The 71,211-nt window shown below is 48.7% G+C and overlaps 3 protein-coding genes across 4 annotated transcripts; 1 reads left to right on the forward strand and 2 right to left on the reverse strand.

Annotated features, from left to right (window-relative positions):
• Positions 1–1,022: 1,022 nt before the first annotated feature.
• LOC100382297 (uncharacterized) lies at positions 1,023–5,138 on the reverse strand. Its single transcript, NM_001175046.1, has 4 exons — positions 4,421–5,138; positions 4,130–4,329; positions 1,754–1,828; positions 1,023–1,683 (listed from the first exon to the last, which is right to left on the reverse strand). Exons 1-4 carry the CDS (start codon positions 5,091–5,093, stop codon positions 1,258–1,260), a joined length of 1,374 nt encoding a protein of 457 aa, NP_001168517.1. The 5' UTR covers positions 5,094–5,138; the 3' UTR covers positions 1,023–1,257.
• Positions 5,139–21,105: 15,967 nt separating this feature from the next.
• On the forward strand, positions 21,106–28,738 carry LOC100191455 (uncharacterized). 2 transcript variants are annotated; one of them, XM_035967648.1, is made up of 3 exons: positions 21,106–23,599; positions 23,765–23,982; positions 25,828–28,738. In XM_035967648.1, exon 3 carries the CDS (start codon positions 27,008–27,010, stop codon positions 28,457–28,459), a length of 1,452 nt encoding a protein of 483 aa, XP_035823541.1. In that variant the 5' UTR covers positions 21,106–23,599; positions 23,765–23,982; positions 25,828–27,007; the 3' UTR covers positions 28,460–28,738.
• Positions 28,739–29,000: 262 nt separating this feature from the next.
• On the reverse strand, positions 29,001–34,852 carry LOC103625980 (protein FLOURY ENDOSPERM 6, chloroplastic). The gene is made up of 9 exons (XM_020537899.3): positions 33,971–34,852; positions 33,804–33,878; positions 33,602–33,714; positions 32,897–33,094; positions 32,580–32,812; positions 31,693–31,838; positions 31,460–31,607; positions 29,462–29,530; positions 29,001–29,391 (listed from the first exon to the last, which is right to left on the reverse strand). Exons 1-9 carry the CDS (start codon positions 34,525–34,527, stop codon positions 29,296–29,298), a joined length of 1,635 nt encoding a protein of 544 aa, XP_020393488.1. The 5' UTR covers positions 34,528–34,852; the 3' UTR covers positions 29,001–29,295.
• Between the last annotated feature and the right edge of the window lie 36,359 nt (positions 34,853–71,211).

Raw genomic sequence — 71,211 nt, forward strand, 5'->3', positions numbered from 1 at the left:
AAAAAGGCGAGCTACTAATTATTAGCCGGCTAATAACTGACTGTAGCATAGATTCTGTAACATATGGTTAGACAAGAGAATACGGGAAGATAGACTTAATAATAATTGCTCAATATATATTTTTTCTATCAACAAAATATCAACTTATTATATGCAATGACTATGGAGTTTTCTGTAAATAATCTAAAATTTATCTTATAAAATATAATCTAAAATTTAGAGTCCATTGTCACCCGTATCTGCAACGAATAGATGGGTAAAAAGATGGTCAGCTAGAGCGCTGGAATAATCAACCACTGTCATGTCCGTGTCATGCTGGATCGCCAGATCCTGCTGTTAATGGGTTGTTTGGCTTCTCTAGGTCAGCTGTCTGCTTAAATCCTACCAAAACACTAGGCAGACAGACAAGCAGGAGTAACCGAGTAATGTATTGACACGACCACGCGCAAGCCAAAAGGAAAAAGTCATAATTGCTTCGTGAACATAGCCTCAGCACAAGCCGTTGCAGCTGACCTCGGCACAAGCGTCATTAATCTGTATCCCTTATTTTAAACTTCTCTCTACAAACAGTATCACCTATATTTCCACATCCCCTATTTTACACACTTTACTAGATTTCCACATCCCTATTTTACACAGTTTACTAGAGACAATCAGTTCTACGTCAAATCAAATTAATAAAGAACAATTGGATCTATACCATTAAAAGATCCAAACTTTAGATATATACCATGGACCCCACATGTCATTGACTAATGTGGACCCACATGTAAGTGAGATAGTAATGGTATGAATCCAAAGTGGTGATCTTTTAATGGTATGGATCCAAATTTCCCAATTAATAAGACAACGGACAGATTAGATGCAGTGCACACAACAGTACGACAATCCCATCAAACATCCGTCTACGGAACCAGCTAGCGGTTGGGATTGGTGAACGTCGCAACAGAAAACTTCGAGGACAAGCAACGGGCCAACAGTCACCGTTAAATGCTGCGAAGGTCCGATAGAACATAGCAGATAACGACAATCTGGTGACGACATCGACGCCTCCAGCAGAGTATAATAATTAAGAAATAAGGGCATATTAACACGATTAATAGACGTAACTTAGAAGAACAAAGTCGACCTGAAACTACTTCCCCAAAGCATTTCCATATGCGAGTAGCAAAAAAGAAATAACAGGCTCAGTTAGTTCTATAATAACAAAATGGCTCCCCCCGACCTCTGCTCCTCAAACAAAACAGTCAGCTCGAGCTAGGCGTTTGCACCCAGCTCAACCCTCCCAGGATGGCCATGGCCGCCTGCCTGTGCACCTCCACCATGGTTGTTGTAATAAGAGTTGCGACCACCCCGGCCTCTGTTGTTGTAGTTCCTCGGCTGGTAGTATCCAGATTCGTAGTACCCACCGCCTCCGCCACGGCCATTCTGGTATCCACCGCCACCTCGGCCATTCTGGTACCCGCCACCTCGGCCATTCTGGTACCCACGCACTCCACGACCATTAGGATAGCCCCTCCTGCCACCACCACGACCACCGCCACTACGCTGGTTCTGGTAAGAGCGCCGCTGGGTGAATTGTTGGTCTTTTTGTTCCTGATCGTCCACATAATCGTCAAGTGTCTCCTGCTCTGCCTCAGCTGAAGGAACTTCATCAGCTGGGTTCACCAGGCCTTCATCATCCTGAAACCACGTAGTTAGCACAAAGAGGAAACATTCAAGCAAGACACATTAGTTATCATAAAAGCAGTACCACATGTTCAGCGTCAACAACAGGAGCCTGATGCTCACTGTAGATTTCTGTAGCCTCAGAATCTTCCTTCTCGTCCTGTTAATGAACACATATATCAGTAAAAAAATAAAGATGAAATCAAACAGACAATATTTATTATCATCATCTAAATGGCTAACCAGTGAAGGAAAATGTGCCCCATAAGAAAAATGGAACAAAGTGTATTGTTTGCAAAGATGAATGGGCGCAGGCAAAAAAAAGATCATAAAATTCTTAGCAAATATAAAGGCAGGGCTAATTAGATCATTTTCCATTAAAATACAACAACAACCTAAACACAACATAAAACAAAAAAATCATTATGTTTATTACCAGGCCCTACACAAATACAAACCCATGTGTTCATGATTAAGATGCATGTGAATCTACGATACAGAAAATAGACACCAAATTCTCATGGACAAACAAATCAGGCAAAAAGATCTAACTGAAACAAGACATTGACTTAACTAATCATCACTTTTCACTACGTATATCTAGCTGCCATTCACCCTATCCAGTCTGGCTAGATGCCTAGATGTTATAAGCTATGCTACACTCAAGCTACTATGCTACCAGATAAACCATTTAGCGGCAATGAATTTATTGAAATAAAAACTGTAAAAAACAATAATCCTATGAGCGAGATACGACCAGATTATTGTTTTTTATGGAATTGTCTGTCTCGGTTGAATGATGGTGCTATCTAAAGGGGGATAAACATATATTAGAGATCACAATATGTCAAACATATTGTTAATGCAGTAATTATGGGTGTGAAGGGAGTTGACATGACTACGAATGTCAGGAAAAGAACAGGAGGGATCTGAGAACCATTTTTTGTAATTTGATTGAACAGAGAAAGAAGTTCTATTTTAGCTCTCAGGACTTCTAGGACCACGAAGTTTTTAATTGTATGAAACCCTGGTGCCTATGAAAACAAAAAAAAAATATGATCTTTATTAAATAGCTTAGCTATGTCATCATGGGAACACCAAACTAAAGTTTAGCACTACACTTTTAGCTAAACTTTTACACTTGGAGATCCAGACAGGAGTGCTAAAAGGTGCTAAACTTTAGCACACATTAGCAGTTCAGCTCCTCCAAGATATGCCAAAGTAAGCTAAAAGTGGTCCAGGGTGAGGAAAAGAGTCAAAAGACATCTCCTACCCTCCTCACCACACTGTATCTCTCCCCGCCCCGTATTAATTAGGGGTATGGATGTCTTTCTATATCCATGCGCTAAACTTTAGCACTTGCATCCAAATACTACCCGTGTGCTAAACTTTAGCTCTCCATTTGAGAGGACTAAACGCTAGCACACTGCAAGAGTTTAGCACATGGGATCCTAACAGGCCCATTCATGGTGAATATGTTCGTGCTTATTTACTAAAATATAAATAGACCTTCTTGGTCAAACTTAAGATAGAATAACTTATGAATATACTAGAATGACAATTTTTGGGACGGGGAGAAAAGAGTAAAAAGATAAAATCAACAATAGCCAGTGTTATCAGCAAGGCCATTGAAAAGCATAAAACCATTGTATTAAACAGAACAAGTAATGATATGTTTTGTTCCATGGCAACATATAATGTAAAAGGAACTAGCTTCCTGTCACTAGAACTAGACAAAAAGCAACATCAAAGACTGACAAGTATAGTTCAGCACTAAGATCCAGGATACAGGAAACAAATAACACTGACATGGCACCCCATTAATGAAATGAACACTCCCAAAAAAAGCAAGAGATCTGGCCTTAGTTCTGCCACAAGATACAGACCTATAATACTCTAAAACTAACATATAGTTTGGTTCTGAAAACATTTCTTACAGTCTACATACTTGGCACATGAAAAAACAACAAACGAGACAGCAAACAAACTAATTTTCCATTTAACACATTACTATTTCCAAAACATCAAAGTAACATATCATTTGGTCGAGAGCACAGAGATGCTTATAAGACGTTTTGGTTTTTTAAGATACATTGGTTTTAGTATGTACCTAGACATAGTATATAAGTGCAAAGTAAAAGCTATGTATCTAGAAATGCTAAAAAATATTATAATTTAGAATTAGAACTGAGAGTATTTTCATGTGATGTTTTGATAACTTAAACCCAGATACTATGGAATCTACTTTAGATCACTAATCTCGAGTATGGAGAGTCATCATACTAAAAACAGATGATCTACCAACAGCAGCCTGAGAAATAATTGTATAGCTAACTAGATCATTCATAGATTCACACCTAAACAAGGTTAATGGAACATCAATCATTTAGCAATGCCAGCCAAACATTGACAAAAACAAAATAACAAGTATAACGAAAGGAAAGAACAAGTATGATTTCACCTTGTGTTCTTCAACATCCTGGCTCTCCTCGACTGCTTCCAGTGCCTGAGGCGACACAACCATGCTCTCTTGCACCTGCACACCTCCGGCTCCAAAGTTTGCCACTGCAGCAGCCAGATCCATTGGTGTCCTCATTTCTAGCTGAGCTGTGTAGTAGCCCGATGCCATGATTCTATCCAGCTTTGCCCTCACCCCAGCATCTACAGCAAAAAAGAAATACAGATTAAGTCTCAGTCAGACTAACATACCATCTCAAATAAAATCAAACGCACGACCGGTAGAAATACCCACATGTGATGGTGGAGTCAGGGTGGATGGGTTCATCCGCACGGCTGAGCCAGAGGCGGGCGTGATGGGCACAAGCCTGGAGGGCATCACGGTGAGAGACTCCAGCTGCAGCAGGAGGGCGCGACGCCGCGAGGGTGGCAAGGGCAGAAACGGCGTTCAGATCGGTCTCCACGAGACTGTCTTCCGGATCATCCCCGACGTAGTCATAAGTGAGGCAGCTGCTCCGCTCGAGCTCGCGCGTGTATACCAAAGAGACGAAGTCGCTTTGTTGCTTGACATCGAAGAGGGAGCCAAAGTAGACGAGCGCGAGGAGGTCCTGGACTGACGAATCTGAGTCGGAGGAGGAAGCGGTGGCGGCGGGGGCGGGGGCAGAGCGGGAGGAGAGCTCCTCCGCGAGAGCTGATGCGAGCGGGGGGCGGAGGCGCTCGAGCTCGTCGATCAGAGCAGCGACGACGGGCTTGGAGCGGAGAACCTCCTCCTGCTCTCGGTTGAGCGACTTGCCGGCGGCGAGCGACTCCTCCATCTGCGTGATGCGATTGTACTTCTTCCGCAGCGCGCGGAGACGCTTCGATACTACGCTGAGCACCGGCCCGTCGGCGGCCTCGGCAGCCATCGTAACCGCAGAGGCGGCGAAGGCGGTCGGAGCGGAGGATGAGGCGGCTGGGGAGGTGGACATGGCGGATGGCTAGGGTTTTAGTGGCGCTTTTCTGTCAGGTGTGGGGGGCTCGGCTTGGGGGAGGCGATGAATCGACGCGTCGGCGCGTCGAATTTATGGGACAGGGTCACAGGGAAGGAGACGAGCCGGTAGGGCGATCAGGGCCGCCGGATGGTCACGCACGAATCGTAAAAGCACTGGTTCGATTTTGCTCTGGTCTGGGGCTGGGCTGGTCATGGGCTGATAGCTACGGTCTTGGACTGACTGACCCCGGTACGTGAGTATTCCACAGCCCGGTCCGACCGGAAATTAACTGCAAACTTTGTACATAAGGGTTGCATTATAACTAATAATTAGTTACTAAAATTAGTTGTACATATCTAAACAGACTAACTAATAGTTTAACTATTAAATATTTTTAACAAATTAGATAATAGCTAGGTAGATATTTATTAGCTAGCTAATTCACTAGTAATTTTTTAGCTAAATAACTATTAGTTTTAGTATATTCAAAATACCCCTGAATATTGCGAGTCTGTGACAAAGAAACAAGATACGAGATGGTTTCTATGTTAACTAATTAAACTATTAAGCTATTAACTATCCAGACTAAAAACTCATCTTAAATTAGACTAGAATTATAAAAAATATGAATATTTATAATATCGAATAGGTATAATACAAAAAATATAACCTGTAATAAGTCGAACGATACTAATTTGATGACACAAATTTTAATATTTTAAATAAAGTTGATTAAACTAGAAACAAATTGACTTTAAATAATCAAAAAAGTTTTATTCAGGACTGAGAGAGCAAATAAAATCATCATGAGGCGATAAAACTAAAAAAAGAGAAGTGCTAAAATGTGTCTCGTATGACTCCAACTTTAAACTCTAGATTAAAGTGAGATGAAGCCATGTAAATACTTTAAGGACGTGTTTAGAAGCAAAATATTCCAAAAACCGTGATTTTGAAATACTACGGTTTTAAGATGTCATGATATAACTGTAGTATTTTTTACAACACCTCTTAGCAAAAAAAACACTATGGTACTATTTGATACCATGGTTTTACCTCAAAAATTCATAAATACTTTGCTTCCAAACACTTTCTAACTCTTTTTTAGCAATCTAACTCCATGGAAGCCTCCACCGTCCACCCCTTGTTCCTGATTCCTCACACGCAACTCCTCCTGTCTATAGTTGTATATTTCGGTCGGATCTAATGGACCGATCCTAAGCACGAAAAAGGCACGGTCCAAACGTGGCACAATCCAATATATTTTAGTATAGGGGATTCGGCATGATGCATCGGGTCGGATTAGGATCGAGATTGGGGGTCCATGGACGAACACGATTACGACTCGTTTAAGGTAGGCACGAAACGACTCATATATAGGCATGAAAATGCTCGTATATTCATTGAAACCACACTTAATCCCTTTCGTGTACTTAAGAATTTGAAGTTGGAGTTAATGCTAGTTAGATGTTTCTTTTGCAACCTTCAATTAGAGGAGATGATGTAATTTTACTTTTGTTATAAACACTAGATAATTGATTGAACTTATAAACTCTATCTAGAGCTGGATATGCGCCTAATCTTTTCGGACTTAGACTGTGTCGAATCTGACGACTCAAATATAGACCTGTTCAAACCTCATGTCAGGTCGAGTTCGGATCGAGTCATGGGTCGTTTAGCACGACATGTACCTGATCCGTGTCTAGTGTCGTGTCGGGTCGTTTGGCCCGTGCTTCCTTGTTTGGCATGTCGAGTCGTATTTTTGCCTTTGGGTCGAGTTTTTTTTGGTTTGGGCCGGTTTTTGGGTAAAAATCATGACCCGTATTCGGTCCGTGGATTGTTACAGATAAAAAAAACTAGCGTCTATATCTATCCACTGCATTGATAAAGGTCGAATGAGATAAGTTTTTTTCGAACGAGTAAGATCAGATTAGTCGATCAGACAACTCATAATTAAGGGCCCGTTTGGCACAGCTCCAGCTCCTGATTCTAAGCGAGGATCTGGAGGAGCCGTGCCAAACAGGTATTTTTTTTAAACTGATTCTCGTGTGGAGTCGAAAGATCGGGAGTCGTTTTTGTGAAGAAAGGTGGGATCTAAAAAAACCTGCTCCACCCTCTCTTAAAACAGCTCCTCAACCAACCAAATATGGACCTTCTATTAAAGTTTGATCGAAATTACCCGCAATTGCCATTGGACAAAAACATAACGAGCCAATTTATGGATTAAACATTTGAGACCATTTTATGCACTACTATGATGGAAATATTTTATATGTTATTGTTTCATATTTTTTTCCGTATATGCATCCTATTTATTGGTTTGTAACAAAGTTGAACTGCAAAGGGTAAAATAGACAATCGCCACAGACCATCAACTCTCAGAAGACAAGAATCAATTTACTTGTCAAACGGTTTTAAAAATAATTCTGATTTTCTAGGAGAATCAGGAGGATCAGCTCCTCACGAGGATCAGGGTCTAGAGCTAAAGAAGCAGGAGTTGGAGCTTTGCCAAACGGGCCCTAAGTCTAACCGAATGTACACCTATACTCAGCCTTCGACCGACCGCCCGCCCGCCCGCAACCCCGCGCTCGATCGCCGCCTGTCGTTCTCGTCCGTCGTCCCTATAGGCCGACCAGGCTTTTTAGACAACCTATTTTCGTATTTTTGTGATTTTTGCAACTGAAAAAAACAGGTTTTGGGAGAATTAGAGCATCACTTGTACGCCGATTAGACGGACTAGTCGTCGTACTTGTTGAAACATGTTTGGTTGTTTGCTTCTTTCTGTACGGGCTGCACGGGTCATATGATTGGTTGCTGCAGCTTTTTGCTACGTTAAGACCGTCGCCAGCAGCTTGCGGAGTGGACTGCGCATGCGCAAATTGAGTAAAAAAAATGTAACTGTTCACACTGCATCAGTCCTCGCATGCGCATGCGGAAAATGAGCGAATGGCCTAGACGCTGCGAAAATTCGCGCGTTCTCTCTCCATCTCTCATCCTGTGAACCATTCTATCTTTGCGACACGTGTGCTACGGGGAGATGTTTTGCATTGAATCCGCATTCAAGTCCGCAAGCTGCTGGAACGATCAACATTTTTGCGCATGCAAAGTAATGGGCTCCACGGACGATATTGCGCGAACAACGCATCCGCAGCGGAGAGCTGCTGGCGACGGTCTAAGAGACAGAAATGACACAAGCGTCCGTGTTGCGGCCAGGCTCCAGAGAAATCTCCGTAGATTTTTCCCGCACCGCTAGAGTCCGACCGAAACAGTGGATCTGCATCGTGCGGGCCTAATCCGAACCCCAGTGCATCAAACCAATCATATCGAGCTTGTATATGTAGGGAGACTAGACCGCACCTAGGCTATAAAAAGGAGCATGTATCTTTTCTAACTCAATACATATATCAGACTTTTGGCTAAGTTAAAGTGCAACATCTATAGTGTAGTATCTCAAACCACTTTATATTTAACTTTATTTTTTTGTGTGGATCAAATATGGTTGATTCGTTGGTCGTAACGCTGGAGCATTGTGTTAGTGTAGTATAAGTTGGGCGGTAATAAACCTGTTATCGAGAGCTCTATTCAATCCCCGTTAAAATCACTCCAGGGTAAATTTCTACTTGCTCACCTGTCTATCATCAAATAACATTATTAGCGCAACGATGAGTGTTAGGGTATGGGATATAGAGGTAGGAGAAGGCAGAGGTAGGATACAGATATAGGAGAGAACAGGGAGCTCTCTTCAGAGTTTTCTATTGTTCAGATATTTCCCACCTCGCTCAAGGCAGAGTTTACTACTTATTACAGACAGCCTGAGGCACACACCACGGGAACGCAACCCCACACGACAGTCACGCACAGGTCACTTCCACTCTGGGCCCGCCAGTCGGACGTTGGCACGACGCTCTCTTCTTCCAGGCTCGCGACGAAGGGGCGGCCTCCGTGGTGTATCCGCTGGTGGTAGATGGGCTATAACATTCCCTCCCCCTTGGAGGCCTGCTTGACCCCAAGCAGGGGCATAAGGGAAGCATTGGCGTAGAGCTTCTAGGTCCTCCCATGTAGCCAGGTCGCGAGGTAAGCCGGACCATTCCACAAGAACTTGCTGCACAAAGCGGCTTCCTTTGGTAATACCCCTGGTCTGAAGCACCTGGATAGGAATAGCAAAATCCGGTAAGTCAGTGGGTAACGTGGCCGGAACAGGGCCCTTGTATCCTGCGGCCAACTTGAGCTGGGAGACATGCACAACTGGGTGAATCTTGCTTGCTGCACGTAATGCCAGGCGATACGCAACCTTGCGGACTGTAGCAGTGATTCGGTAAGGTCCAAAATACTTGAAACTTAACTTGTGGTGAGCACGCGGCAACACAGACGACTGCACATAGGGCTGGAGCTTCAAATATACCCAGTCGCCGATAGCAAACAAGCGCTCAGACCTGTTTTTATCAGCCTGACGTTTCATCCGTTGTTGCGACCGAACCAGGCGCTGATGGATGAGATCCTGCATGTGAGATCGCTCCTAGAGCCAATCAGACAATGAAGCGGGGGCAGCGTCATCAACATAAATGCCTAGAGAACGGGGCTTGCGACCGTAGAGTACTTCAAAAGGAGAACGCCCCAAAGCCGAATGGAAACTGGTATTATACCAGAATTCTGCCGTTGGAAGCCAAGAGGACCACTTCTTTGGGCAGACATTAACAAAACAGCGGAGGAACGTCTCGAGGCATTGATTAACTCGCTCTGTTTGACCGTCGGATTGGGGGTGGTAGGACGAACTCATGCGCAGCTCGGCACCCGCTAGCTTGAAGAAATGTTGCCAAAACTGGCTGGTAAAAACTGGGTCCCGGTCAGAAATTACAGCCACTAGAAAACCATGCAGGCGATAGACTTGAGAAATAAATAGTTGAGCCACGGTCAGAGCAGTATATGGGTGAGACAGTGGAATGAAATGAGCAAACTTAGTGAACTTATCGACCACCACTAAAATGCAATCAGCGGAGCCGGAACGAGGGAGGCCTTCGACAAAATCCAAGGATACTGTGTGCGAAGCAGAGAGTGGAACTTCAAGTGGTTGTAACTTTCCTGGGGTAGGCTGATCTGTCTGGCTTAGCCTGCAAGCACACTTGACATTGTTGCACGAATGTCTTTACGTATTGCTTCATCCGTGTCCACGCAAAGAGACTCTTGACACGGCTGTAGGTAGCTGGAACGCCGGAGTGACCGCCAATTGCGGAGCAGTGGAGAGCTGAGACAATCTTGCTCTGCAATGGTTCATCCGCCCCAAGCCATATGCGATCCTTATACCGGAGCAACCCAGCGTTCAGAGTGAAGTGTGGGACAGCAGCAGGGTCAACTGATAGGTGGGACAGGAGAGACTGAGCCTCGGCGTCATGAGCATAGCTCGCCTGGACATCCAACAACCATTGAGGTACCACCGTGGACAGCGCATGAAGGTCAGCAGGCACACAACGAGACAAGGCGTCGGCAACCCGATTTTCAGAGCCAGGACGGTATTGAACTTTGTATTGCAGACCAAGTAACTTGGTAAAAACTTTATGTTGCCACGATGTATGAAGGAGCTACTCGTTGAGTTGGGTTAGGCTTTTGTGATCTGTGAGGATAATAAACTCATGATGTTGGAGGTATGGCCGCCACTGGTGGACAACTAGGATTACAGCTAAGTACTCCTTCTCGTAAGTTGATAACCCTCTCGACTTTGGACCAAGTGCCTTGCTAAGAAATGCCAGGGGGTGACCTTTTTGCACAAGAACTGCACCGACTCCGAGTGCACTGGCGTCAGTCTCCACGAGAAAAGTGGTAGTGAAATCTGGTAATGCAAGGACAGGAGCAGATACTAGGGCCCTTTTCAATGTATTGAAAGCAATATCATGCTCACTAGTCCAAATAAATAGGCTCCCTTCCTTGAGTAATGTTGTAAGCGGTTGACAAATGACCCCGAAATTTCTGATAAATTTCCGGTAGTACCCAGCGAGCCCCAAAAAACTGCGTAAATCTCGAATACCATTCGGCGTTGGCCACTCAGCAATAGCTTAGATCTTCACTGGATCGGTGGAGACACCCTGTGCATCAATAATATGGCTGAGATAAGACACTTGCTGTTTTGCAAAAGAGCACTTAGATAGCTTGACCTTCCACTGATCTCGAGCCAATAATTCGAGGACAAGCTTCAGATGACGGGTATGATCATCCAGAGATGCACTGTACACTAGAATGTCATCGAAGAAGACAAGAGCACACTTATGAAGTAGAGGTGCTAGAGTGTGGTTCATAGCCTTCTGAAATGTTCCCGGTGCATCGGTGAGACCAAATGCCATAACCCGGAACTCATAGTGGTCTGTGTGTGTCTGGAAGGCAGTCTTGTGGGACTCTCCTGCTTTGAGTAAAATCTGGTGGAATCCCGCTCTGAGATCCAATATGGAGAACCAGGAGGCACCAAACAACTCATCAAGTAACTCATCGATGATGGGTACAGGGTACTTGGATTTAACTGTAAGGGCGTTTAAGTGTCTGTAATCCACGCAGAAACGCCAGGAATTATCCTTCTTTTTGACCAGCAACACTGGGGAGGAGAATGCACTGTCACTATGCTGAATCAACCCACTCTGCAACATTTCAGCCACCTGAGATTCAATCTCGTCTTTCATTGCTGGTGAAAACCGATAGGGTCTGATGTTGATTGGTCGAGCGCCTTCAAATAATGGGATAGCATGATCACATGAGCGAGCCGGAGGCAGGGTCGACGGTGGCTGGAACACATCGTGAAAGCTGCGAAGTAGACGCATCACCGAGTCTGGTAATTGCAGGTCTTCGACCGAATACTTAATCCCTTTCGTGTACTTAAGAATTTGAAGTTGGAGTTAATGCTAGTTAGATGTTTCTTTTGCAACCTTCAATTAGAGGAGATGATGTAATTTTACTTTTGTTATAAACACTAGATAATTGATTGAACTTATAAACTCTATCTAGAGCTGGATATGCGCCTAATCTTTTCGGACTTAGACTGTGTCGAATCTGACGACTCAAATATAGACCTGTTCAAACCTCATGTCAGGTCGAGTTCGGATCGAGTCATGGGTCGTTTAGCACGACATGTACCTGATCCGTGTCTAGTGTCGTGTCGGGTCGTTTGGCCCGTGCTTCCTTGTTTGGCATGTCGAGTCGTATTTTTGCCTTTGGGTCGAGTTTTTTTGGTTTGGGCCGGTTTTTGGGTAAAAATCATGACCCGTATTCGGTCCGTGGATTGTTACAGATAAAAAAAACTAGCGTCTATATCTATCCACTGCATTGATAAAGGTCGAATGAGATAAGTTTTTTTCGAACGAGTAAGATCAGATTAGTCGATCAGACAACTCATAATTAAAGTCTAACCGAATGTACACCTATACTCAGCCTTCGACCGACCGCCCGCCCGCCCGCAACCCCGCGCTCGATCGCCGCCTGTCGTTCTCGTCCGTCGTCCCTATAGGCCGACCAGGCTTTTTAGACAACCTATTTTCGTATTTTTGTGATTTTTGCAACTGAAAAAAAACAGGTTTTGGGAGAATTAGAGCATCACTTGTACGCCGATTAGACGGACTAGTCGTCGTACTTGTTGAAACATGTTTGGTTGTTTGCTTCTTTCTGTACGGGCTGCACGGGTCATATGATTGGTTGCTGCAGCTTTTTGCTACGTTAAGACCGTCGCCAGCAGCTTGCGGAGTGGACTGCGCATGCGCAAATTGAGTAAAAAAAATGTAACTGTTCACACTGCATCAGTCCTCGCATGCGCATGCGGAAAATGAGCGAACGGCCTAGACGCTGCGAAAATTCGCGCGTTCTCTCTCCATCTCTCATCCTGTGAACCATTCTATCTTTGCGACACGTGTGCTACGGGGAGATGTTTTGCATTGAATCCGCATTCAAGTCCGCAAGCTGCTGGAACGATCAACATTTTTGCGCATGCAAAGTAATGGGCTCCACGGACGATATTGCGCGAACAACGCATCCGCAGCGGAGAGCTGCTGGCGACGGTCTAAGAGACAGAAATGACACAAGCGTCCGTGTTGCGGCCAGGCTCCAGAGAAATCTCCGTAGATTTTTCCCGCACCGCTAGAGTCCGACCGAAACAGTGGATCTGCATCGTGCGGGCCTAATCCGAACCCCAGTGCATCAAACCAATCATATCGAGCTTGTATATGTAGGGAGACTAGACCGCACCTAGGCTATAAAAAGGAGCATGTATCTTTTCTAACTCAATACATATATCAGACTTTTGGCTAAGTTAAAGTGCAACATCTATAGTGTAGTATCTCAAACCACTTTATATTTAACTTTATTTTTTTGTGTGGATCAAATATGGTTGATTCGTTGGTCGTAACGCTGGAGCATTGTGTTAGTGTAGTATAAGTTGGGCGGTAATAAACCTGCTATCGAGAGCTCTATTCAATCCCCGTTAAAATCACTCCAGGGTAAATTTCTACTTGCTCACCTGTCTATCATCAAATAACATTATTAGCGCAACGATGAGTGTTAGGGTATGGGATATAGAGGTAGGAGAAGGCAGAGGTAGGATACAGAGATAGGAGAGAACAGGGAGCTCTCTTCAGAGTTTTCTATTGTTCAGATATTTCCCACCTCGCTCAAGGCAGAGTTTACTACTTATTACAGACAGCCTGAGGCACACACCACGGGAACGCAACCCCACACGACAGTCACGCACAGGTCACTTCCACTCTGGGCCCGCCAGTCGGACGTTGGCACGACGCTCTCTTCTTCCAGGCTCGCGACGAAGGGGCGGCCTCCATGGTGTATCCGCTGGTGGTAGATGGGCTGTAACATTCCCTCCCCCTTGGAGGCCTGCTTGACCCCAAGCAGGGGCATAAGGGAAGCATTGGCGTAGAGCTTCTAGGTCCTCCCATGTAGCCAGGTCGCGAGGTAAGCCGGACCATTCCACAAGAACTTGCTGCACAAAGCGGCTTCCTTTGGTAATACCTCTGGTCTGAAGCACCTGGATAGGAATAGCAAAATCCGGTAAGTCAGTGGGTAACGTGGCCGGAACAGGGCCCTTGTATCCTGCGGCCAACTTGAGCTGGGAGACATGCACAACTGGGTGAATCTTGCTTGCTGCACGTAATGCCAGGCGATACGCAACCTTTCGGACTGTAGCAGTGATTCGGTAAGGTCCAAAATACTTGAAACTTAACTTGTGGTGAGCACGCGGCAACACAGACGACTGCACATAGGGCTGGAGCTTCAAATATACCCAGTCGCCGATAGCAAACAAGCGCTCAGACCTGTTTTTATCGGCCTGACGTTTCATCCGTTGCTGCGACCGAACCAGGCGCTGATGGATGAGATCCTGCATGTGAGATCGCTCCTAGAGCCAATCAGACAATGAAGCGGGGGCAGCGTCATCAACATAAATGCCTAGAGAACGGGGCTTGCGACCGTAGAGTACTTCAAAAGGAGAACGCCCCAAAGCCGAATGGAAACTGGTATTATACCAGAATTCTGCCGTTGGAAGCCAAGAGGACCACTTCTTTGGGTAGACATTAACAAAACAGCGGAGGAACGTCTCGAGGCATTGATTAACTCGCTCTGTTTGACCGTCGGATTGGGGGTGGTAGGACGAACTCATGCGCAGCTCGGCACCCGCTAGCTTGAAGAAATGTTGCCAAAACTGGCTGGTAAAAACTGGGTCCCGGTCAGAAATTACAGCCACTAGAAAACCATGCAGGCGATAGACTTGAGAAATAAATAGTTGAGCCACGGTCAGAGCAGTATATGGGTGAGACAGTGGAATGAAATGAGCAAACTTAGTGAACTTATCGACCACCACTAAAATGCAATCAGCGGAGCCGGAACGAGGGAGGCCTTCGACAAAATCCAAGGATACTGTGTGCGAAGCAGAGAGTGGAACTTCAAGTGGTTGTAACTTTCCTGGGGTAGGCTGATCTGTCTGGCTTAGCCTGCAAGCACACTTGACATTGTTGCACGAATGTCTTTACGTATTGCTTCATCCGTGTCCACGCAAAGAGACTCTTGACACGGCTGTAGGTAGCTGGAACGCCGGAGTGACCGCCAATTGCGGAGCAGTGGAGAGCTGAGACAATCTTGCTCTGCAATGGTTCATCCGCCCCAAGCCATATGCGATCCTTATACCGGAGCAACCCAGCGTTCAGAGTGAAGTGTGGGACAGCAGCAGGGTCAACTGATAGGTGGGACAGGAGAGACTGAGCCTCGGCGTCATGAGCATAGCTCGCCTGGACATCCAACAACCATTGAGGTACCACCGTGGACAGCGCATGAAGGTCAGCAGGCACACAACGAGACAAGGCGTCGGCAACCCGATTTTCAGAGCCAGGACGGTATTGAACTTTGTATTGCAGACCAAGTAACTTGGTAAAAACTTTATGTTGCCACGATGTATGAAGGAGCTGCTCGTTGAGTTGGGTTAGGCTTTTGTGATCTGTGAGGATAATAAACTCATGATGTTGGAGGTATGGCCGCCACTGGTGGACAACTAGGATTACAGCTAAGTACTCCTTCTCGTAAGTTGATAACCCTCTCGACTTTGGACCAAGTGCCTTGCTAAGAAATGCCAGGGGGTGACCTTTTTGCACAAGAACTGCACTGACTCCGAGTGCACTGGCGTCAGTCTCCACGAGAAAAGTGGTAGTGAAATCTGGTAATGCAAGGACAGGAGCAGATACTAGGGCCCTTTTCAATGTATTGAAAGCAATATCATGCTCACTAGTCCAAATAAATAGGCTCCCTTCCTTGAGTAATGTTGTAAGCGGTTGACAAATGACCCCGAAATTTCTGATAAATTTCCGGTAGTACCCAGCGAGCCCCAAAAAACTGCGTAAATCTCGAATACCATTCGGCGTTGGCCACTCAGCAATAGCTTAGATCTTCACTGGATCGGTGGAGACACCCTGTGCATCAATAATATGGCTGAGATAAGACACTTGCTGTTTTGCAAAAGAGCACTTAGATAGCTTGACCTTCCACTGATCTCGAGCCAATAATTCGAGGACAAGCTTCAGATGACGGGTATGATCATCCAGAGATGCACTGTACACTAGAATGTCATCGAAGAAGACAAGAGCACACTTATGAAGTAGAGGTGCTAGAGTGTGGTTCATAGCCTTCTGAAATGTTCCCGGTGCATCGGTGAGACCAAATGCCATAACCCGGAACTCATAGTGGTCTGTGTGTGTCTGGAAGGCAGTCTTGTGGGACTCTCCTGCTTTGAGTAAAATCTGGTGGAATCCCGCTCTGAGATCCAATATGGAGAACCAGGAGGCACCAAACAACTCATCAAGTAACTCATCGATGATGGGTACAGGGTACTTGGATTTAACTGTAAGGGCGTTTAAGTGTCTGTAATCCACGCAGAAACGCCAGGAATTATCCTTCTTTTTGACCAGCAACACTGGGGAGGAGAATGCACTGTCACTATGCTGAATCAACCCACTCTACAACATTTCAGCCACCTGAGATTCAATCTCGTCTTTCATTGCTGGTGAAAACCGATAGGGTCTGATGTTGATTGGTCGAGCGCCTTCAAATAATGGGATAGCATGATCACATGAGCGAGCCGGAGGCAGGGTCGACGGTGGCTGGAACACATCGTGAAAGCTGCGAAGTAGACGCATCACCGAGTCTGGTAATTGCAGGTCTTCGACCGAATACAACTGAGCAGGAGTGGTCGAAGCAGTAGGCAAATGGTGAATTTCCAACACTGTACCGACCGGCACCAGAGGAGTACAACCCTGCAAAATTACTGTGCTGCCTGCATATGGGATAGACAACCATTTGTGTTTCCAGTCCACGGTCATGGGGCTCAACTGTTCGAGCCAATCCATACCCAATATTGCATCATAGAAGGGTAGAGGAAGCACCTTGAATGTGGTACAGAAATTGAGATCCTGCACTGACCAAGAAGCCTGAGGAAGTTCCACAGAACACTGCAACACAGTACCATTTGCAACTCTGACACACAAAGGTGTATCCATAGGAGTGATGCCAGACAACTTATTAGTATGGGCAGAATTCAAGAAGCTATGAGTACTACCGTAGTCGATCAACATGAGCATGTCAACCCCTTGCATGACACCCCGAAGTCTGAATGATTTAGATTGGCGATTGACCGAGGCAGCTTCTGTAGACAGTAAGATCAGAAATTGTTCAACAGAATCCTCAAACTCGCCTTCAGATTCTGGCTGATCAGTGGACAACATCTCCCACAATTCTTGGACAGCATGCAACTGCATTGTATCTGCACATTTATGACCCTTGTTCCATTTCTCTGCGCAGTATTGACAGAGACCCTAAGCACGCCTGTACGCAGGAAGAGATGCCACTTTAGAATCAACAGTTGTAGGCACCGTCGTGATGGTCTTGGTATAATCGCCCCCGCCGCCACGAGGCTGCTCCCCACGGTAGGACGACGTGGGAGCGGCTCTCAGCAGCGGCCGAGAAAACAAAGAATGTTCACCCCGAACCAACTCCGGCCGACGAGAAGACTCCGCAGCTTCCTGCAACAAGGCCAGAGAGCAGGCAGTATCGAGGTCGCCAGGACGTTGTACAAGAATGACAGACTTGATATCAGCACGCAAGCCATCAATAAATCTCATAGTGTAATACAATGGGTCTGTTGTGTGTTCATAGGTGACAAGTAAATCCACTAACTCGCAAAAGTGATCAATGTAATCCTGGACAGTAGAGGTCTGTTTGATGTGGAATAATTTTTGGATAACTAGCTCATGTTGTTGACGACCAAATCGGTCATGGACGAACTGACAGAACTGTCACCAAGAGAGCGAGGGCAGGCGAGGTTCGATGGATTGGAGCCAGCGCGCAGCTACGCCATGGAAATGCATAGTTGCGGCTTTAATCCAAACGAACTCCTCGGTAGCGTACATGTCAAAATAATCTTCGCACTGTTTTTGCCAAAGTTTGGGATTACTGCCATCGAACACAGGGAAATTGATCTTAGGAAGACCACACAATCCTCTACTCAGTTCCCCCCGACGATCTAGCTCTCCAGAATTAACATCATGATGAACTGGAAACTCAAACGAAGCAGGGGCGTTAGGTGACCACGTACCCTTGACCGGGTAGTGGAGATCGGCCACAGGGGGCCCAAATCCACATTCCCGGTGAGAAGAAACGAAGCGGGCCCCAAAACGTGAGCCGTCAGCGTGGTCGACGGCGGCAGAGGAGCCCACCGGCGCCGATCCGCGCGCGCCGAGGATGCCGGGCTTGGAGAAGCCCTCGACGCGCGCCCCATGTGACCACTGTATCTCCACTTTGGACAGCTCGGCGCGAACTGAATCCATGGTGGATTGGAGGGCTTCGACGGAGGATTCCATCCGGGGGCGCCAAGCTTCGAATCCGTGCAGGGCGGACTCGAGGGAGGTGACGCGCGCTCCGGTAGTGGCCTCCCAGTAGCGGACCCGATCGGTGAGATCCGCATCGGCCGCCGAGAGGTGAGCTTCGACGTCCGCACGGATGGCGGAGGCAAATTCGTCGGAGTGGCGAGCGAAGTCAGCCGCCTGGGACTCCAGCGCGCCGACGCGGAGTTCCCACTTGGAGTCGATCGCCGTGAACCGTTTGTCGAGCTCCGTGAGAATGGCGCTGGTCTGTTGTTCCAGCGCCTGTGTGAGCTGCGCATCGACAGGGGATGCCATGGACGCGACGGTCGAGGAACGGAGGAATCTGATACCAATTTGTTAGGGTATGGGATATAGAGGTAGGAGAAGGCAGAGGTAGGAGACAGAGATAGGAGACAGAGATAGGAGAGAACAGGGAGCTCTCTTCAGAGTTTTCTATTGTTCAGATATTTCCCACCTCGCCCAAGGCAGAGTTTACTACTTATTACAGACAGCCTGAGACATACACCACGGAAACGCAGCCCCACGCGACAGACACGCACATGTCACTTCCACTCCGGGCCCGCCAGTCGGACGTTGGCACAGCGCTCTCTTCTTCCAGGCTCGCGACCAAGGGGCGGCCTCTGTGGTGTATCCGCTGGTGGTAGATGGGCTGTAACATTGAGAGGCGGAGGTAGGCTGGCATGGTGCGATGCGATAGTGCAAGGTATGCCGCTTGCAATGGCCATGTTTGTTTCCGCTTCTCACAGCTTATAGCCACCAAAAGCTGCTGCGGACTGCCAAACGCTCAGCTTTTCAGCCAGCTTCTATAAAATTCGTTGGGGCAAAAATCATCCAAAATCAACATAAACATATAATCGGTTGAGTCGTTGTAATAGTAGAAATCCGTCACTTTCTAGATCCTAAGCCCTATGAACAACTTTATCTTCCTCCACACGTAATCGTAATGATACTCAGATTCTCGACACAACCAAATTCTCTCCACAGCCAGATTTTCAGAAAAGCTGGTCAGAAAAAAGCTGAACCAAACAGCCCCAATATCTTGCTCTTGCGCCGACTCGCTGAATGGGCGGGCGCAGCCATGTAGCGCCGTTGACTCCGGAGTGCAAAAATGGTTTAGATGATCCAATCCATTGTTGTTCGGCCTTCGGACCTGTGGATTGTGGGCTGGCTGTGGCTTGCCGCGTATGGGCTTTCCGGCCTTCTAGCGCCGTTATTGTAGAATACAATCAATTGTTCGCCTGCCAGAAATCTAGGTTTTATAGCCAGCGGAGCGGATGACACACCATCGACCGCAGCTCGCCGGTTTGTTTCCCCAATACCAACGCAGCACGCAGAGACGCTGATCGCAAGCCGGGATTTTGCCGATGCTGGTGAGACCGTGAGAGCGGCCATGTTGGCCCCTGTTGAGTGCTGGACTGCTGGCCCCTGTTGCCTGCCCAACACACAGCTGACCGATGCCCTTTTCGTTTCTTACAGATTGGGTGGCCTAAATAGTTTCTGACCGGATTACTTTACTAATTTATTGATAAACTTTGATCGGATAGAACGGTTTCGAGTGTAATCGATATAAAACGAACAAGGCAATTGCACAGTCCCAACTCAGAAAGCCGAACCATTTTCCATTGTTGTTTGTTGACTTTGGTTCAATATAAACGCACAAATCATTTCAACGAAAGACGTACTAATTTTACTATCAACGTGATCGAGTTTGTCGAATCTTTAACTTTTTGGGGTCCTCCGCCACTGCAGTGCGGAGAATCAAAGACCGCCACATTTGCTACTCTTGTACGTTCCAAAGGTTGGTATCGACTCGTTTTCGTGCTCTCTGGCTGCACCAAAAACGTACAGTGCGTAGAATGCTCAGCAGTGATCAGACCAATATATGCATCGACGGTTACATTTGTTTTGTTACGGTTTCTCAAGTGCCTCGAGATGCATGGTATTACCTAAAAGATTTCTGTCCTTAGAACTCAAGCCCGATCGACTTCTGTCTCAGAAGATTCGTACATCGAAAATCCTACCAAGTAGATATATATCGAACCAAATATCCAGTGCCACCTTAGCAAAAGTGCTTATTAGCATCTTAATACAGACATGGGCTTCTCCACAACCATAGTATATACAGCATGGTCATCTAGCATTAATTGAAGACCATTAACACAACACAGCAAGTCAATCTCTCCAACCAACTTGGCTTCACCACCGACGACGACCGTTAGGAATACATTGTCAGTTACCTAATCAGTAATCACAACACCCCAGATTGATAGCCAATCCGGTGGTGCGTAGCTTGGTACTCGCATTTTAGTAAGAAGCTTTGTTCGGATGGTTATTGTTCGGTTAAGATCAGCGGCAGATTCAGGAACGAGTTTAGGGAGAAGCTGATTTTCTAACATGGGCCGGTGTTTGTCAGTGTTATCTGACCCCGATAAAATTTATAAACCCTTTAGAAAACACCGTTAAAGTTCAAGAAAAAATGTATCATGTAGTAAACCTGACCTTGATGACCTCGACAATAATTTTTTACTAGATTCGTCACTGTTTTCTAGTGACCAATTGTGGAGGTAGCACAAGCTAGCAGAGAACGTTTATTTCTTCTTCTTCTTCTTTTCTTCCTACTCCTTACTTATACTCTATCTTTTTACCTCTTTTCTTCAATAAAATGGGAGGTTTAATTTCTCTCTGCTTCTTCTTGGTCCTCTATTCTCTTGTACCCTACACCTTTGTATGGATGTGTAGGAGGGGGGTGGAGCCTCCAGCCCCCTTCAAATCCGCCCCTGGTTCGTTCGGATAGGACAGCGTCCGGTGGCGTGGAGACAAATCTGCCAACAACTGCAGCAACGAACCCTGCGTGCGTGCGTGCGTGCGGGGTGTTGAAGCAACTAGCAACCCAGGCAGCGGCTGGCCCTGCGGTCCAGTCCAGCAGCCTCCAACTACTCAGCCGAACCCTTGAGAGGCGAGAGGGAGCGGGCCGGGATTGGTCTCCGACTTGGTTGATCGGGTCCTACCGTCCTACCGCCCGCAAAGGACCCGGGTCCAGGCAGGCCAGGTTGCCGTTTCCCCACGTTGTCATCAGAGAGGTAGTAGAGCCACGCACACCATGCACGTACAGTGGGCCGCAACGACGACGCAGGCGTGCATACAGATTCGCACAGCAGTCGACCGCGCTGCAGGCACGTACGTAGGGACGGCGTTTCAGGCAGCCTTCCTTCCAACGTCGTTGCGCTGCACAGGTGAGGCCAAAGATGGTTCCAAGACAGGAGCCGCGCCATCGGATGCCTCAGATCTGGAACAGGTTCCTCACAAGCCAAATTAAAAAAAAACAATGCAAATTAAAAATGGCGTCTGTGAATCTTTATTATTTGACCCGATCTGATATGTATCAGATCATCAGGATTGGATAGTAAGACTAATTCAAGTAGCCAGCTGGCTGTCAGCAGTCACGGGCTCACTCGTCGATAATACTACGACGACTGATTATATAAGGCGGGCTTCTCGGTACCTAAACTCTTTCAAATCCTTATCCAATAACTCCTTTAGAAAATCTTCCATCTAAATCCAATAGCAGCAGAGAAGGTAAACTGTTAAACCAAAACGTGACCCCCTCCCCTGTCACAAAACGTGCCCCCCTCCCCTTTGGCTGTATCCTAAATTACAAGATATATTCCAATTTATTTTTTAAAAAATAAAACATTTTGGTAATTAAATTTATAAAAAACTATAACATCAAACATGTATATTATAGAAAACGAATAATGAAAAAAATATAGATATTATTTTTACTGTATAAATTTAGTTAAATTCGAAATATCTCGCCTTCTCAAGAAAACCAGAATGCCTTTATAATTTATTAGGATGGAAGGAGTAATATATGCGCCAATATAATACTACGGGAAAAAACTACATTTGATGCGTTGTTGTCAGGTTAGGTCGATCCGTAACGACTAAAGCGCCGATGGATAAACAAAGCCGCGGGCAGGATGGATCGACGACGCCACCTAAAAATGGGCATGTGAAGTGAAGAAGGCTTTTGAGATATTATTACTATTAATATAGCCAGTGACCAACCATTGTGGACGAACAATGCGAACCGACAATAATGGTGTACTGTTTGAACACACACACACACGCACTCGAAAGTCGAAACCATCCCCCTTCCTCGTGCCTGCCAGAGAAATGCCTTTCAGAGAACATCACGTTTCCCGTATAGGCCACGGCAGACGATACGACGATCGATGACTTCTAGCGGGTGAAACTAAAGCAGAGAGTTTTTGGAAGGTGTGTGAAGGCAGCAAATGCATGGTTCCGAAAACCCTAGACCCGACGAGGACGACGACGGCACCACTTGTTGACCGCAACGCAACTCGATTGCCCGCGCCATGAACTCGCCTTGTTGCGTTGGCCGGACTCAAAGGCACCACCCTTCCTTGCCAACTTGTAACAGCGACAGGCGACCACCAGAGCCCGTCGTACATGCGCGCAACAGCAGCTATGGTGGATTCAGATCTGCTGCCCACCCTGACCTGACCCCAGGTCGCTTTCAGAAGTTGGGGGGACGACGAGACGCAGACGAAGGCAGCGTGGGGAGTGGAGGACCAGGATGTGATAAAACACAATGTCAGGGTGGTGGAGGAGCGGGTGGGGGGAAATAAAATAATGATAGAAAAGAATTCCCGAGCCACTGCTGGACCCCGTGACTGACTCTGACCGACCGCAACGCCACTGTTGCCTGGCCTGGGTGGTGTGGTGGTGGAGGTGGACTGGTGGGATTGGATTGGGGAGGCCTTTTTTATAAACCGGTATAGTAGGCATATGATGCTCTTCTCATTACTGACAGGCGCCAGAGAGAGAGAGAGAGAGACCACAACTCCTCTCGCCTCGCCTCGCCTCGCCTCCCCCGGGGAAGAAGAGGAGGAGAGGGAGCTGAGCAGCAGCCGGCCGACGCGGGAATGCTCGTCGGCGGCGGGCGGGACGACGAGGAGGTGCTCCGGAAGCTCAAGAGCATGGACGTGGACAAGATGGAGAACGGCGGCGGCGGCGGTGAGGCGGAGAGCCCGCGCCCCGCCGTCAAGTACCACGGCTGGAAGGCCATGCCCTTCATCATCGGTGCGTGCGCTTGCTGCCAGCTACCTCTCTCTGTCTCTCTCTCTCTCTTCTCTCGCGTTGTGTGCCTGGCGCTGCCAATGGCAATGGTGGTGGCGGCGGCCGGGTGACACAGACACTGACTGCTGAACTGAATTGCTGTCGCGTGCCCGTACGGCGTACGTGCAGGGAACGAGACGTTCGAGAAGCTGGGGACGCTGGGCACGTCGGCCAACCTGCTGGTGTACCTGACGCAGGTGTTCCACATGCGGAGCGTGGACGCGGCCACGCTGCTCAACGGGCTCAACGGCACCACCAGCCTCGCCCCCATCGTCGGCGCCTTCCTCTCCGACGCCTACCTCGGCCGCTACCTCGCGCTCGCCATCGCTTCCATAGCCTCCCTCATCGTAAGCGCCATCTCCGCCCCCCCTCTTGTACGCGTGTTGCCTTAATTCGCGACGACGTCCGTCTGTCTGTCGTCGTTGCGGCCGGGTCCGGATTCGGGGGTGGGTGGTGGAGTTCAGCGGCCGGGCAGGGTGGTTGACGGGTTCCTTCGTGTTAGGCTGCCCGCGGCCGATCAGATTCAGCTTTTTGCGATGACGACGGTGGGGTTGGTGGCCTCTTCGCTGTGTCCCGGCTTGCGACGAGCTGGACTCACTCTTTCCTTTGTTTTTCTTCCCTCCCCACGACTCCTTCCGCTGGATCGGAGAAGACAAGATGGCGGGCGGCACATGGGACGAGCGCACACGTGCACGCTCGCTCACTGGCTCCTCGTGGTCGCTTCTTCTCCGAGAATCTGGACGAGCGGCGGGCGTGTTTGGTTTTGCTGCTGCCTTATACTACCTTAGCTCACCTCGCTCTGGGCGAGGTTAGCTTTTACCAGGTCTGGAGAGAGCTAATCTGGCTAGCTCAAGTTGGTTTGCAAAAATCATGAAACACACGAGCAACGAGCTGACCTTGCTGCACATTCGAACAAGCTGCCTGTGTACTAATATTTGATCTCACGAAGTCAAAGTGGCTCTGTTTCGTTATCAGAAACGTTTCGATACAAATTTAGATCTGAGACATTTTTATAAGACTCTAGATCCCTACCATACACACTCTCAATTGACGTGTAGAGAATGCGTAGTACGGATCAGCTACCAACCCTGCGTCTTAACGGGTCAAATTGGTGGTTGGATTGGTGTTGTTCGAGTCCCGGTTTAATTTCTCTCCCCCGATTAGTCTTCACCGATTCAGCTCAGCACCCTGCACATATTTATCTATAGGGATTTCTAATATATATGTGCCGAGAAGACACTGTCTTATCTTACACATGTATATGGTTGTTTAGGATTCCTTATGCACTTTTTTTCTGACAGAACGCACAGCCTGCAGAAGCTTCCGCGCCATGCTGCATCTGTAGATTTTTTTTTTCAAGTGTCAAAATAATAATAAAAAAGCAAGCACGCTTAGTGATTAGTCACATCCAACACGGTGGGTGAGCTAAATATCACAGCATTGCATCCAAAACAAAACCTACCCGCGTTTGTTGGCCTTGGCTTGCTAGCTAGCCTTAGGATGTGTTTGGTTTGACTTTTGCCCCCCTAAAAGCCAAAAGTCAACCAAAGGGCTGGATCCAGGAAGTAGCTTTTTCTAAAAGCCGACTTTCTCGTAGTGCAAATCTGAAAGCATCTCTGGACCTGCTTTAAGTGGCTTTTCAGATGGAACTATGAAAACATATATCGAAGATTTTTTAACGATTTTTAGTGGTTTCCACCAAACGATTTTTAGTGGTTTCCACCAAACGGTTTTTAGCTTTTTAACAGCTTACAACCTACAGCAGCTTTTTCCACAGCTCATAGCCCACAACAACTTTTTTCACAGCCACAGCCCAACCAAACAGACCCTTAGCCTCGCGTGCTGCACTTTGCACTTTTAATTCCACAAATCAGCATGGCAAAGGGCTGCCTTTAATTATACTCCACCCCACGGTTAGCACCAGACACTCATGATTAGCGCCGCGCTAAGCCGTATTGTAGTGCCCTAAAAATCCATCTGCTTGTTATCATGGTGACCATTAGCTGTGGCCTGTGGGAACTGGGAAGGGAGCGGGTGCAGCCGTGGAGGTTGGGGGTAATAATGAATCACGATTCAAATATTTATTTATGGTTTGTAATTAATATTAGTTTAAAAATAAGTAAAAATAGAGTCCGACCATTAAACTTTATAGTCAAAAAATTAGAGTCTATTATTATCATCTCTACGTGCAGGTGCGCTCGTCCTCCTGGCCGGGTCGTGTGGCCCAGATGCCCACCGGCCAGACAGGAGCTGCGTCCGCGTTGCGTCGGCGGTGCGGTGGGGACGGAGATCCGGTGCCCTGCCTGCCCACACCACACGGCCGCGTGGGAGGCGTCCTCGCGGTCGCGCCGCCGGTTTTGTTCGCTTGCGACGCCGGTAGGCCGTAGGACGCGGAACCGGCACGATTACACGCGTGGTGTCGGGCGACCGGAGCGGTGGCGTCGGAGCCGTGCACGTGCACGGCAGTGGGGGGCTGGGTGGGTGGGTGGGCGCTGAGCGGTCACTGCACACGGGCAGGATGCGTCGGTGGGGGTTCCGTCTCGGTAGTCGGTACGGGAATGCTTGTGTTGTGTGGGTCTGGCTGGGCTCTGGGAGTCTGGACCAGGCGGCGGCTAGGACTAGGAGCAGCGCCGGCGCAGCCAGAACACGTGATGCGGGCGTAGTGTCCGCTGTCCGGATCCCATCTCGTATATAAAATAATAGTAGTGTCGAGGTCCAGCCCAGACTCGAGAGGAGATCTCTCTTCCGCTTCTTGAGAAGTAGTAGTATTCGGATTTCCAATTCCACCGAGGTCCCCTATGCAATGGCTATAAAACGAAGCTGCTGTGCTTGTTCTCATGTGGATTGTGGCCTCCATGTGCGCCCAAATGGTTCGGTTACCTTATCCGTAGTCAGGATTCCAGACATCTCTGTCTACGAAGTGACCGCCAACAACCTGTAGCCGCACAATGACAGATTGACAGCTACATTCACAGACTGAGAGGCGACAATAGGAGCCACCCATTCGTGGACCGTGACACAGCAAACCATGGCAGGCCTCTCTTCGCCGGTAACACTCTGTCCTGTAGCCGGCGACGGTTGGGTCATTGCAGTGGCCACGGCGGAGAACGAGGTCTTTGTCTTTCCTAGCATCTGCTACAGGGTTGGGCCGTTGGGAAATTTGGAGCGCGTACGGCAGGAAGGAGAGATCGTTGGCCTGGGCTTTACACGTGCTAGGGAGCACAAATGGGCCATGAGCCCATGACCAAAGACTCGTGATTCTGTCTTACGTTACGTACACCTGATTCGATGCGTACGGAAATGTTCAACCAGACCTGCGCTCCCTAGTCCCTCCGACTCAAACACGCATAGTAAACTAACTACAATGTTGCCATGTTGGCATGCTGCTCACTCGTTGGTTCCATTCCATGCATCCACCACCAGGGCATGTTCCTGCTGACGCTTACGGCCGGCGCGGACAGCCTTCACCCGCCGGAGTGCAGCGTGGGGGAGACCTGCGAGAAGGCAACGTCGTACCAGTTCGCGGTGCTCTTCGTCGCCTTCGCGTTCCTGGTGCTGGGCTCGGCGGGGATCCGCCCCTGCAGCATGCCCTTCGGCGCCGACCAGTTCGACCCCCACACGGAGTCCGGCAAGCGCGGCATCAACAGCTTCTTCAACTGGTACTACTTCACGTTCACGGCGGCCATGATGATCTCCGCCACCGTCATCATCTACGTGCAGAGCAACGTGAGCTGGCCCATCGGGCTGGGCATCCCCACGGCGCTCATGTTCCTGGCCTGCGTGCTCTTCTTCATGGGCACGCGCCTCTACGTGCGGGTGAAGCCCGAGGGGAGCCCCTTCACCAGCGTCGTGCAGGTGCTGTCGGCCGCGCTCAAGAAGCGGTCGCTGAAGCAGCCCAAGGACCCGAAGCAGGACCTCTTCGACCCGCCGCACACCAGCGCCATCGTCACCCAGCTCGCGCACACGGACCAGTTCCGCTGCCTCGACAAGGCGGCCATCGTGGCGTCCCAGGACGAGTTGCGCCCCGGCGGCGCCGCGCCCGCGGACCCCTGGAGGCTCTGCAGCGTGCAGCAGGTGGAGGAGGTCAAGTGCCTCATCCGCATCGTGCCCGTCTGGTCCACGGGGATCATCTACTACGTCGCCGTGGTGCAGCAGTCCACGTACGTGGTGCTCTCGGCGCTGCAGTCCGACCGCCACCTCGGCGGCGCCGGCTTCCAGATCCCCGCCGCGTCCTTCACCGTCTTCGCCATGCTCGCGCAGACGCTGTGGATCCCGTTCTACGACCGCCTCCTGCTGCCCAAGCTCCGGAAGATAACCGGCAAGGAAGAGGGGTTCACGCTGCTCCAGCGCCAGGGCATCGGCATCGCGCTCTCCACCGTCGCCATGGTCATCTCTGCCATCGTCGAGGACCGGCGCCGTGCCATCGCGCTCAGCCAGCCGACGCTCGGAACCACCATCACCGGCGGGGCCATCTCGGCCATGTCCAGCCTGTGGATGGTGCCGCAGCTCATGATCCTGGGCCTATCGGAGGCATTCAACCTCATCAGCCAGATTGAGTTCTACTACAAGGAGATCCCGGAGCACATGCGGAGCGTGGCGGGGGCGCTCGCATTCTGCAACCTGGCACTCGGCAACTACCTCAGTGGCTTCCTGGTGACCATCGTGCACCGGACCACGGGGTCCGGGCAGAACTGGCTGGCGCAGGACCTCAACAAGGGCCGCCTCGACCTCTTCTACTGGACCATCGCAGGCATCGGCGTCTTTAATCTCATCTACTTCGTCATCTGCGCCAGGTGGTACAGGTTCAAGGGAACCAGCAACTGATCCGCCGAGGTGACCATATATCGTCTCTCTCATGGTTGGACAGGTTGGTGGGGTTGGATAATTATGTTATGGCCTCTCTCTTTTTTGTTTATTACTTTATACCTTTGTTACTGGTCCTTTCATTTGAATCTATAGGATGATCAAGTGGCTGATGAAAGAGGAGAAAGAAACAAAATAGTTGGTTTTTTGTAATTTGTAAGTGGTTAAACTGAAATACAAATGGATGTAAGCTTGAATGAAAGTTTAGCACAGTTACCGACCAGCTTATGATTACAAGCATTTACTCCGATGACATGCCTTCAGCACTTCAGTGACGCAGACCTGGATAAACGAATGCCGTACCTGATCATCGTTCAGTTTCAGCACTTCAGTTACATATACATAGCTTCATGCCCAGAGGCAACAAAGATAAAATTGACCCTAGGATGCTTTTACCTTCACTGGAAGAAATCCCTTCCCACCGTAAACAAAATCCCCCCGGCGATTCTTAGCTGCATTCTATGTGGGGGTTAGAACGACGATAATGTAACTCCTGCAAACAAATTTTGAAATAATTTCGATAATAGACCACCTCACTGCATATGTACATCACAACATTGTTAAACAAAATCATGAAGCTGGACCAACACCGGGGAGAACGATGGGAACAAAAGAATATGCATCTACTTCCTTCTCCTATCTCAACAGGTTTCAATAACACCCTACACTGTTTATGTTGCACACACCTATCTAGAAAAGAAAGAAAAAATTGAAGGGAAAGTTGATTAGTTACATGGGGGACCGACAAGGTGCTAGGCAAATGATCTACAAAAATGCTACCGGGTGCAAACTTCAAGTCAAGTGACAAGCAGAAGGTTGTTTTCATGCCCATTGTTATGCACGGTGGGTCGCAGCGGATCATTCTTCCAAACACCGTCAACGATAAACTTAATCTGGAGAACAGTTGGAAACTATCAGATGATGTAAGCATATAGATTGGGAGTAAAAAGGGCAGATGATTACCTCATATCTACCAGGGTACAGTCTCAGATTTAAGGAAAACATGCCGTTTTCTGATCTTTCCAACTTTCTCTGCAGTGATGTTTAAAACTAGATTATTATATCCTTAGAAATGAGATGGCAATGAGGAATAAGAACATATGTGGATTATCTTTCAAATATATGGATATCACCATGCAAGCAGAGAGTTACACTAGCATCAATAGATTTCCTACACCAAATATGACTTGCAAAAATCGACTTTGCATTTGTTGCTTGGAAACAGAATCGAAGTAATGTTCTGGTTCAAAATCTGCTTAGGTCCTTAAAAGGACGGCAAGCATGGATTGGTGAACTGTGAACCTCATTGAACTCAGCAATATTATACCCACTTACTAACCATTAAGAAAAGTCTGATAAATCCAGCACAACCATACAAAGACCTACGGTCCTACAGATAAGTGTTCTGACTCGCAAGCAATTAAGCTGCTAATCAGCAGTAATAAACAACAAAATATATTTCTTGTTCTAGGATGTGACCAAGGCATCACGCTATGCGCTATCATGAAGCTAAAAATGTGTGGAGTGTGGACACACATGATTCAAAGCAGATATATAAATTATGCACTTCTCATAGCTATTGAAATATAAGTTGTTTTAGATATTGACAATCTATGAGGTGGAACTTTGAGTAGCAAATTCTATGAAAAATGTTATTGAAAAACATATTACGAAGTGCTTTTCAAGATGAATCTACCAACACCAATATTATCCTGTCAATCTACCTAACTCATCATGTAATGGTTAATATTTAAAACTTTTCACCTGAATGAATCCTAGAATGACTTGTATTTAGGAACAGGAGTAGTACTAATGTGTGACATAAATCAAACCTTAAACTACTCTATCGGTCTAAAGCAAATAGTTCCATAATAATTAGTGGAGAAGGTTTTATCTAGCACCCTTTTATAATGTGATTGAGATGTGTGGACACACCAGTCACCAGCCATACAAGTTTCCAATTAGCAGTCTTTTGCAACAACTGATCTTATCAGTCCTGTTGAAACCTGCCGTTCTTTGCTGCAAGCGATCGGTATGGCAGATGAAGAATGTAACTGTTGGATTGCCGCAGGTAATGGGGTTGGCTGCCTGCTCGTTCTGTTGAACGCTTGGGAGACCTTTGATATTGTGGTTGTCACGTTTTCTATGTAATATCACGTAGATGGTTGTGCGTTCTAGCGTTGTCTAGGATTTCCTCTCACCATCCTCGGCAGTAGCAAGTCACTTTTGTAACAAACATGTTAGAGTACACCTTGCTCTATCAGCTTAAACTTTTAGGTTGGATTAGTTGGTGCATGCAACTTTTTGATTCAAAGGTAGATGTCTCGAGTTCTAGTCCTCATTAGCATAATTAAAAATAATAGTAATTGTTGTTCGCTTCTATTCAACATTTGAGGCCTACGAGAGTCAGAAGCTATCATCTCTTTAATAACACCTACATTTATTAGATAAATTTAATACTCCCTCCGTTCCAATTTATAATTCATTTGACTTTTTTGCCCTAAGTTTGACCGACTCGTCTTATTAAAAAAAATCACAATTATTATGAATTTGTACTGTGGTATTGTTTAGCATATAATATACTGTAATTTTAGCTTTGATTTTTCAATTTTTCGCAATTTTTTTTAATAAAACGAGCCGGTCAAACTTGATCTAAAAAAATTCAAACGAATTATAATTTGGGACAGAGGGAGTATAATATTAAGGACAACAACAACAAAAAATGTTTGCTAAAAAAAGAATGGCAGAACCTACAGGTGACATCTCTTTAACGACACCTAAATTTATTAGAATAAACTTAACAGAATACTAAGGACGACGACGACGACGACGACGACGACGACGACAACAACAACAACAACAACAACAAAAGAGTATTATATGAATGCGCACATATCTTGTAATACCTTAGTAAATTTTCAGTTTTTACGACACAGGTTGGACTTTGGAGTAGGCACTTACTTGGCTTGTCCAGCCATCAAAGGACCCAACCAGCAAAACATCTGTAGCAGGGTTGGCCCACATAATACAAACAGTACGGAGCTCATTCAGTGCTTTCTCAACTTCATCAAGCCTCCTTTGTTTATCTTCAATTATTTTGTTCCTTTCACTGATTATGTGATATATTTATAATAGAGTAAGTAGGAGAGAATGAGATGAAATATGAAGCATAGATGATTAATATGAGGGCATACATTATCTCAAGTGCGATCTTCCCTTCTAACACAGCTATTTTGGCCCGGATTGATCTAAGCTCCTCCTGAGCTTGCATTACCTTTGTCTCCTCAAGTTCCCAATCATCAGAGATGTCATCTAGCACAGTTGCTCCATTACTATTTGACTGAAAAAGTAAACAACAGACTAAGAAAGCCTTAGAGAGATAAATATAATCCCATTAATATGTTTAAAATGAGAAACATCTCAGAAATGTAACTAAGACAGATGTTCTATCACCATTTAAATGGAAAAGGAAACAAGATATTTAGAATACAGCTCGCATGTACAATGCCTCTAGAAACATTAACAATTTCCTGAGGTCATTACTGACACTGTTTGCTTATTGTGCCATATTGCGCTTCTGAAAATTTTGAAACATCAACTGATTTGTAGCTAACTACAGAGAGAAAACACTCAACACTGAAATGGGTCATCCTCTACTGTCAACTGCAATCATTTGTGCATTTGTGTGCCCAGTGTTTTAATGACAGTTAGGTGTTCGTGAAGATATCATTACTTACTCAGAGTGTATATAGGGGTTGTAATGGGCTCTAGATTTTACACTATAAAAATTAAGGATCGAATCGGGCTCTATTCCTATTCATTTTTGAACTAAAATTAATTAAGAGCTCTAACTTATTGTGAAGAAACATTTGGATCGTGATCCATTACCACCCCTAATCAGAAGCTTCCCATGATGACTATGTGTGGGTGGGGGTCAGGTTTGTTGGTGTACATCAAATAAAATTAAACATAGCAGGTCAGTTCTACCATGTAAAGTCCTAGCAACTGTGGACAGGTAAAGAAAAGTGAATGCAGTAAAACTTTTTAAACGGGGAATTTGATAATTTGAAGAGATACACACCATATGTGATAAGACTTTATCAAATCTTGATCTTAATGTCTTCAGAGCAGAAGAAAGGTCCAATTCCAGACTTTGAAGACGTGAATGTATCTCATCTCTTTCAGTGCCAACACCATCACTAGGATAATCACTTACAGCCACACCATTAGATGACCTTTGAACATCATTTTGCACAGATGCAATGTCACCATGTTGGGATAATTTTCTTCTTTCAGTAGGTAGGACCTCAGCCACTGCAGAAATTAAATATATCAAACAAGCAATTATGTAACAAATATGATGCACTATAGAATAAAGATGAGAAGCAGACGTATAACCTTCAAAATGAGATAAACCACCCTTGCCAAGGGTCCATGTTTTCCATGCATCATTGCTCGAACTCTCTAAGGTGTTGTTGCCCTCTATTATTCCATTTTGATAATGAGATCCACGGACACTTCCATTCTCAGGTACCCTTCGAATATGTCTGCCGCCAGCCGCTATATGACTAGGAGCGCCACTGTTGCCAGCTAAAGCTGTACATATGCAACATAGTTGCATCAGTTTTGTTAAATATAAAAAAATGGGACGCAATGATCAAAGATGGAGACAGAAGATATAGTGCAGAGTACTAGCTAAGCTAAATCAGTTGTTTTCAGTTCATAGCTCACTTGAGGGCAGGCTGAAACTAACTGCTGTGAACCTTCCGTTGATGCAAAGGAAAAAAGAACAAAAAAAATAACTCAGTGGTGCTTTTGCAATTAGCCAAAAATTCAATCATAACGTGAATGGTGTGAACCGTGAACACATGAACATCAGTGCTACTGCTACGACGGATCACAGAATAACCACAAATTGCTGTCACTATTCAATTTCACTAGGCAGACAAAAAGGTTACGTTTGCTGTGTAGCCTTAAATGGACAACCGACAAATCGTCAGACATATTAGAGTTTGGCAAAGGAAGTACTACTAACTCTGCACAATTAGAAACAAGTTATGTTCCTGAAGAACTCATACTCTGTGAGAATTTAAACCCACATACCATCATCATCACTTTGTTCCCGTGTGTCGTGGGTACTACTCCGTGGAGGTGGCCGCGCTTGCTCCCTATCCTTCTGCAGCCTGGTGAGCATCCCCTCGATTCCTGATTTGAACCTGACCTCGCGACAACAACCGTGAATAACATGATTAGCCAGCAGAGCACCACGGGATTGAACCAGCTTTGAGCTTCAGCATGCGCCCACCTGGTCTCCTCTGTTTCCGGCTCCCGCCCAGATGATGACGCCTCCTCTTCGTCGTCGTCCTCCTCCTCCTCCTCCCTGCATCGGAAACAGCGAAATTCAGCGAGCCATCGCGCATGACATAGAACTATAGAACGACACAGCGGAGCACAGCAATCCCAGCCACCCACCACTCGGAGTCATCCACTGAGCCCGGCGCTAGGTCACCACGGTAATACACGCCCGTCTCGGGCGGGTAGTCAGGGTGGCCCCCGCCCGATGAGCGCGGCGCAGCCATCGTCGCGGGCCCCTCCGCGGCGGTGGAGGACCAGCCGAGGGAGAGCCAGCCCCCGCTGGACGCGACGGCATCCGCGAGGTCGGAGCGGCCCGCCGCGACGAGCTCCTCGCGGGTGGGGAAGGCTCCCGGCTTGGCGGAGCGGCACATGAAGTCGTAAATCGCCGCCTCCAGCTCCTCCTGGCCCCGAGCGCGGGACGCGGTGGCATTTGCGTGGCGCGGAGGCGGCTTTGGCTGGGAGGGCGGGCGCGGCGCAGGCGTCGGTGTCTGCCGCTGGGCTTCAAGGCGGCGGCGGCGGTATGGTTGCCTGGAGTGCGGGGACGCGGAGGAGGACGACGACGCGGCGAGCGGTGCGGGCGGGTGGCGGCGGCGGCGGCAGGAGAGGCGAGGTGGCGCGGGTAGGATCAGGGTTGGGATTGGTGGTAGGAGCTGGGAGGGGACGAGTGGGGGCATCGCGGTCGCATCTCTCTCGGCGCTCCCGCTCGGCGAGGAGGAGAATTGAAGTGAAGCGCAGAGGCAGAGGAGGGAGGCGAGAGGAAGATCAGGAGAGGGCTACAGGCGGTGGCCAGCCAATACCAATCCCCCGCGCTCTGCGCCTCGTGCGAATCGAATGGCGACCCCGCAACGCCAACGCGCGCTCGCCCAAGCAGGCCCAGCCGTCAGGCGCGCTGTGCAGCCCGCCTCACACGTACCGACCGTGCCTGCCTGCTCTGGCTACAGCTGCAGGCTGCAGCTCCCGCGGCCCAGAGCCCCACGCGGAACGGTCGAGTGGCTCTCGCCGTCTCGCGCACGGCGCACCCGCGCGTCGCATATGGGCACGGGGGGCGTCGGGCGCGGACAGCGGTTTGCCACTTTGCCCTCGTGCGCTTGCGTGACAGCGTGAGTTCACAATCAGTTTTCGCCGCGGAACTTTGCGCCCCGGGCTCGGGAGTTTTCGTGGCCACAGGCCACCAGCCTACCAGAGACCAGAGTACAGTACCAAGGATGAGGGATGGATCGCCCGGGCCCTCGATCCGGACTCTAGAGACGGCGACACGTGACATAGGGACTTTTGTTTCGGTTTTTTTTTTCTAATCATCTTTTCTGAGAATCTATATATGAGTAGAATGGATTACATGCGGAGTAAAATATAAATGCATCCATAAGGTTCAAGATCTATGAAGTGACGGATTAGTAATATTACAACAAATCGAACGAATATGTGTCCATGGTGATTTTGAATGGTTTTTAATTACAGAAGCAGTCTGAAAAACGAAGTATTTGACGGTAGTCACTAGCTTTTGGTGGCCAGAAGCCGAGGAAAAAACTGAAACAAAGATGCCCATAGAGCAAAAATTTAAACCTACATACGGAGGTGGAGACTTGGCCATCAGTTGATTCCAACCGCATCACCACGTATGTATTAGGCTATTAGCCAATCTAATTAACATTTTTTTACTGTCGTCACTAGCAATTACAATAAACTAAAACCTCATTAATTAAATAGTATATTCATTAATTACTAGGTACCTACTAGCTTAATTAATTAATGTGGCTATGTTTGTTACTCATAAATATAGAGAGATCAATTTTATCACCATGTTTCCAAAAGTTGGGAAAAAATATTGCTATGAAAAGTTCAAGAAAGAAAGGCCTCGGTCAGTGTATTGCTCTGGGCCCAAAAAATATAGATACAAACTTGCGCTAGGGGATGGGGATGGGAAAATTTCATCCCGACTTGTTCGGTCTAAAGTGGATTGAGAAGTATTGGAGAGGATTAAATCCCCTCTTATACAAGCCTCGTTCCCCGCGGGGCCCGTTAAACTTGCATGTGATGATGTTTTATATAATAGTTAATGTTAAAAATAAATAATTATCTTATCAAAAGATCAGTTATTGTACAAATGTGTTTTTTTATATACACATAATGGTTTCTTACATGTGATAATGTTTTGTATTAATAACATATGAAGTACGTCATGATTATAATTTAAGCGGGCACTGGGATCCCCGCGGGGACAAGGGGATTTATCCCCGCTGGGAATAGAGACGGGGAAGAAATATCCCCCGCAGGCATTCATGGGGATCCCCGTAGGGAAATTTTCGGGAATTCCCCATTGTCATCCCTATGCATGGACATGTCGGCTTGATTGTGAGGCGTCGTTGTTTATAGCATATACAACCCAATTAAAATAAGAGATCTCTCGATGGGTCTCTAGAAAGCCAAGTGAAAAAAGGACAGACTATTCAGAATTATATATATTGTCTCTTAGTTGTATTAATTATTTAGAAACTCATGAATGTATCATACAATTCCTTAGATGTCTTCTATATCTAGAAAACTGTTTGGAGATCTTTAAGTTGTACGTGCCTAGATGCCCTTAGAGCTTGGGGAGGCCATATGAGTTATTATACAATGATTCCCACCTTCCAAATTATAAAGTATGTTGATGCACTATTGTCGGCGTTTCGAGACCGGGGGGTCTCCGAGCCGACGAGTGAGTGTGCCGCGTGCCCCAGCCCAGATGGGTCGAGCGCGTGGGCGAGCGCGAAGGGGGGAGAGGCGAGGTGTCCGGAGACGGGCGTGAGAGAGGTGGAGATCCCGCGGCCTTCGTGTTCGTCCCGCGCCCAGGTCGGGTGCGCTTGCAGTAGGGGGGTTACAAGCGTCCACGCGGGTGAGGGAAGCGAGCGGCCCCAAGAGAGCGCCTGTCCCGTCCTCGTCCCCGCGCGGCCAACCTTCTCTAAGAAGGCCCTGGTCCTTCCTTTTATAGGCGTAAGGAGAGGATCCAGGTGTACAATGGGGGTGTAGCAGAGTGCTACGTGTCTAGCGGAGGGAGAGCTAGCGCCCTAAGTACATGCCAATGTGGCAGCCGGAGAGATCTTGGCACCCTACTGGCGTGATGTCGTGGCTGTCGGAGGAGCAATGGAGCCTGGCGGAGGGACAGCTGTCGGAGCGGTCGAGTCCTTGCTGACGTCCCCCTGCTTCCGTAAGAGAGCTGAGAGCCGTCGTCGTCACAGAGCTTGTGGGGCGCCATCATTGCCCATCTGGCGGAGCTAGCCAGAGGGGACACCGGTCTTGTTCTTCGTGACCCGAGTCGGCTCGGGGTAGGATGACGATGGCGCTTCCCGTTGACGTGGCGGGCCTGTGCCCTAGGTCGGGCGACGTGGGGGCTCCTCCGAAGCCGAGGTCGAATCTGTCTTCCGTGGCCGAGGCCGAGCCCGAGCCCCTGGGTCGGGCGAGGCGGAGGTCGTTCGGCAGAGGCCAGGGCGGAGTCCGAGCCCTGGGGTCGGGCGAAGCGGAGTTCGTCGTCTTCCGGGTCTCAGCCCGAGTCCGAGCTTTGGGGTCGGGCAGAGCGGAGTTCGTCGTCTTCCGGGTCTTAGCCCGAGTCCGAGCCCTGGGGTCGAGCGGAGCGGAGTTCGCCGTCTTCTGGGTCTTATCCCGAGTCCGAGCCCTGGGGTCGAGCGGAGCGGAGTTCGCCGTCTTCCGGGTCTTAGCCCGAGTCCGAGCCCTGGGGTCGGGCGGAGCGGAGTTCGCCGTCTTCCGGGCCTTAGCCCGAGTCCGAGCCCTGGGGTCGGGCGGAGCGGAGTTCGCCGTCTTCCGGGTCTTAGCCCGAGTCCGAGCCCTGGGGTCGGGCGGAGCGGAGTTCGTCGTCTTCCGGGGCTGAGCCTGAGTCCGAGCCCTGGATCGGGCGGAGCGGAGCTTCCTATGGCGCCTTTGGCAAGGCCTGACTGCCTGTCAGACTCACTCTGTCGAGTGGCACTGCAGTCGGAGTGGCGCAGGCGGCGCTGTCCTTCTGTCAGACCGGTCAGTGGTGCGGCGGAGTGACGGCGGTCACTTCGGCTCTGCCGGGGGGCGCGCGTCAGGATAAAGGTGTCAGGCCACCTTTGCGTTAAATGCTCCTGCAACTCGATCAGTCGGTGCGGCGATTTAGTCAGGGTTGCTTCTTAGCGAAGCCAAGGCCTCGGGCGAGCCGGAGATGCGTCCGCCGTTAAAAGGGGGGCCTCGGGCGAGACGGAAGTCCCTCGAGGTCGGCTGCCCTTGGCCGAGGCTAGGCTCGGGCGAAGCGTGATCGAGTCACTCGTATGGACTGATCCCTGACTTAATCGCACCCATCAGGCCTCTGCAGCTTTATGCTGATGGGGGTTACCAGCTGAGAATTAGGCGTCTTGAGGGTACCCCTAATTATGGTCCCCGACAGTAGCCCCCGAGCCTCGAAGGGAGTGTTAGCACTCGCTTGGAGGGTTTCGTCGCACTTTTTTGCAAGGGGACCAGCCTTTCTCGGTTGCATTTTGTTCCGGTGGGTGCGCGCGAGCGCACCCGCCGGGTGTAGCCCCCGAGGCCTCGGAGGAGTGGTTTCACTCCTTCGAGGTCTTAATGCCTTGCGTAATGCTTCGGCTGGTCTGGTTGTTCCCTCATGCGATCTGGCCATAGCCCGGGTGCACGGTCGGGGCCCAAGCTCTCGGGCTGGTATGTTGACGCTGTCAACGGTCTGGCCGGAGCCGGGTTTGCGAGAGCAGCCCCCGAGCCTCCGCACAGGGCGAGAGGACGATCAGGGACAGACTCGGCTTTTTTACATACGCCCCTGCGTCGCCTTTCCGCAAGGAGGAGGGGGGGAGAGCGCCATGTTACCCTCGATGGGCACCGAACATGGTGTCTCCGGTGAGCTGCAAGCGGGTGATCCGAGTGGACGTCCGTGCCCCGTTCGTTGGGGGTCGGCTAGGGGCCCAGAGGCACGCCCAAAAGTACCTGCGGGTGATCTGCCGGACCCGGTCCCCTGGCAACGGGGTCCGAGGGCTCGATGCCTCCCTCCGATGGGATTCCGTTACAAGATCGTTCCTGAAAGGGAAATGTGCCCTTGGGCCATTTCTAAGTATTTTGGTGATTGAGTGCCAACACAAGTGCTTAAATGTGAATTCATGTTTATGGATGAATAAAGTGAAAATCAAGAGCAAAGGTATGTTTCTAAGTCTTAGTACATTGGTTTTGTGTACTAATATACTTGTCTAAGTATTGGAAACAGGAAGAAAAAAGAAAAGAAAAGAGTTGGCTGTGTACAGCCAAGAGGCTGTTTCGGTCTGGGCACCGGACTGTCCGGTGGTGCACCGGACAGTGTCCGGTGCGCCAGGCTGCCTCGGCCGAAGTAGCCGCTCTCGGGAATTCGCTGACGGTGTACGGCTATAATTCACCGGACTGTCCGGTGTGCACCGGACTGTCCGGTGAGCCAACGGTCGGCCGGGCCAACGGTCGGCCGCGCGATCTGCGCGTGACACGTGGCCGAGCCAACGGCTAGAAGGGGGCACCGGACTGTCCGGTGTGCACCGGACATGTCCTGTGCGCCAACGGCTCTCTGGCGGGCAACGGGCGGCTGCGCCATTTTAGGAAGGAAATCGGGCACCGGACAGTGTCCGGTGTGCACCGGACTGTCCGGTGCGCCCGACGACAGAAGGCAAGGATGGCCTTCCAGATTTGTTCTCAACGGCTCCTAGCTGCCTTGGGGCTATAAAAGGGACCCCTAGGCGCATGGAGGAATACACCAAGCAACCTTAGAGCATTCTTGATCATCCACACTCAGTCTTTGCGCATTCGTTTGTCATTTGCAGTGATTCGAGCTCCGTTCTAGTGAGAACTTTGAGATAGTCTTTTGAGCTCGATTCTTGGCCGTGTGTGTGCGCATTTTACTGGGGATTTGTGTGTGTTGCTTCCCTCCCTTACTCCGTATTTCTTTGTGAATCTCAAGTGTAAGGGCGAGAGACTCCAAGTTGTGGAGATTCCTCGCAAACGGGATATTGAAAGGAAAAGCATAACACTGTGGTATTCAAGTTGATCATTGGATCACTTGAGAGGAGTTGAGTGCAACTCTCGTCCGTTGGGACGCCACAACGTGGAGTAGGCAAGTTTTGTACTTGGCCGAACCACGGGATAAACCACTGTGTCTTCTCTGTGTTGATCTTTTGTGGTATTGTGTTTTGTTGAGACTCATCTCTAGCCACTTGGCGATTATTGTGCTAACACTTAACAAGTTTTTGTGGCTATAAGTTTAAGTTTCACAGGATCACCTATTCACCCCCCCCTCTAGGTGCTCTCAATTGGTATCAGAGTCGTTCTCTTCAAGAAGGGACTAATCGCCCGAAGAGATGGATCCTAAGGGGAAGGGAATCGTGATCAACGACAAAGAGAAGGAGTCCTTCGTCAACGAGCCGAAGGATGACAAGCCTACTGACTCGGGCTCGGGCCACAAGCGTAAAGATGGGAAGAAGAAGAAGACAAGGCGCATCAAGGAGATCGTCTACTACGACGATAGCGATGAGTCGACTTCTTCCCAAAAGGACGACGACAACGACTACAGGAAGACGGTCAATTCGAACTTTTCATTTGATTATTCTCGTATTCCACATAGTTCTAATTCGCATTTGCTTTCCATTCCTCTTGGCAAACCTCCACACTTCGATGGGGAATACTACGGATTTTGGAGTCACAAAATGCGTAGTCACTTATTCTCTCTCCATCCAAGCATATGGGAGATTGTAGAGAATGGAATGAAATTTGATAGCTCGGATAGCCCTATGCTTATTAATGAACAAATTCATAAAAATGCACAAGCTACTACTGTGTTGCTAGCCTCTTTGTGCAGGGACGAGTACAATAAGGTGAGCGGCTTGGACAATGCCAAGCAGATATGGGACACCCTCAAGATTTCTCACGAGGGGAACGACATCACCATGCTCACTAAAATGGAGTTGGTGGAGGGCGAGCTTGGAAGGTTTGCAATGATAAGGGGCGAGGAGCCAACCCAAACATACAACCGGCTCAAGACCCTTATCAACAAAATAAGGAGCTACGGAAGCACGCGATGGACGGATCACGACGTCGTCCGCCTAATGCTAAGGTCATTTACCATTCTTGATCCTCATCTCGTGAACAATGTTCGTGAGAATCCCAGGTACACGAAGATGACGCCCGAGGAGGTACTCGGAAAATTCGTAAGCGGGCGGATGATGATCAAGGAGGCAAGATACGTGGACGACGCCTTGAATGGACCGATCAACGAGCATCAACCCCTTGCTCTCAAGGCAACAAGAAGCAAGGAGGCGCTACCTAGCAAGGTGGCACAAATTGAGGCGGCCGGACTTAATGATGAAGAGATGGCTCTCATCATCAAACGCTTCAAGACGGTGCTAAAAGGTCACAAGGGGCAGCCAAGCAAGACCAAGACAAAAGGGAAGCGCTCATGCTTCAAGTGCGGTAAGATTGGTCATTTTATCGCTAACTGCCCCGATAATGATAGTGACCAGGAACAGGGGAACAAGAGGGAAAAGAAGAAGAATTACAAGAAGGCCAAGGGCGAGGCACACATCGGAAAGGAGTGGGATTCGGATTGCTCCTCCGACTCCGACAATGAAGGACTTGCCGCCACCGCCTTCAACAAGTCATCCCTCTTCCCCAACGAGCGTCACACATGCCTTATGGCAAGGGAGAAGAAGGTGAGTACTCGAGACTCCACTTATGCTTCTTCTAGTGATAATGAGTCTAGTGATGATGATGACATAGACTATTCATGCTTATTCAAGGGCTTAGATAGATCTAAGATAGACAAAATCAATGAATTGATTGATGCCTTGAATGATAAGAATGTGCTTTTAGAAAAGCAAGAGGATTTGTTGTATGAAGAACATGACAAGTTTGTAGAAGCACAAAAATCACTTGCATTAGAGATTAAGAGAAATGAAATGCTTTCTTATGAGTTGTCTACATGTCATGATTCAATTGCTAGTTTAAAGAGCACAAATGATGATTTAAATGCTAAACTAGAAAAATCTAGTAAATCAACATCTTGTGTAGAACATGTTAAGATTTGCACTAGGTGTAAAGATTTCGATGTTGATGCCTGTAGTGATCATTTAGTTTCAATTTCCAAACTAACTGAGGAATTGGCTAGTCTTAATACCCAACTTAAGACTAGCAAGAATGATTTCAATAAACTAAAATTTGCAAGGGATGCCTACACGATTGGTAGACACCCCTCAATTAAGGATGGACTTGGCTTCAAAAGGGAAGCCAAGAACTTAACAAGCCATAAGGCTCCCATTCCCGCTAAGGAGAAAGGGAAGGCCCCTATGGCTACTAGTGCTAAAAAGAACCATGCCTTTTTGTATCATGATAGGAAAAATTCTAGAAATGCTTTTAGAAGTTATGATGCTTTTGATTCACATGCTTATGATTCTTATGCCATGACTGCTTCTAGTTCCTCCTATATGCATGGTAGAAGTATGACTAGGAGAAATGCTATTCATGCTCCTAGGAAAGTAGTAAATGAACCTTCTACAATTTATTGTGCTTTAAATGCTTCCTTTGCTATTTGTAGAAAGGATAGGAAGATAGTTGCTAGGAAGTTAGGGGCAAAATGCAAGGGAGACAAAACTTGCATTTGGGTCCCTAAGGATATTTGCACTAACCTTGTAGGACCCAACAAGAGTTGGGTACCTAAGTCCCAAGCCTAAATTTGCCTTGCAGGTTTATGCATCCGGGGGTTCAAGCTGGATTATCGACAGCGGATGCACAAACCATATGACGGGGGAGAAGAAAATGTTCACCTCCTACGTCAAGAATAAGGATTCCCAAGATTCAATTATATTCGGTGATGGGAATCAAGGCAAGGTAAAAGGGTTAGGTAAAATTGCAATTTCTAATGAGCACTCTATCTCTAATGTGTTTTTAGTTGAGTCTCTTGGTTATAATTTGCTATCTGTTAGTCAATTATGCAACATGGGGTATAACTGTCTATTTACAAATGTAGATGTGTCTGTCTTTAGAAGAAGTGATGGTTCACTAGCTTTTAAGGGTGTATTAGACGGCAAACTTTATTTAGTTGATTTTGCAAAAGAAGAGGCCGGTCTAGATGCATGCTTAATAGCTAAGACTAGCATGGGCTGGCTGTGGCATCGCCGCTTAGCACATGTGGGGATGAAGAACCTTCACAAGCTTCTAAAGGGAGAACACGTGATAGGTTTGACTAACGTGCAATTCGAAAAAGATAGACCTTGTGCAGCTTGCCAAGCAGGTAAACAAGTGGGAGGAGCACATCACAGCAAGAATGTGATGACCACTTCAAGACCCCTGGAGCTGCTGCATATGGACCTCTTCGGACCCGTCGCCTATCTGAGCAAAGGAGGAAGTAAGTATGGTCTAGTTATTGTTGATGACTTTTCCCGCTTCACTTGGGTGTTCTTTTTGCAGGATAAGTCTGAAACCCAAGGGACCCTCAAGCGCTTCCTCAGAAGAGCTCAAAATGAGTTTGAGCTCAAGGTGAAGAAGATAAGGAGCGACAACGGGTCCGAGTTCAAGAACCTTCAAGTGGAGGAGTTCCTTGAGGAGGAAGGGATCAAGCACGAGTTTTCCGCTCCCTATACACCACAGCAAAATGGTGTGGTAGAGAGGAAGAACAGGACGCTAATCGACATGGCGAGGACTATGCTTGGAGAGTTCAAGACCCCCGAGCGTTTTTGGTCGGAAGCCGTGAACACGGCTTGCCACGCCATCAACAGGGTCTACCTTCATCGCCTCCTCAAGAAGACATCGTATGAGCTTCTAACCGGTAACAAACCCAATGTATCTTACTTTCGTGTATTTGGGAGCAAATGCTACATTCTAGTGAAGAAAGGTAGAAATTCTAAGTTTGCTCCCAAAGCTGTAGAAGGGTTTTTGATAGGTTATGACTCAAATACAAAGGCGTATAGAGTCTTCAACAAATCATCGGGTTTGGTTGAAGTCTCTAGCGACGTTGTATTTGATGAGACTAATGGCTCTCCAAGAGAGCAAGTTGTTGATTGTGATGATGTAGATGAAGAAGATGTTCCAACGACTGCTATACGAACCATGGCGATTGGAGAAGTGCGGCCACAGGAACAAGATGAACGAGATCAACCCTCTTCCTCAACAACGGTGCATCCCCCAACTCAAGACGATGAACAGGTTCATCAACAGGAGGCATGTGATCAAGGGGGAGCACAAGATGATCATGTGATGGAGGAAGAAGCGCAACCAGCACCTCCAACCCAAGTTCGAGCGATGATTCAAAGGAATCATCCCGTCGATCAAATTCTGGGTGATATTAGCAAGGGAGTAACTACTCGATCTCGATTAGTTAATTTTTGTGAGCATTACTCCTTTGTCTCTTCTATTGAGCCTTTCAGGGTAGAAGAGGCCTTGCTAGATCCGGACTGGGTGTTAGCCATGCAGGAGGAACTCAACAACTTCAAGTGCAATGAAGTTTGGACACTGGTGCCTCGTCCCAAGCAAAATGTTGTGGGAACCAAGTGGGTGTTCCGCAACAAACAGGACGAGCACGGGGTGGTGACGAGGAACAAGGCTCGACTTGTGGCAAAAGGTTATGCCCAAGTCGCAGGTTTGGACTTTGAGGAGACATTTGCTCCTGTGGCTAGGCTAGAATCAATTCGTATCTTGTTAGCATATGCCGCTCACCATTCTTTCAGGTTGTTCCAAATGGATGTGAAGAGCGCTTTCCTCAACGGGCCAATCAAGGAGGAGGTGTACGTGGAGCAACCCCCTGGCTTCGAGGATGAACGGTACCCCGACCATGTGTGTAAGCTCTCTAAGGCGCTCTATGGACTTAATCAAGCCCCAAGAGCATGGTATGAATGCCTTAGAGACTTTCTACTTGCTAATGCTTTCAAGGTTGGGAAAGCCGATCCAACTCTGTTCACTAAGACATGTGATGGTGATTTGTTTGTGTGCCAAATTTATGTCGATGACATAATATTTGGTTCTACTAACCAAAAGTCTTGTGAAGAGTTTAGCAGGGTAATGACTCATAAATTCGAGATGTCAATGATGGGCGAGTTGAACTACTTCCTTGGGTTCCAAGTGAAGCAACTCAAGGACGGCACCTTCATCTCCCAAACGAAGTACACGCAAGATCTGCTAAAGCGGTTTGGGATGAAGGACGCCAAGCCCGCAAAGACTCCGATGGGAACCGACGGACACACCGACCTCAACAAAGGAGGTAAGTCCGTTGATCAAAAAGCATACCGGTCAATGATAGGCTCTCTACTTTATTTATGTGCTAGTAGACCGGATATTATGCTTAGCGTATGCATGTGTGCTAGATTTCAATCCGATCCTAAGGAGTGTCACTTAGTGGCGGTGAAGCGAATTCTTAGATATTTGGTTGCTACGCCTTGCTTCGGGCTCTGGTATCCAAAGGGGTCTACCTTTGACCTGGTTGGATACTCAGATTCCGACTATGCTGGATGTAAGGTCGATAGGAAGAGTACATCGGGGACGTGCCAATTCTTAGGAAGGTCCCTGGTGTCGTGGAACTCTAAGAAACAAACCTCCGTTGCCCTATCCACCGCTGAGGCCGAGTATGTTGCCGCAGGACAGTGTTGCGCGCAACTACTTTGGATGAGGCAAACCCTCCGGGACTTTGGCTACAATCTGAGCAAAGTCCCACTCCTATGTGACAATGAGAGTGCTATCCGCATGGCGGAAAATCCTGTTGAACACAGCCGCACAAAGCACATAGACATCCGACATCACTTTTTGAGAGACCACCATCAAAAGGGAGATATCGAAGTGTTTCATGTTAGCACCGAGAACCAGCTAGCCGATATCTTTACCAAGCCTCTAGATGAGAAGACCTTTTGCAGGCTGCGTAGTGAGCTAAATGTCTTAGATTCGCGGAACTTGGATTGAATTGTAGCATACATGTGTTTATGCCTTTGATCATGTTCCTTTCTGCATTTTGTTGCTTATTATGGTGCTCAAGTTGTACAAACACTCCCTGGACCTCACAAGTCCGTTGCAAAGTGATGCACATGTTTAGGGGGAGATGTGTTACAACTTGACCCTTTGAGACTAACCATGTGCTTGAGTTGATGATTTAGTCTCGAAGGAGGAATTGAAAGGGAAAAGGTGGACTTGGACCATGAAAGACTTCCACTGCACTCCGATGAGAGGGTAACTTATTCCAAGTTCATCTTTAAACTCTTATTGCCTATTTGCTCTTAATTGAAGATTTTGGTGAGGCAATGGGGTTAAAGGGCCAAGATTGATCCCGTTTTGGTGCTTGATGCCAAAGGGGGAGAAAATAAGGGCCAAAGCAATAAATGGATCAGCTACCACTTGAGAAATTTTGAAAACAGTAGAATAGAGCTTTTGGTTTGTCAAATCTCTTTTGTTGTCTCTTTTGTCAAAAGTTGGCCTCTTGTGGGGAGAAGTGTTGATTATGGGAAAAAGGGGGAGTTTTTGGAATCTTTCCTTTGGAATGACTCTTTATGCTTCAACATGTGTGTTTGACTTAGAGATAGAGATTTGAGTTTGATTTGCAAAAACAAACCAAGTGGTGGCAAAGGATGATCCATATATGCCAAATTGAATCAAAATAAATTTGAGTTTTTATTTGAAGTAATATTGCACTTGTTCTAGTTGCTTTATGTAGTGTTGGCATAAATCACCAAAAAGGGGGAGATTGAAAGGGAAATGTGCCCTTGGGCCATTTCTAAGTATTTTGGTGATTGAGTGCCAACACAAGTGCTTAAATGTGAATTCATGTTTATGGATGAATAAAGTGAAAATCAAGAGCAAAGGTATGTTTCTAAGTCTTAGTACATTGGTTTTGTGTACTAATATACTTGTCTAAGTATTGGAAACAGGAAGAAAAAAGAAAAGAAAAGAGTTGGCTGTGTACAGCCAAGAGGCTGTTTCGGTCTGGGGCACCGGACTGTCCGGTGGTGCACCGGACAGTGTCCGGTGCGCCAGGCTGCCTCGGCCGAAGTAGCCGCTCTCGGGAATTCGCTGACGGCGTACGGCTATAATTCACCGGACTGTCCGGTGTGCACCGGACTGTCCAGTGAGCCAACGGTCGGCCGGGCCAACGGTCGGCCGGGCCAACGGTCGGCCGCGCGATCTGCGCGTGACACGTGGCCGAGCCAACGACTAGAAGGGGGCACCGGACTGTCCGGTGTGCACCGGACATGTCCGGTGCGCCAACGGCTCTCTGGCGGGCAACGGGCGGCTGCGCCATTTTAGGAAGGAAATCGGGCACCGGACAGTGTCCGGTGTGCACCGGACTGTCCGGTGCGCCCGACGACAGAAGGCAAGGATGGCCTTCCAGATTTGTTCTCAACGACTCCTAGCTGCCTTGGGGCTATAAAAGGGACCCCTAGGCGCATGGAGGAATACACCAAGCAACCTTAGAGCATTCTTGATCATCCACACTCAGTCTTTGCGCATTCGTTTGTCATTTGCAGTGATTCGAGCTCCGTTCTAGTGAGAACTTTGAGATAGTCTTTTGAGCTCGATTCTTGGCCGTGTGTGTGTGCATTTTGCTGGGGATTTGTGTGTGTTGCTTCCCTCCCTTACTCCGTATTTCTTTGTGAATCTCAAGTGTAAGGGCGAGAGACTCCAAGTTGTGGAGATTCCTCGCAAACGGGATATTGAAAGGAAAAGCATAACACTGTGGTATTCAAGTTGATCATTGGATCACTTGAGAGGAGTTGAGTGCAACTCTCGTCCGTTGGGACGCCACAACGTGGAGTAGGCAAGTTTTGTACTTGGCCGAACCACGGGATTGTAACACCCACTTTGTAAGAGAACCTAAAAGAAGAAATGATATTCATGTGTGTATGTGTGTTACCCATATTTATTATTCCATTAGAACATCACATGAATACAAATAAATAAATAACAAAAGATAACCAAAAAAATTTGTGCATCATGCTGGGATTTTATTTTTGTGTGCATCTTTGTGACAATATAAATATAAAGAGACAAGAAATATATTAATTCAAAAAGGAAATCCAGAAACCAAAAGAAATTCTAGAATTTAGAAAAGAAAAGAAAATAAATATTATGTGGATAAAAATAAGTAAACATATATTATTCCAACACTAGAGTGTGAATTTGTAAAATGGAATCAAAGGTGAAACTCACATTCAAATTCAAACTTGATTCAAAATAATTATAAAAGAAAACCAAACAGGAAAAAAAGAAAAAGGGAAAGAGAGCTTACTGGGCCGGCTTACCACATTTTGGCCCACCAGGAGGAGCAACCCGCGCGAGCCCAGCTGGTGGAGATTGGCGCTGACATCTTGGGTCCACCGGGCAGTCACCCACGCGCGTGTAAGAGTGACTCCGCGGCTGGTCTGTGGGCCCTACCGGTCAGTGGACCGCCGTCGTGCGTTCGCGGACTCCGTCTTCCTCGCGAGCGACCAAAACAAACTCCACGCGATTGCTGCTGGGATTCGCGGTCTTCGTGCGAGGGAGGCCGATTCTGTCGCGCAACGGCCGCCGTGATCCGTGTGTTGCCTCGGGTTATTTATACCGCGTTGTAGCGCCCTGTTCCCCCCAACCAAGCCCTAGGCGCCATTGCTGTAGTGGATCGGGATCCGCCATCGTCGAACCGGGCATACGCTCTCGGTGGGGTCTCGGCCTAGGGTGTGGGGGATTCGACTCGTTCCCTAGGAGTCGCCCGTAGTCTCGCCATACCCGATTGGATCACGGAGCACCTGCGATTCCTCGTCGTCGTGGGACTTCGCTGTTGCGCCGCATAGTGTCGCGGTCGGGCTTCCTATGTCGGTATTTGCTCACGGTAAGATCTCCCATTGGTTTGTTGCAACCCTAGCATAGTTTAACACATGTCAATTTGGTAATTGGTGCACTGCGGTGCAAACCGGGCTTCCGCCGGCCATGGTTCGCCGTGGAAGACGGGCGGCGCCGCCCGGCTCGGATAGGGGTGCAGAAGAAGCTTGTGAGCCATCAGATCCGTGATGGAGGGTGGAGATTAGATGGGCGATAACGGTTCGGTTATGGCGTGTGTGGATCGCTGGATCGTGGGCCGACGGCCATGATCGGATCCTTAGTGTTTAAAATTGGCACCGTTGGATCTTGATCCGACGATCGGTGGCGCGTACCGGTTCGTTGTAGCCGGCTTTTAATCTGGGCCGTTGAATCGGATCGGACGGCCGACCTTGCCTGGTACCCCTTCGGCCTCAACAATATGCATAAGAGACCCTGGAAAATCCTTTTATCAACCCGCAGTCCTGGTTCTTTATAAAACCGTTACGCAGAAGCCCTAGAATTTATGAATAAAACCCTGAACTACTCTGGAATCGTGTGCGCAGTCCAAGAATTAAAGAAAACAGTAAAAAGAGATTTAGAAATCGATTTTGAGTATAAAAATAATTGCAAAAACCCATTTAATTCATAGAAAATTCATGGTAAATCCTTTTTAGTCCATTCCAGTTCCTATAACTTTGTATTAATTTTGTATATTACTTGGTAACATTTTTTTTACATGATACTAGAATTGATTACTCAATTAATTTCGTAGCAAGCATATACGAACTTTAGAAAATTATAACTAATTCATTTTAACTCTGTTTTGATCCATTCTAGTTGCATTAGTCTCACAATAATATTTATTATCATCTGGTAACTTTGTTTTGTCATGAAATATAGGTTAAAATGTTGCACTTAGTCTATTCTATATTTAACCACGTGGATCTTCGGAAATTCATAACTCGGTAACCGTAGCTCCGAATTTAGTGGTTCTTGTTTCTACGATCTCGTTACGACGCGTAGATTATTAATACGCAGTTTAATCTTATGTTTGATGTTATGTTAATTTTGCCTATACACTATTTGTTTGTATTGCTACGACTAGCGTGAGGTCACGAGTCACCTGATGATCATCCTGCTACCTGGAATCTCAAGTGCCAGGCAAGTTGTGCCCTTGATCACTTCTTTTACCCACTCATGTTCTAATTAATCATAATGATCTGCATAGGTTAATTTTGATGGGACCCAATAGGTTACCCTAGTTTGATTATCTTTATACCTTGTTTACCACTGAATTTTTTGGGTAGTGCTTGCTAGTGCTTTATGTGGTTTTGGGTATGAAGATATATTATTCATGATCACACTTTTATTATCTGTTTATTATCACTGTTCATGATAAGATCATTATGTTAATTGGAACATGGAGCGACCACCCGGGAAAACAGTGCTACCACAAGGGTTTAATGGGACGCCCTTGGCTGATTAATTAGGAAAGCTAGTGGAGGACTACCTTACCCGAAAGGGGCAAGGGCAGTAGGGGAGTGGTCAGTGTAGGGAGGCCCTCGGGAGGATTTTGCTGCGATGGCGGTCCTGCAAGGGATTCCTGCATTGGAGCTTCCTATAAACTGTAGCGGGTTTTCTGAAGCTAGTGGAACTTTGTAAAGGCCTCGTAGTGTTACCCTGCCTCGCCTCCTCGGTAGAGGTGTATGGGAAGTCGCGATCCCTTGGCAGATGGGTAACATGACTTGTGGGTAAAGATGCGCAACCTCTGCAGAGTGTAAAACTGGTATACTAGCCGTGCTCACGGTCATGAGCAGCTCGGACCCTCACATGATTAACTTATGGAACTAAATTCAATTTGTCATATGCATTGCATCGCAGGTGATGTTGTTACTTCTGTTCTACTATTTAATTGGGTTGGTATTTACTTATACTTAGTAATTGCTAATAAAATTTTGACCAACTTTAAAAGCAATGCTCAGCTTCAACCATCCTCTTTGGTAAGCCTTACACTTCACGTGAGCTCCCATCTTTGGCGAGTTCATGCACATTATTCCCCACAACTTGTTGAGCGATGAACGTATGTGAGCTCACTCTTGCTGTCTCACACCCCCCCACAGGTCAGGAACAGGTACCACAGGATGAAGCGCTTGGAGGATGCTGCGATGAGTTCGTGAGAGATCTAGGCCGTCGTCTCCCAGTCAACTTTGGGTTGCTGGACCGTTGTCTCCTCATAATGTAATTATTTATTTTGTATAGAACTCCTGTTATATATAAAGATGTGACATTCGATCCTGTGCCACTATACATCATATGTGTGAGACTTGGTCCCAGCACACCTGGTGTTTATGTTCGCGCCCGGATTTTGGACCTCTAAAATCCGGGTGTGACAGAAGTGGTATCAGAGGAATGTTGACTGTAGGACGAAACCTAGATAGAACTAGACAACCATTGTCTACTTACCTTTGCTACTCTGATTCTTTCTAAACTTTCCTTAATCTTCTCTCATCTATTTCCGCTTACTCTGATTATTCTTACCTTTTCATTCTAAAGACAAATGTGGATTTCACACTTTGAAGTCCTGTGCCTAAAAGTGACCTTTAGGAATAGGAGACCTACTCTTAGGAAAAAAAAACAAAACTATTTTTTGTATCGATATGCTTGAAATGCTTGTTCTTATGATACTTGTTTGATTTGGATCTTTGAATGAGTGTGATGAGTTGTGGAGTAATGTCCACAATTGCATCTGCATATACACATAGGTGTAAAAATATATTTATAAAATAACTAGACAAACTAGATTATTCCTTATTAAAGTATCTAGCCTAACAATATCCATCTCATCTTAAAAGAATCTATCCTGCACTCATAGATCCATCTTATCTCAAAAGATCATAACTTATCCTAACTAAAATATATCTAGCTTCATAAGATCCATCTTATCCCAAAAGATTCTCTCTTATCTTAATAGATTCATCTTATCTTGAAGGAATCATCGTATCCTAACCACTTTACTTATCTCATCCTAAAGTAACAACCAGGATCTAATCCAAAATAAAGAGATCTTATCAGGACTAATCTAGTCATACCAACCTAATCTAGATTCTATCTAATCTATTATGATCTAATCTAAAGTGAGTTACTTAATGGACCAGTTAATACTTGTGAAATAGATTAGACCCTATCCATATGTTTTAACTTAGTTCACCCTACACTAAATAAAGAATGATAGACCAACCCAACCAATAGAGTCTTGATGGATTGCATAATCTGCCTATCCCCACCTAACATCAAACGAACTTTTGACCTACATCATGTAGTTTATCTCATCCATATCTATCTTAACCATATTCCCTAGCCTGATAATATACACTAACTCCTAATCAATGAGACAAGACCGGAGAAGATGATCAACTTCATCAAGAAAGGATGAGCACCAACTCAAGTCTTCAAGGATCAAGTGAGGTCACCAAGATGAGTCAAGATCCACAATCTTGGATGGAGTCTTTTCTTACCCCACTCCTTACCCAAAACTATATATGCTCTAAAGATATCATTCATCCTGCATAATAAAGTGGCTACACCCATATATACCCAGGCCTTCCTAATCACCCACTATTGTCTAAAAATATATATATATATGAAACTCCGGATCTTAAACATATTATAGACTAAAAGCCGAATCACAAACCAATCCTTCTGTATCCCTTTTCTTACAAATCTCGAGGACGAGATTATTTTTAAGGGGGGTAGGATTTGTAACACCCACTTTGTAAGAGAACCTAAAAGAAGAAATGATATTCCTGTGTGTATGTGTGTTACCCATATTTATTATTCCATTAGAACATCACATGAATACAAATAAATAAATAACAAAAGATAACCAAAAAAATTTGTGCATCATGCTGGGATTTTATTTTTGTGTGCATCTTTGTGACAATATAAATATAAAGAGACAAGAAATATATTAATTCAAAAAGGAAATCCAGAAACCAAAAGAAATTCTAGAATTTAGAAAAGAAAAGAAAATAAATATTATGTGGATAAAAATAAGTAAACATATATTATTCCAACACTAGAGTGTGAATTTGTAAAATGGAATCAAAGGTGAAACTCACATTCAAATTCAAACTTGATTCAAAATAATTATAAAAGAAAACCAAACAGGAAAAAAAGAAAAAGGGAAAGAGAGCTTACTGGGCCGGCTTACCACATTTTGGCCCACCAGGAGGAGCAACCCGCGCGAGCCCAGCTGGTGGAGATTGGCGCTGACATCTTGGGTCCACCGGGCAGTCACCCACGCGCGTGTAAGAGTGACTCCGCGGCTGGTCTGTGGGCCCTACCGGTCAGTGGACCGCCGTCGTGCGTTCGCGGACTCCGTCTTCCTCGCGAGCGACCAAAACAAACTCCACGCGATTGCTGCTGGGATTTGCGGTCTTCGTGCGAGGGAGGCCGATTCTGTCGCGCAACGGCCGCCGTGATCCGTGTGTTGCCTCGGGTTATTTATACCGCGTTGTAGCGCCCTGTTCCCCCCAACCAAGCCCTAGGCGCCATTGCTGTAGTGGATCGGGATCCGCCATCGTCGAACCGGGCATACGCTCTCGGTGGGGTCTCGGCCTAGGGTGTGGGGGATTCGACTCGTTCCCTAGGAGTCGCCCGTAGTCTCGCCATACCCGATTGGATCACGGAGCACCTGCGATTCCTCGTCGTCGTGGGACTTCGCTGTTGCGCCGCATAGTGTCGCGGTCGGGCTTCCTATGTCGGTATTTGCTCACGGTAAGATCTCCCATTGGTTTGTTGCAACCCTAGCATAGTTTAACACATGTCAATTTGGTAATTGGTGCACTGCGGTGCAAACCGGGCTTCCGCCGGCCATGGTTCGCCGTGGAAGACGGGCGGCGCCGCCCGGCTCGGATAGGGGTGCAGAAGAAGCTTGTGAGCCATCAGATCCGTGATGGAGGGTGGAGATTAGATGGGCGATAACGGTTCGGTTATGGCGTGTGTGGATCGCTGGATCGTGGGCCGACGGCCATGATCGGATCCTTAGTGTTTAAAATTGGCACCGTTGGATCTTGATCCGACGATCGGTGGCGCGTACCGGTTCGTTGTAGCCGGCTTTTAATCTGGGCCGTTGAATCGGATCGGACGGCCGACCTTGCCTGGTACCCCTTCGGCCTCAACAATATGCATAAGAGACCCTGGAAAATCCTTTTATCAACCCGCAGTCCTGGTTCTTTATAAAACCGTTACGCAGAAGCCCTAGAATTTATGAATAAAACCCTGAACTACTCTGGAATCGTGTGCGCAGTCCAAGAATTAAAGAAAACAGTAAAAAGAGATTTAGAAATCGATTTTGAGTATAAAAATAATTGCAAAAACCCATTTAATTCATAGAAAATTCATGGTAAATCCTTTTTAGTCCATTCCAGTTCCTATAACTTTGTATTAATTTTGTATATTACTTGGTAACATTTTTTTTACATGATACTAGAATTGATTACTCAATTAATTTCGTAGCAAGCATATACGAACTTTAGAAAATTATAACTAATTCATTTTAACTCTGTTTTGATCCATTCTAGTTGCATTAGTCTCACAATAATATTTATTATCATCTGGTAACTTTGTTTTGTCATGAAATATAGGTTAAAATGTTGCACTTAGTCTATTCTATATTTAACCACGTGGATCTTCGGAAATTCATAACTCGGTAACCGTAGCTCCGAATTTAGTGGTTCTTGTTTCTACGATCTCGTTACGACGCGTAGATTATTAATACGCAGTTTAATCTTATGTTTGATGTTATGTTAATTTTGCCTATACACTATTTGTTTGTATTGCTACGACTAGCGTGAGGTCACGAGTCACCTGATGATCATCCTGCTACCTGGAATCTCAAGTGCCAGGCAAGTTGTGCCCTTGATCACTTCTTTTACCCACTCATGTTCTAATTAATCATAATGATCTGCATAGGTTAATTTTGATGGGACCCAATAGGTTACCCTAGTTTGATTATCTTTATACCTTGTTTACCACTGAATTTTTTGGGTAGTGCTTGCTAGTGCTTTATGTGGTTTTGGGTATGAAGATATATTATTCATGATCACACTTTTATTATCTGTTTATTATCACTGTTCATGATAAGATCATTATGTTAATTGGAACATGGAGCGACCACCCGGGAAAACAGTGCTACCACAAGGGTTTAATGGGACGCCCTTGGCTGATTAATTAGGAAAGCTAGTGGAGGACTACCTTACCCGAAAGGGGCAAGGGCAGTAGGGGAGTGGTCAGTGTAGGGAGGCCCTCGGGAGGATTTTGCTGCGATGGCGGTCCTGCAAGGGATTCCTGCATTGGAGCTTCCTATAAACTGTAGCGGGTTTTCTGAAGCTAGTGGAACTTTGTAAAGGCCTCGTAGTGTTACCCTGCCTCGCCTCCTCGGTAGAGGTGTATGGGAAGTCGCGATCCCTTGGCAGATGGGTAACATGACTTGTGGGTAAAGATGCGCAACCTCTGCAGAGTGTAAAACTGGTATACTAGCCGTGCTCACGGTCATGAGCAGCTCGGACCCTCACATGATTAACTTATGGAACTAAATTCAATTTGTCATATGCATTGCATCGCAGGTGATGTTGTTACTTCTGTTCTACTATTTAATTGGGTTGGTATTTACTTATACTTAGTAATTGCTAATAAAATTTTGACCAACTTTAAAAGCAATGCTCAGCTTCAACCATCCTCTTTGGTAAGCCTTACACTTCACGTGAGCTCCCATCTTTGGCGAGTTCATGCACATTATTCCCCACAACTTGTTGAGCGATGAACGTATGTGAGCTCACTCTTGCTGTCTCACACCCCCCCACAGGTCAGGAACAGGTACCACAGGATGAAGCGCTTGGAGGATGCTGCGATGAGTTCGTGAGAGATCTAGGCCGTCGTCTCCCAGTCAACTTTGGGTTGTTGGACCGTTGTCTCCTCATAATGTAATTATTTATTTTGTATAGAACTCCTGTTATATATAAAGATGTGACATTCGATCCTGTGCCACTATACATCATATGTGTGAGACTTGGTCCCAGCACACCTGGTGTTTATGTTCGCGCCCGGATTTTGGACCTCTAAAATCCGGGTGTGACAGGGATAAACCACTGTGTCTTCTCTGTGTTGATCTTTTGTGGTATTGTGTTTTGTTGAGACTCATCTCTAGCCACTTGGCGATTATTGTGCTAACACTTAACAAGTTTTTGTGGCTATAAGTTTAAGTTTCACAGGATCACCTATTCACCCCCCCCCCTCTAGGTGCTCTAAGTTCCCGCTGGTCTCGGAAATGTCCTAGGGTACCTCGGGAGCGCAGCCCGAGCCTCGGTTATGTATCGAACGTACCCCCTGTCATCCCTCGCTCGGCGTCTGAGACGACTGTGAACCCTTCGGGGGCCAGCCTTCGAACCCCTGATCAGTAATGGGCGTGGAGCCCGAGTAGCCTGAGGCGGCCATGGAGCCCTTCGGGGGGCTGGCCTTCGAACCCCTGACCAGTAGTGGGTGTCGGGCCCACGCGATCTGAGGCGACTGTTGAACCCTTCGGAGGGCCAGCCTTCGAACCTCTAATCAGTAGGGGGGGCTCGGAGCCCGGTTCCTTCGCAGAGAAGGATCCTTTTCGGGGTATCCCCCTTTCCCGGTCCCTGTTGCAAGAGATAGAGAAAGAGAAAAAAAGGAAAAGGATACGAAATCGAACGATGTGGCGTACCTTTTTTGGCGCGGTTATTACGGCGAAGGCGAAGCGTCGTCCGCTTCTCCTGCCAGAGGCGCCGCCTGTCCCGCCGCGGAGTTAATGCGACGGGGCGAGTGGTTGGCGGGGCGGCCGTTTCGCGTGCGCGAGCCGTTCGAGGAACGGGTCACGGGCGCACCGTCTTCACGCCTTGGGAGGAGGCTCTCTTGCTGTCCCTGGATGGGACGTGAGCCTGGCTGACGACGTGACCGCTGCTCCCGCCCGCCTGCCACCGTCATTACTGCCGGCCCACTTTCGGCCGCATTGACCGTTGCGCCAGGCTGGCGCTGCTGGGTCGTGCGCTGGGTCGCCTCGAGTCGCGGCATAGGCTCCGCAACCGAAGAGGTGCGACGGTGGTACAAGTGGCGGTGCGGTTGCTTGCATGCAGCAACTGGCGCGCTGGTTGCGTGACGCGTGGGCCTGGGCCTCCAAGCTGGCGTGTCCGAAGTCGGAGAAGCGCGTCCACCTGGCGCGGTTGCACGCCGCCTGCATGGCTGCCCGCCCCTTCCGCCCGTTGGTCTGGGCAAAAGTGGGGGTCGCTTGTAACCGCTGGGCGGTTGCGTGCACCACGCGCGGCGGTTTGGCTTCTTCTGCTTTGAGCCGGTTTGCATGACATGCGGGACCCAGCCCCCGCGCCACAGGGAAGGGCCTTGGAGCGTGTTGGAGAAGACTCGGCCCATGGCGTTTGGGGGCGCACGTAGGGAGAGTCGCCTTTAAAAAGAGGGCGACCCCTTTCGGAAGGCAACCATGTCTTCTTCCTCCCTTATGCGTCGTGTCTTTCCATCTTCCAAGCCCCCGGATGGGGGGTATCCGCCGTCTTTCCGCCACCTCGTTGGAGGAACGCAACTCCGTGGGAGTTGGTACCTTTCAGCCATCGTTCGGCTTCAAGGATTTTCATCATGCAGCCCGGCCGCACCCCTCCACCGGCGGTCACCCCGGATGGTGACCTCCGGCTTGATGGTGGGGGAAAGCGAGCCGGGCTGCGGCCTCTGCCCCTCCCTCAGCCTCAAGGATTTTCATCACCAGGGCTGGGGAGGGGAGTGTGCCGAGTTGAGGTCGGCCCCCGCGTGGGCGGCGGCCCGCTCCTTCACTCAGTGATCAGAGGGAAGGGCGGTCGTCGTCCGCGGCGCTGACAGCTGCACCGTGCCTGGCTCTCGGACGCGAGTGGCTTCGGAGCCGCTCGCGGCGCCGGCGTCCGCCACGGCAGCTTGAAGAGGTTCTTCTGCCGGTGAGATAGCCAAGGCTGGCCACGGACCGACCTTCAACTCTGCGGACTTCTGCCCGCCCTTGCCTCACAAGTTTTGGCGTGGGCGGGGGCCTTCTGACAGCAGCACCCGCCCTGAGGTCGGTGCTGCCGCTGTTCGACCCCCCGGAGCAGAAGTCGTCGTCGTCGCCACTGCTGGAGCAGGTGACGGCGCGCCGTTCGTCGGCCTTCTGTTGCTCCGCAGGCCTTCCCCCTCGGAGTGGGGTTGTTCGTACCTGCGGAGGGGGAACCAGAGTTCCGTTTGTAATGGCACTTCGAATGCCAGTGTTTTTGTTCATTGTGGCTGTCGAGGCCTGAACATGTATGTAATTTCGGCACGGAGCCGTGTTTTTTCCTTATTTTCGAGCACTAAGTCTCGCCTGTCGATTATCTGAACCGCTTCACCAAGCATGAGTCGCCCCGTGTCAAGGTGACGAGTGAGGTATCCGTATCCCAGAGGCGTAGGAGTCCCTCGGCTCGATCGACCTTGTTGTCTGAGGCTCCTCTAGCTTAGTTAAAGGGACCCCTTGGCCGCTCTTCGATGAGCCGAGGCCAGGGGTAGCGATATCAGTATGAACAGAGGCGGAGTTGGCTCGAAAATGGGAACCTGGTTGGCCGGAGCCTAGCCGGGTTGCCCGTCAGCGGGGCCAACGCCGGAGTCGATCAGCCGAGGCCTCGGGTCGGGCTGGCGCCCTTGGAAGATGGTTGGCCGAGGCCCCAGGGGTAACCGGCCGAGCCGCCTGCTCGGGCCGGATTCCCGGAGAAGTCCCTGGATCGCGTCGCCGTTCGAGGCTGGGTCGGACCTTGCTGAAGGCGTCGTCGATGCCGAGGGTGCTGCAGCCCCCTTCAGCGTGAAGACCCGAGCCTGCAGGATCAGATTGTCTTGTAGCGTGTGCCTTCTGCGGCCGCTGAGGCCAGAAAACACACCCTCGCTGCGCTTGTAAAGCTGCGTCTCTTTTCCTCTTATTCCGAGCATCTGGACTTTTTTGTCGGTAATAGGGATGTTTGTGCGGGCGAGAGTTGCTTCTCGCGGAAGGTGATGAGTGAGGTATCCGTATCCCGGAGGCGTAGGAGTCCCTCGGCTCGGTCGGCCTTGCCGCTTACGCGTACTTTTGCCCGTCCATGAGGCCCTGTCACCGATTCAGTCGAGAAGGCTTGAAAGACCACCTCGGCAGAAGAGCTTCCGAACGTGAAGACTTGTTCGGTCCACGGAGTCGCTTTATCCGAACGCGAGTTACTTATCGCAGAAGGTGATGAGTGAGGTATCCGTATCCCGGAGGCGTAGGAGTCCCTCGGCTCGGTCAGCCTTGGCTGCTTACGTGTACTCCGTCGTTTCCAGGATCCGCTTTTCGAAGTAGTCAAAAAGCACGAAAGAAGTTCTGCTAAAAAGAGATCCTTTTTCGAGGAAAATTTCGACGCAGAGGGGGTCTCCCCCCTTTTAGCCCCCGAGGGAGGGTCGGGCTTTGCCGAGGCGAGGCCGACCCTTCCTTGATGACTAAACTTTGCGTGGGTGCGAGGTATATGAAAAATTTGAAAACATCTTAAGGGTAGAAGCGACGTAGCTGTTTGATGTTCCAAGCGTTGCCGTTGATCTCGCCTTGATTGTTGGCCAGCTTGTACGTTCCGGGCTTCAGAACTTTGGCGATGACGAATGGCCCCTCCCAGGGGGGCGTGAGCTTGTGCCTCCCTCGGGCGTCTTGCCGCAGCCGAAGCACCAGGTCGCCCACCTGGAGGTCTCGGGGCCGGACCCCTCGGGCGTGGTAGCGTCGCAGGGACTGCTGGTACCGCGCCGAGTGTAGTAAGGCCTTGTCCCGAGCCTCCTCCAGCTGGTCCAGCGATTCTTCTCGGCTAGCTTGGTTGCTTTGATCGTTGTAGGCCCTCGTCCTCGGGGAGCCGTATTCCAGGTCAGTGGGCAAGATGGCCTCGGCCCCGTAGACCAGGAAGAACGGCGTGAAACCCGTGGCTCGACTCGGCGTCGTCCTCAGGCTCCAGACCACCGAGGGGAGCTCCTTCATCCATCGCTTGCCGAACTTGTTGAGGCCGTTGTAAATCCGAGGCTTGAGCCCTTGTATAATCATGCCGTTGGCACGCTCTACTTGCCCATTCGACATGGGATGAGCCACGGCAGCCCAGTCCACCCGGATGTGGTGATCCTCGCAAAAATCCAGGAATTTTTTGCCGGTGAACTGGGTACCGTTGTCAGTGATGATGGAGTTTGGGACCCCGAAGCGATGGATGATGTTGGTGAAGAACGCCACCGCATGCTCGGACCTGATGCTGTTCAGGGGTCGGACCTCGATCCACTTGGAGAATTTGTCGATGGCGACCAGCAGGTGCGTGTAGCCCCCGGGCGCCTTCTGCAAGGGACCGACGAGGTCCAGACCCCATACAGCAAAGGGCCAGGTGATGGGTATCGTCTGCAGAGCCTGAGCGGACAGGTGGGTCTGCTTCGCATAGAATTGGCACCCTTCGCAGGTGCGGACAATTCTAGTGGCGTCAGCCACCGCCGTTGGCCAGTAGAAGCCTTGCCGGAAAGCATTCCCGACAAGGGCTCGAGGCGCTGCATGATGGCCGCAAGCCCCCGAGTGTATTTCTTGCAGGAGTTCCTGACCTTCGGCGATGGAGATGCACCGCTGGAGGACGCCTGAGGGGCTCCGGTGGTAGAGCTCCTCCTCATCGCCCAGCAAGACGAACGACTTGGCACGTCGAGCTACCCGCCGAGCCTCGGCTTGGTCGAGGGGTAGCTCTCCCTGGCGGAGATATCGCAGGTATGGGGCCTGCCAATTTCGATCAGGCGTGGCCCCGCTCTGCTTCTCCTCGATATCCAGTGCCTCACCCTCGGGGGCCGAGGGTACCTCGGGCTGAACCGCGGACGCCTCGGGCTGAGCCGAGGGTGCCTCGGGTTGAGCCGAGGGTGCCTCGGGCTGTGCCGAGGGCGCCTTAGGCTGTGCCGAGGGTGCCTCGGGCTCTGGAGCATCGTCGATCTTGACGGAGGGTCGATGCAGATCCCGGGAGAAGACGTCCGGGGGAACCGTTGTTCGCCCCGAGGCTATTTTAGCCAGCTCGTCCGCAGTCTCGTTGTAGCGCCGAGCGATGTGGTTGAGCTCGAGCCTGTAGAACTTGTCTTCCAGGCGCCGAACCTCATCGCAGTAGGCCTCCATCTTCGGGTCGCGGCAGTGGGAGTTCTTCATGACTTGGTCGATGACGGGCTGCGAGTCACCGCGGGCGTCGAGGCGTCTGACCCCTAGCTCGATGGCGATCCGCAGCCCGTTGACCAGAGCCTCGTACTCAGCCACATTGTTGGACGCCGGGAAATGGAGGCGTAGCACGTAGCGCATGTGCTTCCCGAGGGGCGAGATGAAGAGCAGGCCCGCGCCGGCTCCCGTCTTCATCAGCGACCCGTCGAGAAACATGGTCCAGAGCTCCGGTTGGATCGGAGCCGTCGGCAGCTGGGTGTCGACCCATTCGGCCACGAAGTCCGCCAACACCTGGGACTTGATGGCCTTCCGGGGGGCGAACGAGATTGTTTCGCCCATAATCTCCACCGCCCACTTTGCGATCCTGCCCGAGGCCTCTCGGCACTGGATGATCTCCCCCAGGGGGAAGGATGACACCACAGTTACCGGATGAGATTCGAAGTAGTGTCGTAACTTCCGCCTCGTCAGGATCACAGCATACAGCAGCTTCTGAACTTGTGGGTAGCGGATCTTGGTCTCGGACAGCACCTTGCTGACGAAGTAGACTGGCCTCTGAACGGGCAATGCATGCCCTTCTTCTTGCCTCTCGACTACAATCGCGGCGCTAACCACCTGAGTGGTAGCGGCAACGTAGACCAAGAGGGCTTCTCCATCAGCAGGGGGCACCAAGACAGGCGCCTTTGTAAGGAGCGCCTTCAGGTTCCCGAGGGCTTCCTCGGCCTCAGGGGTCCAAGCGAAACACTCGGTCTTTCTTAAGAGGCGGTACAGAGGCAGACCTCTTTCGCCGAGGCGTGAGATGAAGCGGCTCAGGGCCGCGAGACATCCCATGACCCTCTGTACGCCTTTTAAGTCCTTGATGGGTCCCATGCTGGTGATAGCTGCGATCTTCTCCGGGTTGGCTTTGATGCCTCGCTCGGAGACGATGAACCCCAGGAGCATGCCCCGGGGCACCCCGAAGACACACTTCTCAGGATTGAGCTTGACTCCTTTCGCCTTGAGACATCAGAATGTCACTTCAAGGTCGGAGAGGAGGTCGGAAGCCTTTCTTGTCTTGACTACGATGTCATCGACGTAGGCCTCGACTGTGCGACCGATGTGTTCGCCGAACACATGGTTCATGCACCGCTGGTACGTCGCGCCCGCATTCCTCAGACCGAACGGCATGGTGACATAGCAGTACATGCCGAACGGCGTGATGAAAGAAGTCGCGAGTTGGTCGGACTCTTTCATCCGGATCTGGTGATACCCTGAGTAGGCATCAAGGAAGGACAGGGTTTCGCACCCAGCAGTGGAATCCACGATTTGATCGATGCGAGGCAGAGGGTAGGGAACCTTCGGACATGCTTTGTTGAGACCAGTGTAGTCTACACACATCCGCCATTTCCCCCCTTTTTTCCTCACAAGCACATGGTTGGAAGCCATTCGGGATGGAATACCTCTTTGATGAACCCTGCTGCTATTAGCTTGTGGATCTCCTCGCCTATCACTCTGCGCTTCTCCTCGTCGAATCGGCGTAGAGGCTGCCTGACGGGTCGGGCTCCGGCCCGAATATCCAGCGAGTGCTCAGCGACCTCCCTCGGTATGCCGGGCATGTCCGAGGGACTCCACGCAAAGACGTCAGCGTTTGCGCGGAGAAAGTCGACGAGCACTGCTTCCTATTTGGGGTCGAGCCCGGAACCGATCCGGATCTGCTTGGAGGTGTCGCCACTGGGGTCGAGAGGGACGGCCTTAACCGTCTCCGCTGGCTCGAAGTTGCCGGCATGACGCTTCACGTCCGGCACCTCTTTGGAGAGGTTCTCCAGGTCGGCGATGAGGGCTTCGGACTCGGCGAGGGCCTCGGCGTACTCCACGCACTCCACGTCGCATTCGAACGCGTGTTTGTACGTGGGGCCGACGGTGATGACCCCGTTGGGGCCCGGCATCTTGAGCTTCAGGTAGGTGTAGTTGGGGACGGCCATGAACTTCGCGTAGCATGGCCTTCCCAGTACCGCGTGGTAGGTTCCTCGGAACCCGACCACCTCGAACGTCAAGATCTCCCTTCGGAAGTTGGAGGGCGTTCCGAAGCAGACGGGGAGGTCGAGTCGTCCGAGGGGCTGGACGCGCTTCCCAGGGATGATCCCGTGGAAGGGCGCAGCGCCTGCCCGGACGGAGGACAGATCGACGCGCAGGAGCTTGAGGGTCTCGGCGTAGATGATGTTGAGGCAGCTGCCCCCATCCATCAGGACCTTGGTGAGCCTGACGTCGCCGACGATGGGGTCGACGACGAGCGGGTATTTCCCCGAGCTCGGCACATGGTCGGGGTGGTCGGCCTGGTCGAAGGTGATGGGCTTGTCGGACCAGTCTAGGTAGACTGGCGCCGCCACCTTCATCGAGCAGACCTCCCGGCGCTCTTGCTTGCGATGCCGAGCCGAGGCATTCGCCGCATGCCCATCGTAGATCATGAAGCAGTCGCGGACCTCGGGGTATTCTCCTGCTTGGTGATCTTCTTTCTTGTCGTCGTCGTGGGCCCTGCCACCCTCCGCGGGTGGCCCGGCCCTGTGGAAGTGGCGCCGAAGCATGACACACTCCTCGAGGGTGTGCTTGACGGGCCCCTGATGGTAGGGGCACGGCTCCTTGAGCATCTTGTCGAAGAGGTTAGCACCTCCGGGGGGCTTCCGAGGGTTCTTGTACTCGGCGGCGGCGACAAGGTCCGCGTCAGCGGCGTCGCGTTTCGATTGCGACTTCTTCTTGCCCTTCTTCTTGGCGCCGCGCGGAGTAGACACCTCGGGAGCCTCTTCCGATGGGCGGCCCTGGGGCTGCTTGTCCTTTCGGAAGATAGCCTCAACCGCCTCCTGACCAGAGGCGAACTTGGTGGCGATGTCCATCAGCTCGCTCGCCCTGGTGGGGGTCTTGCGACCCAACTTACTCACCAGGTCGCGGCAGGTGGTGCCGGCAAGGAACGCGCCGATGACATCCGAGTCGGTGATGTTGGGCAGCTCGGTGCGTTGCTTCGAGAATCGCCGGATGTAGTCCCGGAGCGACTCTCCTGGCTGTTGCCGGCAGCTCCGAAGGTCCCAGGAATTTCCGGGGCGCACGTACGTGCCCTGGAAATTGCCGGCGAAGGCTTGGACTAAGTCGTCCTAGTTGGAGATCTGCCCCGGAGGCAGGTGCTCCAACCAGGCGCGAGCAGTGTCGGAGAGGAACAGGGGGAGGTTACGGATGATGAGGTTGTCGTCGTCCGTTCCACCCAGTTGGCAGGCCAGGTGAAAGGGAATTAGGCTTACACCTAGTTCCTAAATAATTTTGGTGGTTGAATTGACCAACACAAATAATTGGACTAACTAGTTTGCCCAAGTGTATAGATTATACAGGTGTAAAAGGTTCACACTCAGCCAATAAAAAGACCAAGTTTTGGATTCAACAAAGGAGCAAAGGGGCAACCGAAGGCACCCCTGGTCTGGCGCACCGGACTGTCCGGTGTGCCACCGGACATGTCCGGTGCACCAGGGGGACTCAGACTCAAACTCGCCACCTTCGGGAATTTCCAGAGGCGACTCGGCTATAATTCACCGGACTGTCTGGTGCTCCAAGGAAGGTCGGCCTCAGGAACTCGCCAGCCTCAGGTTTTCTCCCTCGCCGCTCCGCTATAATTCACCGGACTGTCCGGTGTGCACCGGACTGTCCGGTGCAACCTCGGAGCAACGGCTACTTCGCGCCAACGGCTACCTGCAACGGCATTTAATGCGCGCGCAGCACGCGCAGGAGTCAGAATCGCCCATGCTGGCACACCGGACAGCAAACAGTACATGTCCGGTGTGCACCGGACACCCAGGTGGGCCCACAAGTCAGAAGCTCCAACGGTCAGAATCCAACGGCAGTGATGACGTGGCAGGGGGCACCGGACTGTCCGGTGCGCCATCGAACAGACAGCCTCCCAACGGCCACTTTTGGTGGTTGGTGAGAACACCTAGAGGGGGGGGGTGAATAGGTGACCCTGTAAAACTTAAACTTATAGCCACAAAAACTTGTTAAGTGTTAGCACAATAAATGCCAAGTGGCTAGAAAGGAGTCTCAACAAAACACAATACCACAAGAGATCAATCACAGAGACGACACAGTGGTTTATCCCGTGGTTCGGCCAAGACCAACGCTTGCCTACTCCACGTTGTGGCGTCCCAACGGACGAGGGTTGCAATCAACCCCTCTCAAGTGGTCCAAAGACCCACTTGAATACCACGGTGTTTTGTTTGCTTTTTCTCAATTCCGTTTGCGAGGAATCTCCACAACTTGGAGCCTCTCGCCCTTACAATTGAAGTTCACAAAGAACACAGAGCAAAGGGGGAATGAGCAACGCACACAAGACTTCAAAAGATCAGAGCAACAACACGCACACAAGTTGCAACAAGAGCTCGCAACACAACTCAAAGAGTTCGCAACTCAACAAGAGCTCTAGATGCTATCACAATGAAACGAATGCGTGAGATCGATGTCTTGGTGCTTAGGAGTGTTGTAGGAATGCTTGGTTTTCTCCTCCATGCGCCTAGGGGTCCCTTTTATAGCCCCAAGGCAGCTAGGAGCCGTTGAGAACAAATCTGGAAGGCCATCCTTGCCTTCTGTCGTCGGGCGCACCGGACAGTCCGGTGCACACCGGACACTGTCCGGTGCCCGATTTCCTTCCTAAAATGGCGCAGCCGCCCGTTGCCCGCCAGAGAGCCGTTGGCGCACCGGACATGTCCGGTGCACACCGGACAGTCCGGTGCCCCCTTCTAGCCGTTGGCTCGGCCACGTGTCACGCGCAGATCGCGCGGCCGACCGTTGGCCCGACCGACCGTTGGCTCACCGGACAGTCCGGTGAATTATAGCCGTACGCCGTCAGCGAATTCCCGAGAGCGGCTACTTCGGCCGAGGCAGCCTGGCGCACCGGACACTGTCCGGTGCACCACCGGACAGTCCGGTGCCCCAGACCGAAACAGCCTCTTGGCTGTACACAGCCAACTCTTTTCTTTTCTTTTTCTTCCTGTTTCCAATACTTAGACAAGTATATTAGTACACAAAACCAATGTACTAAGACTTAGAAACATACCTTTGCTCTTGATTTTCACTTTATTCATCCATAAACATGAATTCACATTTAAGCACTTGTGTTGGCACTCAATCACCAAAATACTTAGAAATGGCCCAAGGGCACATTTCCCTTTCAATCTCCCCCTTTTTGGTGATTTATGCCAACACTACATAAAGCAACTAGAACAAGTGCAATATTACTTCAAATAAAAACTCAAATTTATTTTGATTCAATTTGGCATATATGGATCATCCTTTGCCACCACTTGGTTTGTTTTTGCAAATCAAACTCAAATCTCTATCTCTAAGTCAAACACACATGTTGAAGCATAAAGAGAGTCATTCCAAAGGAAAGATTTCAAAAACTCCCCCTTTTTCCCATAATCAACACTTCTCCCCACAAGAGGCCAACTTTTGACAAAAGAGACAACAAAAGAAATTTGACAAACCAAAAGCTCTATTCTACTGTTTTCAAAATTTCTCAAGTGGTAGCTGATCCATTTATTGATTTGGCCCTTATTTTCTCCCCCTTTGGCATCAAGCACCAAAACGGGATCAATCTTGGCCCAAGAACCCCATTGCCTCACCAAAATCTTCAATAAGAATACAAAGGCAATAAGAGTACATGAGATGAACTTGGAATAAGTTACCCTCTCATCGGAGTGCAGTGGAAGTCTTTCATGGTCCAAGTCCACCTTTTCCCTTTTAATTCTCCTTTGAGACTAAAACAAGCAAAATCAAGCATACGGTTAGTCTCAAAGGGTCAAGTTGTAACACATCTCCCCCTCAAACTGTGCATCACTTTGCAACGGTCTTGTGAGGTCCAGGGAGTGTTTGTACAACTTGAGCACCACAATAAGCAACAAAATGCAGAATGAACCTGATCAAGGGCATAAACACATGTATGCTACAATTCAATCCAAGTTCCGCAAATCTAAGACATTTAGCTCACTACGCAGCCTGCAAAAGGTCTTCTCATCTAGAGGCTTGGTAAAGATATCGGCTAGCTGGTTCTCGGTGCTAACATGAAACACTTCGATATCTCCCTTTTGCTGGTGGTCTCTCAAAAAGTGATGCCGGATGTCTATGTGCTTTGTGCGGCTGTGTTCAACAGGATTTTCCGCCATGCGGATAGCACTCTCATTGTCACATAGGAGTGGGACTTTGCTCAGATTGTAGCCAAAGTCCCGGAGGGTTTGCCTCATCCAAAGTAGTTGCGCGCAACACTGTCCTGCGGCAACATACTCGGCCTCAGCGGTGGATAGGGCAACGGAGGTTTGTTTCTTAGAGTTCCACGACACCAGGGACCTTCCTAAGAATTGGCACGTCCCCGATGTACTCTTCCTATCGACCTTACATCCAGCATAGTCGGAATCTGAGTATCCAACCAGGTCAAAGGTAGACCCCTTTGGATACCAGAGCCTGAAGCAAGGCGTAGCAACCAAATATCTAAGAATTCGCTTCACCGCCACTAAGTGACACTCCTTAGGATCGGATTGAAATCTAGCACACATGCATACGCTAAGCATAATATTCGGTCTACTAGCACATAAGTAAAGTAAAGAACCTATCATTGACCAGTATGATTTTTGATCAACGGACTTACCTCCTTTGTTAAGGTCGGTGTGTCCGTCGGTCCCCATCGGAGTCTTTGCGGGCTTGGCGTCCTTCATCCCAAACCGCTTTAGCAGATCTTGCGTGTACTTCGTTTGGGAGATGAAGGTGCCATCCTTGAGTTGCTTCACTTGGAACCCAAGGAAGTAGTTCAACTCGCCCATCATTGACATCTCGAATTTCTGCGTCATTACCCTGCTAAACTCTTCACAAGACTTTTGGTTAGTAGAACCAAATATTATGTCGTCGACATAAATTTGGCACACAAACAAATCACCATCACATGTCTTAGTGAACAGAGTTGGATTGGCTTTCCCAACCTTGAAAGCATTAGCAAGTAAAAAGTCTCTAAGGCATTCATACCATGCTCTTGGGGCTTGCTTAAGTCCATAGAGCGCCTTAGAGAGCTTACACACGTGGTCGGGGTACCGTTCATCCTCGAAGCCAGGGGGTTGCTCCACGTACACCTCCTCCTTGATCGGCCCGTTGAGGAAAGCGCTCTTCACATCCATTTGGTACAACCTGAAAGAGTGGTGAGCGGCATATGCTAGCAAGATGCGAATTGACTCTAGCCTAGCCACAGGAGCAAACGTCTCCTCAAAGTCCAAACCTGCGACTTGGGCATAACCTTTTGCCACAAGTCGAGCCTTGTTCCTCGTCACCACCCTGTGCTCGTCCTGTTTGTTGCGGAACACCCACTTGGTTCCCACAACATTTTGCTTGGGACGAGGCACCAGTGTCCAAACTTCATTGCGCTTGAAGTTGTTGAGTTCCTCCTGCATGGCTAACACCCAGTCCGGATCTAGCAAGGCCTCTTCTACCCTGAAAGGCTCAATAGAAGAGACAAAGGAGTAATGCTCACAAAAATTAACTAATCGAGATCGAGTAGTTACTCCCTTGCTAATATCACCCAGAATTTGATCGACGGGATGATTCCTTTGAATCATCGCTCGAACTTGGGTTGGAGGTGCCGGTTGCGCTTCTTCCTCCATCACATGATCATCTTGTGCTCCCCTTGATCACATGCCTCCTGTTGATGAACCTGTTCATCGTCTTGAGTTGGGGGATGCACCGTTGTTGAGGAAGAAGGTTGATCTCGTTCATCTTGTTCCTGTGGCCGCACTTCTCCAATCGCCATGGTTCGTATAGCAGCCGTTGGAACATCTTCTTCATCTACATCATCACAATCAACAACTTGCTCTCTTGGAGAGCCATTAGTCTCATCAAATACAACGTCGCTAGAGATTTCAACCAAACCCGATGATTTGTTGAAGACTCTATACGCCTTTGTATTTGAGTCATAACCTAACAAAAACCCTTCTACAGCTTTGGGAGCAAACTTAGAATTTCTACCCTTCTTCACTAGAATGTAGCATTTGCTCCCAAATACACGAAAGTAAGATACATTGGGTTTGTTACCGGTTAGAAGCTCATACGACGTCTTCTTGAGGAGGCGGTGAAGGTAGACCCTGTTGATGGCGTGGCAAGCCGTGTTCACGGCTTCCGACCAGAAACACTCGGGGGTCTTGAATTCTCCAAGCATCGTTCTCGCCATATCGATTAGCGTCCTGTTCTTCCTCTCTACCACACCATTTTGCTGTGGTGTGTAGGGAGCGGAGAACTCGTGCTTGATTCCTTCCTCCTCAAGGAACTCCTCCACTTGAAGGTTCTTGAACTCGGACCCGTTGTCGCTCCTTATCTTCTTCACCTTGAGCTCAAACTCATTTTGAGCTCTCCTGAGGAAGCGCTTGAGGGTCCCTTGGGTTTCAGATTTATCCTGCAAAAAGAACACCCAAGTGAAGCGGGAAAAGTCATCAACGATAACTAGACCATACTTACTTCCTCCTATGCTCAGATAGGCGACGGGTCCGAAGAGGTCCATATGTAGCAGCTCCAGGGGTCTTGATGTTGTCATCACATTTTTGGTGTGATGAGCGCTTCCCACCTGTTTCCCTGCTTGACAAGCTGCACAAGGTCTATCTTTTTCGAATTGCACATTAGTCAAACCTATCACGTGTTCTCCCTTTAGAAGCTTGTGAAGGTTCTTCATCCCCACATGTGCTAAGCGGCGATGCCACAGCCAGCCCATGCTAGTCTTAGCTATTAAGCATGCATCTAGACCGGCCTCTTCTTTTGCAAAATCAACTAAATAAAGTTTGTCGTCTAATACACCCTTAAAAGCTAGTGAACCATCACTTCTTCTAAAGACAGACACATCTACATTGGTAAATAGACAGTTATACCCCATGTTGCATAATTGACTAACAGATAGCAAATTATATCCGAGAGACTCTACTAAAAACACATTAGATATGGAGTGCTCATTAGAAATTGCAATTTTACCTAACCCTTTTACCTTGCCTTGATTCCCATCACCGAATATAATTGAATCTTGGGAATCCTTATTCTTGACATAGGAGGTGAACATCTTCTTCTCCCCCGTCATATGGTTTGTGCATCTGCTATCAATAATCCAGCTTGAACCCCCGGATGCATAAACCTGCAAGGCAAATTTAGGCTTGGGACTTAGGTACCCAACTCTTGTTGGGTCCTACAAGGTTAGTCACAATTTCCTTAGGGATCCAAATGCAAGTTTTATCACCCTTGCATTTTGCCCCTAACTTCCTAGCAATCACCTTTCTATCCTTTCTACAAATTGCAAAAGAAGCATTCAAAGCATGATATATTGTAGAAGGTTCATTGACTTTCCTAGGAACATTAACAACATCTCTCCTAGGCATATTATGAACAACATTCCTTCTACCAACATTTCTATCATGCACATATGAAGAACTAGGAGCAAACATAGCATGAGAAAAATCATCGTAAGCATTATAACTCCTATAGGCATTTCTAGTTTGTCTCCTATCATGATACAAAAAGGCATGGTTCTTTTTAGCACTAGTAGCCATAGGGGCCTTCCCTTTCTCCTTAGCGGGAATGGGAGCCTTATGGCTTGTTAAGTTCTTGGCTTCCCTTTTGAAGCCAAGTCCATCCTTAATTGAGGGGTGTCTACCAATCGTGTAGGCATCCCTTGCAAATTTTAGCTTATCAAATTCGCTTTTGCTAGCCTTAAGTTGAGCATTAAGACTAGCCACTTCATCATTCAATTTAGAGATTGAAACTAGATGTTTACTACAAGCATCAACATTAAGATCTTTGCACCTAGTGCACGTTTCAACAATTTCTACACAAGATGTTGATTTACTAGCTACTTCTAGTTTAGCATTTAAGTCATCATTAACACTCTTTAAAGTAGCAATGTTTTCATGACAAGAAGATAATTCACTAGAAAGCACTTCATTTCTTTTAACTTCTAAAGCATAGGATTTTTGTGCCTCTACAAACTTATCATGTTCATCATACAACAAATCCTCTTGCTTTTCTAAAAGCCTATCCTTTTCATTCAAGGCATCAATCAATTCATTTATTTTATCAATTTTATTTCTATCCAATCCCTTGAACAAACTAGAATAATCTATTTCATCATCACTAGACTCATCGTCACTAGAAGAATCATAAGTGACATCATTACGAGTGATTACCTTTTTCTCTCTTGCCATGAGGCAAGTGTGATGCTCGTTGGGGAAGAGGGATGACTTGTTGAATGCAGTGGCGGCGAGTCCCTCATTGTCGGAGTCAGACGAGGAGCAGTCCGAATCCCACTCCTTGCCAAGATGAGCCTCGCCTTTTGCCTTCTTATAATTCTTCTTCTTCT

Source organism: Zea mays, chromosome 5, assembly GCF_902167145.1.
Source record: "Zea mays cultivar B73 chromosome 5, Zm-B73-REFERENCE-NAM-5.0, whole genome shotgun sequence".
NCBI lineage: Eukaryota > Viridiplantae > Streptophyta > Magnoliopsida > Poales > Poaceae > Zea > Zea mays.

Excerpts from the sequence above, each read along its gene's own strand:
- LOC100382297 (NM_001175046.1), bottom strand. The coding sequence starts at position 5,093 with ATGTCCACCTCCCCAGCCGCCTCATCCTCCGCTCCGACCGCCTTCGCC. Across the intron at positions 4,330-4,420 it reads CCCTGACTCCACCATCACAT|ATGCTGGGGTGAGGGCAAAG; the intron begins GTGGGTATTTCT and ends TTTTTGCTGTAG. Across the intron at positions 1,684-1,753 it reads TTGTTGACGCTGAACATGTG|GATGATGAAGGCCTGGTGAA; the intron begins GTACTGCTTTTA and ends ACGTGGTTTCAG.
- LOC100191455 (XM_035967648.1), top strand. The coding sequence starts at position 27,008 with ATGTTGGCATGCTGCTCACTCGTTGGTTCCATTCCATGCATCCACCAC.
- LOC103625980 (XM_020537899.3), bottom strand. The coding sequence starts at position 34,527 with ATGCCCCCACTCGTCCCCTCCCAGCTCCTACCACCAATCCCAACCCTG. Across the intron at positions 33,879-33,970 it reads TCAGTGGATGACTCCGAGTG|GGAGGAGGAGGAGGAGGACG; the intron begins GTGGGTGGCTGG and ends TTTCCGATGCAG. Across the intron at positions 32,813-32,896 it reads TGGTTTATCTCATTTTGAAG|TGGCTGAGGTCCTACCTACT; the intron begins GTTATACGTCTG and ends TAATTTCTGCAG.